General features: G+C 44.1%; 1 protein-coding gene and 2 non-coding genes across 3 annotated transcripts; 1 reads left to right on the forward strand and 2 right to left on the reverse strand.

The window, feature by feature from the left end:
- Positions 1–32,463: 32,463 nt before the first annotated feature.
- LOC127291798 (uncharacterized) lies at positions 32,464–35,420 on the forward strand. Its single transcript, XM_051321120.2, has 2 exons — positions 32,464–32,594; positions 33,308–35,420. The coding sequence occupies exons 1-2, from the start codon at positions 32,496–32,498 to the stop codon at positions 34,877–34,879; spliced, it is 1,671 nt and encodes a 556-aa protein (XP_051177080.1). The 5' UTR covers positions 32,464–32,495; the 3' UTR covers positions 34,880–35,420.
- A 140-nt stretch (positions 35,421–35,560) lies between these two features.
- Positions 35,561–35,634, reverse strand: TRNAV-CAC (transfer RNA valine (anticodon CAC)). The gene has a single exon. It is a non-coding gene; the product is annotated as a tRNA-Val (tRNA).
- Positions 35,635–40,117: 4,483 nt separating this feature from the next.
- On the reverse strand, positions 40,118–40,191 carry TRNAV-CAC (transfer RNA valine (anticodon CAC)). Its single transcript has one exon. It is a non-coding gene; the product is annotated as a tRNA-Val (tRNA).
- Between the last annotated feature and the right edge of the window lie 31,898 nt (positions 40,192–72,089).

Below are 72,089 nucleotides of genomic sequence, written 5' to 3' on the forward strand. Positions count from 1 at the left end.
CGTAGCTAGGCTATCTGTAATCCGGCTAGGACTCTCCATGTAAACCCTAGATCCGTGCGCCTTTATAAGCCGGATCCCGGGAGCCCTAGAGGCACAACCACAACTCATTGTAACAACGCGAAAGCGCCCAGATAATTCCAGACAAGCAGCAGTAGGCCCTGCAATCGTGCAGGTGTTCCGAAGCTGGGTAACTCGCGTACCACCGTCCCGAGAGCACTCCGCCCTATGGCCCCTACTTCTTCTCCCCCTCGTGAGGATCCCTCCTCCGGGGTACCGTCGATTAGGCAACGACAGTTGGCGCCCACCGTGGGGCCTGTGGCGTCTGGAGGCCGGAACCGGGAGGGTTCCGCCATGGGAAGCTACGACGACACCATCGCTGTGGGACGCGTCCTTTACGCCGGGAATCTGCCGATCGTCCCTCCGGATGAGTGCTGGATTCCGGCTAGGACAAACCCCGTCAAGCTCTCCATCGTCCCAATTGGCGGCATACACATCTTCATCGGGGAAACCGTCGATTCCGACGGAAACCCACTGGTGAGTAACGCAGACGCGACCGCCGCAGAGCTGGACGCTGTCGCGAAGATCCGATCTAAGACGCAGGAGCTTCCCAAGGAAGATTCCGCCTTGGATCTGGAAATTTCAAAGCCCACCCAATCCGCCCCTGAGCAGGAAACAAAGGTGGAAGACCAATGCAGATCCGCCTAGGTCTCCCAGGTGTTAGAAAAGCAGAGGTGCCACTTCGTACACTTCTTGGCCCATACCGCCGGAACCGCCCCTCAAGAAGACGGAGCTGGTCCTGAGCAGGAAGAGGCACCGGAACACAACGCAGATCCGGATCAGGCTGAGCTTGTCGGAGAGAGCGAGACTCCAGTTGAAGAGTCGATTTTGGGCAACCTGAGCCCAATTTCCGGAGATACCCCCTCCATGGAGTCTGATGACTTCGTTCGCAAGATAAGGGAATACGGATACAGTGATCAGCCTGAAGTCGACTCCGCCCAGCCTAAGCAGGTTCTCGCAACGATAGCAGCGCAGGGACAAACTGGATCTGAAGAACCAACCAGCCAATCTGACCCTCAACCATCCCAACAAGGATCTCCAATGTCTCGGGTACGACCCCAAAGGGATTCTTCCTCGGAGGAAATCCTGTCAGCAGAGGAGGTGGCCGCGCGAGCAGTTCTTAACACACCTATAACCCCGGGCGACGCCGCAGATCTGGAGGCTCTAGAAACCACCAGAAAGGAGATGCTGGCCACAGCCAAGAAGCTCGCCCATACCGAAGCTGCGTTAAAGGTAGGGAGGGCAGATCATGCAGCCTGGGCGGAAAACTTCGACAGACAGGACCGCGAGATTGCTGCCACACTCGAGCAAGTCAAGAGCATGAGGGCTGAGTGGGAAGTAAAGATGATCTATGCACAGGCGGAGGCCGATCGAATTGTTAGAGAAGCAATTCCGCCTCGCAGGATACCCTTCAATACGCCCGCAGAGCACCAGCCGCTCGAAACCCCAAAGGACAACATGCTAAAAGCTGCGGAGCTACTGCAGAAGAAGGACGAAGAGGTTGATATCAATTATCTTCGCACTCTCGTCGCTTCAGCAATGCAGCAGCAAAACAAGGCGGATACTTCGCGCAGGTTGGAATCCAATCCGGATAACTGTATATCTACCGCGCAGAAGGACGCCCGCGCTGATCGGCGACCCGATGACGAATCACACACCGGATCCTCGGAGCGCAGAAGGAAAGCCAGGGAACACCCAAATCTGATCCCCGTACCGTCAAAGACGCCACCGTCAGACCCAAGAAAGGGAAAGGATGCGATGTACTCTGGACGAGATAAATACCGCAACCCCTCTCCTCCACCCAACGGTTACCCACGACCCCCTCGCCGCCGTAGTCCAGCCGGAAACACCAGGCCCCTGTGGCATGGCGGGATTGTTATCCGCGACAACGTGCTGCCAAGAAACGAGAACAGGGAGCGCTCGCCGGAACCTCGTCGGAACCAGAACAATGTTCATGAGCCCGAGCCCAGGAGGAGTCGGAATGAGGACCGTGGTCCAGAACCTCGTCGGAGCCATGACCCAGAGCCTCGTCGGAGCCGTGACCCGGAACCGTACCGGAACGACCAGGGCAGCCAACGCCAGGGCGAAGGCAGCCACAGGAGCTGGAGCCAGCACCAGGAAGGCCGAGGAGAGTCAGAAGGCGGAAGCAAGAGATCGCACCGCCCACCTCGCAGGTCTCCCTCACCACCACCTAGCGGTGGAGGCGGAGGTGGAGGCGGAGGCAATGGCCGGAGATCTCGCTCTCGCTCAAAGTCTCCTCGCCACGGCTCGCGCGACGCGCGGGACCGCCTTAACGAGTACAGAACCGACTACATTGGTCCGAAGTGCTTTGGCAGGATGATTCGAGAGGAACCAAAGCCAAGGATGAACCTCAAGCTACCCGGAAATCTGAAGCATTATGATGGCACCGAAAGGCCAGATACCTGGATTGAGGATTACTACAATGCTGTAACCTTCGCCGGAGGAACCCCTAACATCGCCTGCCGCATGCTCCAGTTATACCTTGTAGGTCCAGCCCGGATCTGGCTCAGTGACCTCGAGAAGAACTCCATCTTTTGCTGGTTCGACCTGAAGAACGCTTTTGAGAAACACTTCAGGGGCACCTACAAGAGACCTGCCACAACAAGCGACCTACAGGCATGCATCCAGAAGAAGGGCGAAACATCGAGGAACTTCCTCACCCGATGGTTGGCATGCAGAAACGAGTGCGAGAACGTCGACAACCGCACAGCAATGCACGCTTTCATTGGGGGCTTGCAGCGAGGAGGATTGCTGCGACACAAGCTAACTTGCTTGGTCAATGCAAATAAACTGACGTTGGATGACATGATCACCATCGCTAGCGATCACACTGCCGCCGATGACGACGCAGGCGGTGATCTCGCAGCTACAGCAATCCCCCTGCATCAACAAAAAAAAGAACCGTGACAACGGCGGCAGCAGCAGCCATAAGCGCAAGAACCCTGATGACCAGAAGAGTGGCGGATCCGAGATGGTCGCCATGGCGTTTCAACGCGGAGGTCCAGGAGGCGGAAGAGGACGCGGACGCGGAGGCGGAGCCGGCAGGTCGCCAGCATACCTCCAAGGTCACTGCTGCTGGATCCCGCGCCCCGCAAACCTATGAGGAGTACAGAGACATGCCCTGCCTGGCCCATCTGGATCCGGTTACAGGGAAGTCCACTCATACCAACCGCAACTGCAAGTGGGTCAATGATCTAAAGAACGACCCGGAGGCCGGATACAAGCGCGCCCGGAAGCACCGCCCTCGCGGAAAAGGTGGCAAGGGCAAGAACAAAGACAAGGAGGACGATAGTTCCGAGGCGATGGATGAGGATGATAACTCGCCGGATCCCAAGGCAGGAGCCGCAGGTAAATCCAATCCATTCGACAAAAAGAGCGTGGGGGCTTACCACACTTTCCTCGGAACCCCAACAGTACGCGCCTCCAAGTCAGCTACCCGGATCCTGAACGCCATAGTTCCGGCTGTGCCGCAGTACGTCAGGTGGTCGGAAATTCCGTGCACATTTGATCGGAAGGATCATCCCGCAATTGTGCCCAAGGAATGCTACGCCTTGGTTGTAAGTCCCCGCATAGATGGGTATGACTTCTCCAAGTGCCTCATGGATGGCGGAGCCAGCTTGAACATCATGTACCTGGAGACTCTAGAGCGGATGAACCTCACCAAGGAACAGCTCAAACACAGCACCACTGAGTTTCATGGTGTGGTTCCGGGTAAGAAGGCAAACTCCCTCGGCAGCATCACACTTCCCGTGGCTTTTGGCGATGTTCATAATTTCCGCGAAGAGAAGATCACGTTTGAAGTTGTGCCCTTCAAGAGCTCCTACCACGTCATCTTCGGCAGGCCCACCTACCACAAGTTCCACGCAAGAGCGTGCTACATCTACAACAAGCTCAAGATTCCGGGTCCTAAAGGTATGATTACCGTATCCGGAGACTACAAAAAGGCTCATGAGTGCGAGTTAGGCGAAGCCGCCTTCGCAGAGTCTGTGATATCCGGAGAAGAGCTGAAAGGCTACAGAGCCGCGGTGGATCCGACTGAGATGCAGACCACCAAGAAGCAGATCTCCGAGCAGAAAACCTCCTTCAAGCCCGCGATAGAAACCAAGAAGCATGACCTCATTCCAGGTGACTCTTCCAAGCAGGTTTCAGTCGGAGCCAACATGGACCCCAAATAGGAAAGCGCGCTCGTCGAGTTCCTCCGCGCTAACATGGATATCTTCGCATGGCAACCTTCTGACATGTCCGGAGTACCTAGGGAACTCGCCGAGCACTACCTCAACATAAATCCGGGGGCCAAACCAGTGAAGCAAGCTATGCGACGCTTTGGAGATAAGAAGCGCCGCACCATAGGAATGGAACTAGCAAAGTTACTAGAAGCAGGTTTTGTAATGGAAGTTATCCATACCGATTGGGTCGCGAATCCCGTCCTTGTACCCAAAAAGAACACTGAAATACTAAGAATGTGCATCGATTACTCTGGCTTGAACAAACATTGCCGAAGGATCCGTTCCCCTTGCCGCGCATTGACCAAGTCATTGATTCGACGGCGGGGCGGAACTTCTGTGTTTTCTTGATGCGTATTCCGGGTATCATCAGATCCGGATGAAGGAATCCGACCAAAAGGCGACTTCATTCATTACCCCGTTCGGTACTTTCATCGCTATGTTACTATGCCCTTTGGTTTGAAAAATGCAGGTGCTACCTACCAACGTACGATGCAGCGGTGCTCGAAGGACCAAATTGGCCGAACGTGCACGCTTACGTCGACGACATCGCGGTCATGACCCGGAAAGGATCCGACTTGATCAGCGACCTCACGTAAACCTTTGACAACCTCCGTAGGTACAAGATGATGTTGAATCCTGAAGTGCGTCTTTGGCGTGCCAGTAGGAAAACTCCTTGGCTTCATAGTCTCTCACAGAGGCATTGAGGTTAACCCGAAAAGATCAAGGCAATCATGTGCATCAAAAGGCCAACTTGTCTCAAAGATGTGCAACGACTAATCGGTTGTGTTGCAGCAATCGATAGGTTTGTTAGCCGTCGTGGCGAGAAGGCGCTACCTCTGTACAAGTTGTTGAAGAAAACAGACAAATTTATGCGGGACGACGCAGCCGACGCAGCTCTTCGAGGGTTGAAGGAAATTCTCACCTCCCCACCTATCTGGGCAGCTCCAGCAGAGTCAGAGCCAATGCTCCTTTATCTGGCAGCTACCAACAAAGTCATCAGTCTCGTCATCGTGGTGGAGCGAAAGGAAGAAGGTCATGAATATGACGTCCAAAGACCTGTCTACTACATTAGCGAGGTGCTGACGGAGTCAAAACAAAGGTACCCTCACTTTCAGAAGCTAGCCTATGGAGTGTTCCTGGGTAGCCGGAAGTTGAGGCACTATTTCCAAGAGCATCCAGTAACAGTCGTGAGCAAGGCTCCGCTGTCTACAATTCTCAACAACGCTGACGCAACAGGACGTACGGCTAAATGGGGCATCGAATTATCCGCCTTCGACATCGCTTACAAGCCCAGGACTGCGGTTAAATCCCAAGTCTTGGCAGATTTCGTCGCAGATTGGACAGAAGCTCCGGATGCAAGTCCTGAGCCGGAACCGTAAACATGGGTCATGCACTTCGACGGATCCAAGCAGCATCAAGGCTCGTGGAGCCGGAGTCACCCTGAAGTCCCCTACCGGAGAAGAACTGCAGTATGTTCTGCAGATCCACTTCGAAGCTACTAACAACATGGCGGAATATGAGGCTCTACTACACTGTCTGCGCATCGCTAAGGAAATTGGGATCAAGCACATCATATCTTGTGGAGATTCCGACCTGGTGGCACAACAAGTAGCCGGAACCTGAACGCCAGAAATTCCGTCATGGCGGCCTACAGAGACGAAGTTGATGAGCTCGCCAAGTGCTTCCTCGGATACGAAGTCAAGTACGTCAGAAGAGACGACAACACAGCGGCAGACATGCTATCCAAGCTCGGATCCGGCAGGAAACAAATTCCGCCTGGCATTTTCCTGGAGCATCTCCGGATACCCTCAGTTAAGGGCGCTAACCCGGAAAACCCAGAGGTGGCAGTGTCTCCGGCTAGGGAAGTGATGGCTATCATTCGGCTTGGACACAGCCTTTCCTGGACTACCTCATCGATCAAAAGTTGCCAGAGGACGAGGTCCTCGCACGACAGATCGTCAGACGAGCAAGAACCTACACAATAGTTGATGGACAGCTCTACAAACGAAGTGCAGCAGGGGTATTTCTTAAATGCGTCTCCAATCAAGATGGCATTGAAATCCTCAGAGAGATCCACGCAGGGGATTGCGGGCATCATGCCGCTCCCAGATCACTCGTTGCAAAAGCTTTTCGGTTAGGTTTCTATTGGCTTACAGCTAAAGAAGACGCTGATAAAATAGTCAAGACCTGCCGAGGTTGTCAGTACTACGCTACTCAACCAAACGCTCCAGCCCAAGAGCTGAAGACCATACCTATCACCTGGCCGTTTGCGGTCTGGGGGCTCGATATGGTTGGTAAGTTAAAAAGATCATCTCCTGGCGGTTTTGAGTACCTCCTGGTCGCTGTTGACAAGTTCAGCAAATGGATCGAGGCTAAGCCAGTGAGAAAAGCCGACGGTGCTACGGCACTAAAATTCGTCTGCAGCCTCGTGATGAGATTCGGCATCCCACACAGCATAATCACAGATAATGGCACAAACTTCGCTCAGGGAGAGTTAAGGGATTATTGTGACACAATGGGGATCCGACTGGACCTTGCATCGGTGGCTCATCCACAATCTAACGGTCAGGTTGAACGGGCTAACGGTCTAATATTATCAGGAATTAAGCCGCGCCTTGAAGAACCGCTGCGACGAGCAGCCGGAGCTTGGGCTGACGAGTTGGAAGCTGTTTTGTGGAGTTTACGAACTACCCCTAACAGATCAACAGGGTTTACCCCATTTTTCCTGGTATACGATCCGAAGCCGTGCTTCCCTCCGACATCATCCACGACTCACCGCGAGTTTCCGCCTACAATGAAGAAACAACACGAGGCCAGACAGCTATCTGTGGACCTGATCGAGGAAGCTCGGAACTTAGCTGACCAGCGTTCCGCCATCTACCAGCAGAAGCTCCGACGCTATCACAGTCGTCGAGTTCGGAAACGCTCCTTTATGGCAGGAGACCTGGTCCTCCGCCTTCGACAGGTGAAAGACCATAAGCTGCAATCTCCATGGGAAGGACCCTTCGTCGTTAGCAAAGTGCTTCATAACGGGTCGTACTACCTTGTTGATTTCCGCGAGCTAAGGGATAGACCTGCTAACTGGCACCGGAAACGCAAGCGTGAGGATCCGGATGACATCTACAATGAAACAGATCGCCCTTGGAATATCGCACAGCTACGTCCTTTCTACACTTAGCATATTTTTTCCGAGTTATAAACTCTGTAATAGTTATACATGATCAATGAAATAAAGCTTATGGTTCACTCTTTGAGTCTTTTACCTCCTTTACTTGTTCATTTTAGATCGTGTATGTTTTTCCGACTAAAACCGCAGAGCTGGATATTTCCGCCTAGGCGTGTATGAAAGTTGTGATTTTCAAAATCGTCCTTTAGGACGTAAGCTTAAGTTTTCTGATTAAGTTGTTATCTGTTGCGAACTCGTGGATTCCTAGTAGCGATTTCCGGCACCTATGCTTGGGGGCTTGTTTCCGCGGTTATGGACGGACTGCCATTGGGCTTCATCGCCGCTGGCGAGCGTTTCCGGCTAAGGTTTTCCGGCTCGTGGAAGGTCAAGCGGGCAAGCCGGAAAATAACGAAGTCAGCACTTGCTTTCCGACATAAAACGAAACATGCACATAATATTTAACGGATAGCAGGATAAGTGTTTCCGCCCCATGCATAATCGTTTCGTTCCTAGCTACTTAAGAATTTAAAGTCTTATTACAAACCCTCGCTGGGGCCAAAATGATGCATTGTTTTTCCCGCAGGAATAAAAGTTTTCACTCCCCCTTAGCCGGAGAAGTCTTGCCCACTGGATCCTGTTCCTTGGCGCCTTTGGCCGGAGAAGACACGTCTTCTTCACTTTCTTTCTCTTCAGAAGCAGCGGTGCTGGTCTTGGGTTCCTCTTGGGGAGCATCCTTGGAGCTGGTCCAGGTAAACTGGGTTCCGGATTCCGCAGGTCGCGCCTTGGCCTCGAGTTCCTTTTGAAGTTCCGCTTCTAAGGGCCCGTCCGCAGGGAGGACGACCTTGTCATAGAATTCCTCGTGCCGGATCCTACGCGCGATACGGGTGTCGTAGCCGCTCACTGCATCAAGCAGCGCGCCGACATCCGCATCCGGAGGAACGCCCGTGGTCACTTCATCAAGTTCAAGACCCGGAGTATGTGCTAGGCACATGGTCAAGGCCATTGCAGCTGCGCCTCGGGCTGAAGATGCTTGCAGATCTGTCACCAGCTCCGGCAGAACATCCATCTTACCAATAAGCTTGCGCACGTCGCAAGTGCGGCTCCTCTTGATGTTCAAGTTATAGCATATCTTGCGGGAGGCGGAGATGAGATCTTTGCAGTCATCGCCCGCGAGTTGCAGAAGGTCGTCCCGCGGGAACAAATTCCGGCGCTGTTCCGGGTACCCAAGCGGCTCTGCATAAAAGATAATCAGGATATAAGCACGCAATTTGAGCGCAAAGTAAAAAAAAAATCGGAGCAAATATCTTGACAAGGTTCCGATATCATACCCAAGATGTTCTCATTGAGCAAGTCCCAGTGCTGCTCCGCCGTCTCCATATATTTCCGGAGTCCATTGAGTTCTTTTTGCTGCCTCCTGATGGTCTCGCTATCAGCATTCTTTTTCAACTCCAGCTCGCCCTTTTCCCTGATATGCTCGGAGTTTCTCTCCGCCAGCTGCTTTTCGGCCTGCTCCCTTTTAAGTTCCGCCTCCTTTAGTTTCGTCTCCAGCTCTTGGTACGAGGAGCGCAGGTTCTCAAGTTCAGACGAAGCTGTTGCAAGGGAGGAGGATGCGCCTATAATAACATAAGTTAACAGCAAATCTAAAGTCGGAATTTGGTTAATGACGAAGAAGGCGGAAACCAACCTTGGGCGTCCGCCAGTTGTTTAGCCGATTCTGCATTTTCATCCTTCGTGTCCGGATATTTTCCGCCCGACTCGTAATGTAACGCGGCGCTGCAGGGCAATGTTCTTGTGCAGCTCGTAGTGCGGCGCTTCTTGTTCTGTAAAATTTAAACAAGGCAGGAGTAAAAATTCACTTTGTAGATGGTTTCTTTTAAAGCATCATTGCCGGAACTTTTCCGCCATAATTCTTGGGGGCTACTGGTCCATTCTAAAAAACTTTCCCGTAAGTAATCTTTCTCTAAGCATCTAAGCGCTAACTACTTTTTGAGTTTCCGCCTACATGCTTGGGGGCTACTGGGGAGTACCTTTTGCTTGCAGATAAGTTGATCGCAGAAGCGGCCAACGTTTTTCTTGAAGTCCTGGATTTCCGATGTCCTGGAATCAGGCTTCCCTGTGCGTTGTTCAGCATGGCGTTGAGCAGGTCTTGTTCAAGCTCCCACTTCTCCGCTTCAGTCAGCTTGTTGAAAAACTTAGTGGCATACGCCTTGGGGGTGGAAGTGGTGTCAGCCGGATCTCCAAAGTTCTTCGGAAAAACGACCATGTCGCCAGCGCCCTCTCCAGCTTTCTCGGAAGAAGTTACTTCAACCTCTCCTTGGCCTTGTTTTTCCGCCTCTTCTTGGGCAGGGCCTTTGGCCTTAGGATCTTCTTCGCCCGCATGCCCGCTGCTAACCGGAATTATTTCCGGTGGAGTGTTTGCGGCAGGTGGGGGAGATGGATCAGCCTGAGGGGGCGACGGTTGGGGAGTTGGGGGGGAGACGCTTGGTGGAACTGGAGTAGAGGGACCAACAGCCGGAGATTTCTTCATGTATTTTGTGATGGGCTCCTGGCTGGTGGTCCGCGTGGCAGCGGTTTTCGGATTCCTGCAAACAAGTGAAAGGGTTTAGACAAGAGATAATTTCGCTAAGTTAAAATTGCATCATGCTCGGAAACTTACGGGGCGCCGGGGATGATGGGGCGTGTGCCCTGGCCAGCTGTCGAGAGCATTCTTAGACGCGCACGCTCCGCTTTCCTTGAGTCTAGCGGAGGTGGTTTTGTCGTCTTCGGCTTCTTGGCGGAGGCCTCGCCGCTAGCTCCGGCTTCAGAGCCGGAAGCTTTGGCGCGGGGACGCTTTGTAGGTCGAGGGGCCGCCTTGCGGGGTGCCTGGTCCTCTTCCTCCTCGTCGTCTTCCGGAGCCTCCTCCGCCGTGTCGCCGGTGACGGGGACGCGAATGATGGTGCGGAAGTTTTCCTCCGCCAAAGTGTTGAGCTGGAAGGAAAATGAACAAGAGTTAGAGTTAAACATCAAAAAACTTGGGAAGTTTGAAGCAACGGAAAAAACAAAGCTTACCGGCGGACACTGATCGTTCGTGTAAATATCCTTGAACAGTTCCAGGACCTGTTGGCCCCTCGGAATCTTCACCAGCGTCTTGAACCTTCTCTTCAGAGAGTCGGCCGGAAGATCGTGGCGGGTAACCCGGAGAAGATCATCCGCCCCAGTATAAGCGCACATCAGGCGCGCGTTGTAGCGTAGAGGCTGGATTCTCCGGGAAAACCAGCTAAGTGTGAGCTGGGCTCCGGACAGTCCGTCGTGGACTAGCCAAGAGATTCTCCGCGCGGCCTTTTCCAAGATCGGAGTCAGGGCGAGTGAAGGGACGAAGCTCCAGCTTGCAAGTTCTTCCGGAGGTTCGTTGACGAACTGAGGCAGGCCTTCGTGGACTTCCGGGACTGAAGCATTCTTCTCATAGAACCATCCGGCATTCCAGTACCGGACGGATTCATGCGAGTCGTGGGGAGGATACATGCGGTTAGGGCGGAGCATAAATGTCATGCTTCCGCAGTTCACCATTGCTTTGTCCTTGGTTTCTTTCTTCACCCGGAAAAAGAATTGCCACAACTTGACGTCTGGCCGGATCCCAAGATGTCCTTCACAGAGAGTCACGAAGTTGGACAAGAGAAGGTATGAATTTGGGCAAATGTTGTGGGGCTGGAGCCCGTAGGTGTTGAGGATGGAGAGAAAAAATTCCGAACAAGGGAGTGAAAGTCCACGTTCCACCCAAGCCTTTGTCATGACAATTTCTCCGGCTTCTGGCTTGGGGACGTCGGAGTCACGAGTGAAACTCTAGTGTGTGGAGATCATGCCCTCGTTCTGGAGTTCTCTAAGCTCCACGTCGGTGGTCGCGCAAGGCCACCATTGACCCCGTTCTCCTTCGCGGATCCGGGCCTTGGACGCCCTCTTGTTTTCCGCCTCCTGCACCTTTGCTGCCATCCGAGCTTGTCCCTCGAGTTCTTCTTGGAGCTCTTGGAGGGTAGGGATCCGGCCTGGAGCGGTGCTGGAAGATGCGGAAAAAGGTTGAGCTAGTCTGATGTCGGAAACATATGGTGGCAGGAATGATATGGGATCCGGGCATATGGGTTCTATTTGGTTGGGATCCGGGCTACTCGAAGAGCTACCAGTACAAAGTGATGATTCGAGTGGCATGCTTCCGGCTGCACCCATACAAAGTGTTTGAGTACCCGGATCACTAAGTCTATTTTCTACACTAGGTTGTCTTCTACAAGGCCGGCGTACTTACCGCTAATGGCGCGGTGGCTCGACGGAACTCCGGCGAAGATGAGGTCGCCGAACTTGAAGGAAATCGTCCCGCGTGACCACGAATCGGCGGCGGAGCGAATTTCTCGTTCAAACGTGGGAATCTTGGCGCGAGGGGAGCCTTGGTTCGGCGGCGCGCGAATTTCACCGTGGCGAAGCTCGCCGGAATCGAGATCTGGCGGGCGGAGCGGCGCGAGGAGGAAGACGATGTGGTGAGAGGGGGTGAAAAGAATGGATTTTTACCGGGCCGCGGAGTATTTATAGGCCGCGCTCGGAGATTCGGGATCCGGATCCAACGGTGGAAACTGAACGGTCACGCCGTTGGATGGACGACACCTGTTTAGGTCAACTGCGGTAAAACGACGTGGAGGTAACTTAACCCTGCACTCCCGAAAATTCCGGCTGAAGATTTGCATCTGCGAAAATTTAGCGCGGGAAATGAGGAAGTTGTGCGCGGGAAATATGGAACTTCCGTTGTTAAGTATGATCTGAAGATGAAGGATTTCCGGAACCGTTTGAGTCTTTTAAGATTCTGGGTAATTCCGTGAAGATAAGTTGTCTCTCATTCGAGCAGGGAGTAACCCGGAAATGTTCTTTGGAACGTCGATGGATGAAGTCCCGCGGGATGGGAGCATTTTCCGGCTATAAGTTGGAAAAAGAAGAAAATGCAAAGTTGGAGCTCTTCAAGTTTCTCCGCGTTACCAACGTTTGCCGAAGATCATGATGGACCAGCAAGGCGGAAACTGCAGGCGAAACTCGGAGAACTCTGGGGGCTACTGTTGTGGGTATACTTCATGGGTGTACCATCGACAGTGCCTAGATCCGGCAAGCCCGGGTGGCCCACAGACGGTGATGAGGCATGTGGCCCATCGGGCGGCCCGATTCTTTGTTGATCATGAAGGAAGAAGTCCAGCCCAGGATCAGCAGGCCGGATCCGTACCGACCTTAGGAGTAACCCGGATCCATGGAGGCCCATGAGGAACCCGGATCCAGTACGACGAGTATGGAAGGCGGATCCGTGACGTGCACGGCAAGATATTGTACCGTAGCTAGGCTATCTGTAATCCGGCTAGGACTCTCCATGTAAACCCTAGATCCGTGCGCCTTTATAAGCTGGATCCCGGGAGCCCTAGGGGCACAACCACAACTCATTGTAACAACGCGAAAGCGCCCAGATAATTCCAGACAAGCAGCAGTAGGCCCTGTCATCGTGCAGGTGTTCCGAAGCTGGGTAACTCGCGTACCACCGTCCCGAGAGCACTCCGCCCTATGGCCCCTACTTCTTCTCCCCCTCGTGAGGATCCCTCCTCCGGGGTACCGTCGATTAGGCAACGACATGTAGCATTACAGATAGATGATCTTGATCATGATAGGCAGCTCACAAGATCTAACATGATAGCACAATGAGGAGAAGACAACCATCTAGCTATTGCTATGGACCCATAGTCCAGGGGTGAACTACTCACACATCGATCCGGAGGCGATCATGGCGATGAAGAGCCCTCCGGGAGATGATTCCCCTCTCCGGCAGGGTGCCGGAGGCGATCTCCTGAATCCCCCGAGATGGGATTGGCGGCGGCTGCGTCTCTGGAAGGTTTTCCGTATCGTGGCTCTCGGTACAGAGGATTTCGCGACGAAGGCTTTAAGTAGGCGGAAGGGCAGGTCAGGGGGCGTCACGAGGGACCCACACGCTAGGGCCGCGCGGGCCCAAGCCTGGCTGCGCCGCCCTAGTGTGGCGTCGCCTCGTGGCCCCACTTCGTATCTCCCTCGGTCTTCTGGAAGCTTCGTGGAAAAATAAGCCCCTGGGCGTTGATTTCGTCCAATTCCGAGAATGTTTCCTTACTAGGATTTCTGAAACCAAAAACAGCAGAAAACAGCAACTGGCTCTTCGGCATCTCATCAATAGGTTAGTGCCGGAAAATGCATAATAATGACATAAAATGTGTATAAAACATGTGAGTATCATCATAAAAGTAGCATGGAACATAAGAAATTATAGATACGTTTGAGACGTATCAAGCATCCCCAAGCTTAGTTCCTACTCGCCCTCGAGTAGGTAAACGATAACAAGGATAATTTCTGAAGTGACATGCTATCATAATCTTGATCAATACTATTGTAAAGCACATGAGATGAATGCAGCGATTCGAAGCAATGATGAAGACAATGAGTAAACAACTGAATCATATAGCAAAGACTTTTCATGAATAATACTTTCAAGACAAGCATCAATAAGACTTGCATAACAGTTAACTCATAAGCAATAAATTCTTAGTAGAAAGCTTTGAAACAACACAAAGGAAGATATAAGTTTCAGCGGTTGCTTTCAACTTCAACAAGTATATCTCATGGATAATTGTCAAAACAAAGTAATATAACAAGTGCAATAGGTAAACATGTAAGAATCAATGCACACAGTTTACACAAGTGCTTGCTTCTAAGATAGAAAGAATAGGTAAACTGACTCAACAATAAAGTATAAGAATGGCCCTTCGCAGAGGGAAGCATGGATTACTATTTTTGTGCTAGAGCTTTTCATTTTGAAAACATAGAAACAATTTTGTCAACGGTAGTAATAAATCATATGTGTTATGTATAAGATATCTTATAAGTTGCAAGCCTCATGCATAGAATACTAATAGTGCTCGCACCTTGTCCTAATTAGCTTGGATTAACACGGATTATCATTGCATAACATATGTTTCAACCAAGTGTCACAAAGGGGTACCTCTATGCCGCCTGTACAAGGGTCTAAGGAGAAGGTTCGCATTGGATTTCTCGCTTTTGATCATTCTCAACTTAGACACCCATACCGGGACAACATAGACAACAGATAATGGACTCCTCTTTTAATGCTTAAGCATTCAACAACAGATAATATTCTCATAAGAGATTGAGGTTTTATGTCCAAACTGAAACTTCCACCATGATTCATGGCTTTAGTTAGCGGCCCAATGTTCTTCTCTAACAATATGCATACTCAAACCATTTGATCATGAAAATCTCCCTTACTTCAGACAAGACGAACATGCATAGCAACTCACATGATATTCAACAAAGGTAAAAAGTTGATGGCGTCCCCAGAAACATGGTTACCGCTCAACAAGCAACTTATTAAGAAATAAGATACATAAGTACATATTCTTCACCACAATAGTTTTTAAGGCTATTTTCCCATGAGCTATGTATTGTAAAGGCAAAGAATAGAAGTTTAAAGGTAGCACTCAAGTAATGTACTTTGGAATGGCAGAGAAATACCATGTGGTAGGTAGGTATGGTGGACACAAATGGCATAGTTTTTGGCTCAAGGATTTGGATGCACGAGAAGAATCCCTCTCAATACAAGGCTAGGCTAGCAAGGTTGTTTGAAGCAAACTCAAGTATAAAACGGTGCAGCAAAACTCACCTATAAACATATTGTAAGCATCATAAGACTTTACATCGTCTCCTTGTTGTTCAAACACCTCAACCAGAAAATATCTAGACTTAGAGAGGCCAATCATGCAAACCAAATTTTAACAAGCTCTATGTAGTTATTCATTAATAGGTGCAAAGTACATGATGCAAGAGCTTAAACATGATCTATATGAGCACAACAATTGCCAAGTATCAAATTATGCAAGACATTATACCATTTACCACATGCGGCATTTTCCGTTTCCAACCATATATCAATGAACGAGGTAGTTCAACCTTCGCAATGAACATTAAGAATAAAGCTAAGAACATATGTGTTCATATGCAACAGCGGAGCGTGTCTCTCTCCCACACAAAGAATGCTAGGATCCGACTTATTCAAACAAAAACAAAAACAAACAAACAGACGCTCCAAGTAAAGCACATAAGATGTGACTGAATAAAAATATAGTTTCACTAGAGGTGACCTGATAAGTTGTCGATGAAGAAGGGGATGCCTTGGGCATCCCCAAGCTTAGATGGTTGAGTCTTCTTAAAATATGCAGGGATGAACCACGGGGGCATCCCCAAGCTTAGACTTTTCACTCTTCTTGATCATATTGTATCATCCTCCTCTCTTGACCCTTGAAAACTTCCTCCACACCAAACTCAAAACAAACTCATTAGAGGGTTAGTGCATAATCAAAAATTCATATATTCAGAGGTGACATAATCATTCTTAACACTTCTGGACATTGCACAAAGCTACTGAAAGTTAATGGAACAAAGAAATCCATCAAACATAGCAAAACAGGCAATGCGAAATAAAAGGCAGAATCTGTCAAAACAGAACAGTCCGTAAAGACGAATTTTCCAGGGCCACTTAACTTGCTGAGATGAAAATGCTCATGAATGAAAGTTGCGTACATATCTGAGGATCACGCACGTAAATTGGCAGATTTTTCTGAGTTACCTACAGAGACTACTGCTCAAATTCGTGACAGCAAGAAATCTGTTTCTGCGCAGTAATCCAAATCTAGTATTGACTTTACTATCAAAGACTTTACTTGGCACAACAATGCAATAAAATAAAGATAAGGAGAGGTTGCTACAGTAGTAACAAATTCCAAGACTCAAATATAAAATAAAAGTGCTGTAGTAAAAACATGGGTTGTCTCCCATAAGCGCTTTTCTTTAACGCCTTTCAGCTAGGCGCAGAAAGTGTGAATCAAGTGTTATCAAGAGATGAAGCATCGACATCATAATTTGTTCTAATAATAGAATCATAAGGTAACTTCATTCTCTTTCTAGGGAAGTGTTCCATACCTTTCTTGAGAGGAAATTGATATTTAATATTACCTTCCTTCATATCAATAGTAGCACCAACAGTTCGAAGAAAAGGTCTTCCCAATATAATGGGACAAGACGCATTGCATTCAATATCCAAGACAACAAAATCAACGGGGACAAGGTTATTATTAACCATAATACGAACATTATCAATCCTCCCCAAAGGTTTCTTTATAGCATTATCAGCAAGATTAACATCCAAATAACAATTTTTCAATGGTGGCAAGTCAAGCATATCATAGATTTTCTTAGGCATAACAGAAATACTTGCACCAAGATCACATAAAGCATTACAATCAAAATCATTGACCCTCATCTTAATGATGGGCTCCCAACCATCTTCTAACTTCCTAGGAATAGAAGTTTCAAGTTTTAGTTTCTCTTCTCTAGCTTTTATGAGAGCATTTGTAATATGTTTTGTAAAGGCCAAATTTATAGCACTAGAATTAGGACTTCTAGCAAGTTTTTGTAAGAACTTTATAACTTCAGAGATGTGGCAATCATCAAAATCTAAACCATTATGATCTACAGCAATGGGATCATTGTCCCCAATGTTGGAAAAAATTTCAGCAGTTTTATCACAAGCAGTTTCAGCAGATTTAGCAATTTCAGGTAATTTTGCACGCTTTGCACTAGGAGTAGAAACATTGCCAACACCAATTATTTTACCATTGATAGTAGGAGGTGTAGCAACATGTCAATCATTATCATTACTAGTGGTGGTAATAGTCCAAATTTTAGCTACATTATTCTCTTTAGCAAGTTTTTTATTTTCTTCTCTTTCCCACCTAGCATGCAATTCAGCCATCAATCTTATATTCTCATTAATTCTAACTTGGATGGCATTTGCTGTAGTAACAATCTTATTATCAATATCCTCAGGTTTAGCAGCCATTTTATTAATTAAGGAGGATTGTGATGCAGACATGTATGAGATTCGGTTTTCAGCATTTGAAATCTTAGTTTGCAAACCCGAAATCTCCATATTCAAATTTTCAAGTTGATTTCCTATATTTTTCAACAAGGTAGATTGTTCATTCATAGTTTTAATAAACAATTGATTTTGCTCATATTGTGATTGCATAAAGCTCTTAGTGGATCTTTCAATTTCTAGCATCTTTTCCTCATATCTACCATAAGAATTACCAGAATTATTCCTATAAGCATTGTTGTTGAAATTATTATTTTTAATGAAGTTCACATCAACATTCTCTTCTTGAGCAACCAATGAAGCTAAAGGAACATTATTTGGATCAACATTAGATCTACCATTCACAAACATAGACATAATCACATCAATCGTATCACTCAAGGAGGAGGTTTCTTCGACAGAATTTACCTTCTTACCTTGTGGAGCTCTTTCCGTGTGCCATTCAGAGTAATTGATCATCATATCATCAAGAAGCTTTGTCGCCACCCCCAAAGTAATAGACATAAAGGTACCTCCAGCAGCTGAATCCAATAGGTTCCGCGAAGAAAAATTCAGTCCTGCATAAAAAGATTTGGATGATCATCCAAGTAGTCAGTCCATGGGTTGGGCAATTCTTCACCAAAGATTTCATTCTTTCCCATGCTTGAGCAACATGTTCATTATCCAATTGATTAGAATTCATTATGCTACTTCTCAAAGATATAATTTTAGCGGGAGGATAATATCTACCAATAAAAGCATCTTTACATTTTGTCCATGAATCAATACTATTCTTAGGCAAAGATAGCAACCAATCTTTAGCTATCCCTCTTAATGAGAAAGGAAACAATTTTAATTTTATAATGTCACCATCTACATCCTTATACTTTTGCATTTCACATAGTTCAAAAAAATTGTTAAGATGGGCAGCATCATCATCAGAACTAACACCAGAAAATTGCTCTCTCATAACAAGATTCAGTAAAGCAGGTTTAATTTCAAAGAATTATGCTGTAGTAGCAGGTGGAGCAATAGGTGTGCATAAGAAATCATTATTATTAGTGTTTGTGAAGTCACACAACTTAGTGTTTTCAGGAGTATTCATTTTAGCAATAGTAAATAAAGCAAACTAGATAAAGTAAATGCGAGTAACTAATTTTTTTGTGTTTTTGATATAGAGAACGCAAACAAGATAGTAAATAAAGTAAAGCTAGCAACTAATTTTTTTGTGTTTTGTTTTAGTGCAGCAAACAAAGTAGTAAATAAAGTAAATTAAAGCAAGACAAAAACAAAGTAAAGAGATTGGAAGTGGAGACTCCCCTTGCAGCGTGTCTTGATCTCCCCGGCAACGGCGCCAGAAAAAGTGCTTGATGCGTGCAGTTAACACACGTCCGTTGGGAACCCCAAGAGGAGGTGTGATGCGTACAGTAGCAAGTGTTCCCTCAGAAAGAAACCAAGGTTTATCGAACCAGTAGGAGCCAAGAAGCACGTTGAAGGTTGATGGCGGCGAAGTGTAGTGCGGCGCAACACTAGGGATTCCGGCGCCAACGTGGAACCTGCACAACACAATCAAAGTACTTTGCCCCAACGTAACAGTGAGGTTGTCAATCTCACCGGCTTGCTGAAAACAAAGGATTAACCGTATAGTGTGGAAGATGATGATTGTTTGCGAAGAACAGTAAAGAACAATTGCAGTAGATTGTATTTCAGATGTAAATAATGGACCGGGGTCCACAGTTCACTAGTGGTGTCTCTCCCATAAGATAAATAGCATGTTGGGTGAACAAATTACAGTTGGGCAATTGACAAATAAAGAAGGCATAACAATGCACATACATATATCATGATGAGTACTATGAGATTTAATCAGGGCATTACGACAAAGTACATAGACCGCTATCCAGCATGCATCTATGCCTAAATAGTCCACTTTCAGGTTATCATCCGAACCCCTTCCGGTATTAAGTTCCAAGCAACAGACAATTGCATTAAGTATGGTGCGTAATGTAATCAACACAAATATCCTTAGACAAAGCACCGATGTTTTATCCCTAGTAGCAACAGCACATCCACAACCTTAGAACTTTCTGTCACTGTCCTAGATTTAATGGAGGCATGAACCCACTATCGAGCATAAATACTCCCTCTTGGAGTTACAAGTATCAACTTGGCCAGAGCCTCTACTAGCAACGGAGAGCATGCAAGAACATAAACAACATATATGATAGATTGATAATCAACTTGACATAGTATTCAATATTCATCGGATCCCAACAAACACAACATGTAGCATTACAGATAGATGATCTTGATCATGATAGGCAGCTCACAAGATCTAACATGATAGCACAATGAGGAGAAGACAACCATCTAGATACTGCTATGGACCCATAGTCCAGGGGTGAACTACTCACACATCGATCCGGAGGCGATCATGGCGATGAAGAGCCCTCCGGGAGATGATTCCCCTCTCCGGCAGGGTGCCGGAGGCGATCTCCTGAATCCCCCGAGATGGGATTGGCGGCGGCTGCGTCTCTGAAAGGTTTTCCGTATCGTGGCTCTCGGTACAGAGGGTTTCGCGACAAAGGCTTTAAGTAGGCGGAAGGGCAGGTCAGGGGGCGTCACGAGGGACCCACACGCTAGGGCCGCGCGGGCCCAAGCCTGGCCGCGCCGCCCTAGTGTGGCATCGCCTCGTGGCCCCACTTCGTATCTCCCTCGGTCTGCTGGAAGCTTCGTGGAAAAATAAGCCCCTGGGCGTTGATTTCGTCCAATTCCGAGAATATTTCCTTACTAGGATTTCTGAAACCAAAAACAGCAGAAAACAGCAATTGGCTCTTCGGCATCTCGTCAATAGGTTAGTGCCGGAAAATGCATAATAATGACATAAAATGTGTATAAAACATGTGAGTATCATCATAAAAGTAGCATGGAACATAAGAAATTATAGATACGTTTGAGACGTATCAAACCTATCCTTGTGAAAATGTACCTAGACCATATCACCAGGCTTGAACAACATATTCTTGCGCTTCTTGTTCACCCTTGCAGCATTATTCTTGCCTTTCTTCTCTATCAACTCTTTAGTCTTCACATGAATCTTGCGCACAAAATCTGTCCTCTTTGATGCCTCCATATTGACTCTCTCATGTATGGGTAGAGGCAACAAATCAAGCGGAGTAATGGGTTTAAAACCATACACCACCTCAAAGGGACACATCTCTGTGGTAGAATGTACCGCCCTGTTATAAGCAAACTTCACATGCGGCAAACAATCTTCCCACTCCTTCAGGTTCTACTTGATCATGGATCTCAACAGTTGTGATAATGTTCTATTCACCACTTCAGTTTAACCATCAGTTTGGGGATGACAAGTAGTACTAAAAAGTAGCTTCGTCTCTAGCTTTCTCCAAAGTGTCTTCCAAAAGTAGCTCATAAACTTCACGTCACGATCAGAAACAATAGTCTTCGGGACTCCATGTAGACGTACAATCTCCCTAAAAAACAGGTTAACAATATGCGACGCATCGTCGCTCTTGTGGCAGGCAATAAAGTATGACATCTTAGAGAATCTATCCACTACCACAAATATGGAATCATGGCCTCTCTTAGTACGCGGCAAACCCAACACAAAATCCATACTAATGTCTTCCCATGGTGTAGTCGGTGTCGGTAAAGGAGTATACAAATCGTGAGGCTTCAGGTTGGACTTGGACTTGTTGCAAGTAATGCACCTCCTAGCATACCTGTCCACATCCCACCTCATCTTTGGCCAATAAAAATGATCAGCGAGCATGAGTAGCGTCTTCTCACGCCCAAAGTGACCCATCAAACCTCCAGCATGTGATTCCTGCAATAAGAGCAAACGCACAGACGATTCTGGAACACATAGTTTGTTAGCTCTAAACAAGAACCCATCATGTATGTGATATTTCTCCCATGCTTTACCAATAGCACACAAGCGATATGGTTCAGCAAAATATAATCAGTAGCATACAAGTCACATAGTATCTCTAATCCAGAAATTTTAACATCAAGTTGAGTTAATAGCATATTCTTCCTAGATAAAGCATCAGCAACAATATTATGTTTTCCCTTCTTATGCTTAATAATGTATGGAAAAGACACAATGAACTCAACCCACATAGCAAGACGCCTATGCAAGTTAGATTGAGCTTTCAGATATTTTAAAGCTTCATGATCAGAATGTATGATAAATTCTTTTGGGCACAAGTAATGCTGCCAAACCTCAAGAACTCTAATTAAAGCATACAATTCTTTATCATAGATAGCATAGTTCAACTTAGCACCAGAAAGTTTCTCAGAAAAATATGCAATTGGACGACCCTCTTGCATCAACACACCACCAATTCCAATACCACTAGCATCACATTCAATCTCAAATTGCTTATTGAAATCAGGAAGTGCAATCAACGGTGCAGAAGTTAACAATCTCTTCAGTTCATTAAAAGCATGATCTTGGGCTGCGCCCCACTCAAAGACAACACCCTTTTTAGTCAATTCATTCAAAGGTGCAGCAATAGTACTAAAATTGGGCACAAATCTTCTATAAAACCCAGCAAGACCATGAAAACTTCTTACTTGACTCACATTCATGGGAGTAGGCCAATTTTGAATAGCTTCAATTTTAGACACATCTACTTCTACTTCATGCTTAGAGAAAACATAAACCCAGAAATATGACCTTAACTTTGCAAAATGTGCACTTCTCAAGATTACCATAGAGTTTATTATCACACAACTCTTGCAAAACATGTCGAATATGTATAGTATGATCAGATTCATTGCGGCTGTAGATTAATATGTCATCAAAGTACACAACCACAAACTTGCCAATAAAATCATGCAAAACATGGTTCATCAGTCTCATGAAAGTGCTAGGTGCATTAGTTAAACCAAAAGGCATTACTAACCACTTATATAAACCAAATTTTGTTTTAAAAGTTGTTTTCCATTCATCCCCCTCTTTCATCCTAATTTGATGATAACCACTACGCAAATCAATTTTAGAGAAAAAAGCAGCACCACTCAATTCATCTAGCATATCTTCGAAACGGGGAATAGGATGACGATATCGAATAGTAATGTTATTAATCGCTCTACAATCTACACACATACATCATGTACCATCTTTCTTAGGAACTAGAATAACAGGAACAACACAAGGACTAAGGCTTATGCGGATATAACCTTTGTCGAGTAGCGCTTGTACTTGCTTCTGTATTTCCTTCGTCTCTTCAGGGTTCGTCCTATAAGGCGCCCTATTGGGCAGCGAGGCGCCGGGGATCAAGTCAATTTGATGCTCAATACCATGCAATGGTGGTAATCCTGCGGGCACCTCCTCTGGAAACACGTCGCTGAATTCCTGCAAAACACTATAAACACCAAGAGAAATAGGGGTCATGTCGTTAGAAACCAAAACCTCTCCCTTTTACATGAGCACAAGAGGCATGGCTGTAGGATCTTCACTAAATTCTCTCATGTCCTCTTTGGTGGCTAATAAGACTAAGGAATTCACTTTCTCACTTTTCGTTATATCACTCACGGTATTACAATTCTCTCGCCTATCTAGAGGTGCATCCTCCAAGTTTACTTCAATTTCTGACGAGATTCATTGACAATTTGCTGTGGTGACATAGGCTGCAAGTTGATTTTCTTGCCCTTGAACTCCAAGTAATATCTATTGGCACGGTCATTGTGTTGCACAGAATAGTCACAGAGCCAAGGCCGACCCAATAATAGATGACACACCGTCATAGGAACCACATCAAAATCAATGAAATCCTTATACGATCCAATCTCAAACTCAACACGCACCATGTGGTTTACCTTCATCTCACCATTGTCGCTCAACCATTGAATATAGTATGGATGCGGGTGCGGTAGATACTTCAACTTCAGCTTGGTACACAACTCCTTGCTTGCTAAATTACGGCAACTCCTGCCATCAATAATGACCTTGCAAGCCTTGTAAGGACCAACTAAAGCCTTTGTTTGGAACAAATTGCAGCGCTGAGTAGATGCACTTGGCAACATATTAAGAGCACGCTGAGACACAACAATAGTGCGAGCATCAGACGAATATGCATCTACACCATCACTGTCATAGTTAACATCTTCTGAAGCATATGGATCAACATCATCTCCAGTCTCATACTCATTGTCCTCATTGATAATCATGACCTTGCGGTAAGGACAATCTCTCTTGAAGTGACACTTGCCACCACATGTATGACAAGTCATATCACGGTTGCGCGTAGTAGACATGCTAGAGCCACTTGTACTTGCAGCAGGTTCGGACCTCTTTGTGTTGGACACATTGGAAACCGGCTTGCTAGACGAAGTAGGAAACTGTGCGGAGCGCGATGATGACACCGGCGCCGTAGATGGAGGCGCCCTAGGCGTGTAGCGCCCAGCTTCCGTAGCACGACCTTTGATTTGCGCTTGTTTAGCCAACTGTGCTTCAGCTTCTCGTGCATGATGTAGCAACTCATTCATTGTAGTGTAACTGTGATGACGAACAATGCCTTTGATATCATACTTCAAACCATGTAGAAAACGTTGCATTGTCATCTGAAATGACTAACGGACACGGCCACACTGCATAAGCATCTCCATCTCCATGAAATATTCATCAACAGTCTTCACACCTTGTCTCAATAGGGTCAACTTATCATAAATGGAACACAAATAATTAGTGGGAACGAAACGAGCTTGCATAATGGCCTTCATCTCATGCCATGTACGAACTGGAAGCTCGTTATCTTCTTGACGAGTACGTGTAACTCCATCCCACCAACGCAATGCATATCCATCAAATTCTGAGGAAGCAAGCTTGATCTTCCTATCTTCAGTATAATCATGTAAGCGCCATAACTTCTCAATCTTCAGCTCCCAAGTGAGGTATTCTTCAACATCAGCTCCTCCTTCAAACTTGGGTATGGAGAACTTGGGCTTACCCAATCCATCTTCTTCATCAAACCCACTACCATGGCATCCGAGTTCAACAAAGCCACGACCACGTTTACCACGACCAGCACCACGACCAACACCAGGTGCTTCATCCTGAAGATCATGTCTGCTTCTTCTTGTTGCTATTGTTGTGTGAGATTTTCAACAGCTAACTGCAAAACTTGAAGACAGCATTGGATATCCGTAATTTGATCTTTCATTGTAGTGGCAGTCTCATTAGTAGCATCTAGCTTCTGGGAGATCCCCTGAACAGTCCCCTTAAGTTCATCGTCCTGAGTGCGGAATTCACGTCGCATCTCATTACGAAGAGCTTCATACCCCCTCCATGTCATCACATAAGTGGAATTCTTGTTTTTCTGGTTAACAATTTTCTCATCACTAGAAGACATGGTTAGTAGGTTAGTGCACTAAATCAAAAATATATGGTGGTACTCTCACAACTCACTCAAAACTGATAAGAAAAGGAAATCTTACCGCTCCAAAGTGAATTAGTGTTGCTTACCACTTGTAGGGACAACTAGTGCATGGATGTAGTGAAGCGAATATCAAGGGTATAAGAACAAATCACACAACAAAGCAGGATATATGTGGGGTTGTAGGTAGGCTACCGATTTGCACCAAGTACAAGGTCTAGCGCTGACCGTAGACAACCATTGATACTCACACAAGCCGATACATGTGGCAATGCAACTATATGGATGAAAGGTTGCAATACACTCGAGAGACACTAGCAAAGCTCAACGAAACAGGCACAAGATTGCTCAACTACAGGTGCAGAAAAGTAAACTAGGCCTTCACTTGAATCTTACTAGCACTTCACTTTTTCATTTTGGAATTTTCTTTTTGTAACACACGCAGCTATGTAGCTCTTTTTGCTTCTTTTAGATTTTCTCTTTTTTTATTTTATGACTCAACTCCTTGCTAACTCGGCCAACAGAAATTACAAAGCACCAAAATCCTAACGAGCAGCCTGTCGAGCGGTAAAACTAGTCTCTTCTGGGGAAGTTCCTAGTCACTTATATCGAAAAGTTGTGTCTATGGTTGGGACAAACACATTGTACGCTATGTGGACTCAGAGTAGCAAAAACTGAAACTAGATGATAGCGGAGACACAAACCCTAACAAAACTAGATGGAAGAAAAAGATACGCAAAAACAACTACGAAAAGCAACTAAAACTCGAAATTAGTGCAATCTAAGGCTATGACAACCCTAAACCTAATATTTTTGTCTTTTTCTGGATAGGAAAACACTCACAACTCAACTATGGGGTGGATTGTGGATGGCTTACCGAGGAAACACTGAAATCTGATACCAAGATGATAAGGGGTTGCCCGATCTTCTCAGTAAGCACGGTGGTGATGATGATCACGGGATGAACACAGCGGATATAACTTGATGACGAAGTGGATGATAACTTGTATGACGCAACGAGATCTCTCGATGGCCCTTGTCGCTAATGCAACAACTCTCAACCCTGCAAGATATTCGCAACTCCACACACTTGCGCACGCAGCCGCCGACCACGAAGCGGTAAGTTGCAACCGTCTAATTCTCAATGAAACTGCAGATCACACAAGCCTTTTTCAGGGTATACACCAAATCAATGCAATATGGTCTAGGGATTCAATAGAGTTGCAAAGCAATCAACTATGAACTAGGGTTTATCTTAAATGTGGTCTAAACCTAATTTGGGGGCATCCTGAGCACTTATATAGGGGTTCAGGACGACTAGGGTTCGAGAAAATACAAAGATAATCGACCCAGATCAGGATCTGGTCGAGACAGACTCAGACTCGACCGGGCCTGGGACCGGCCGGTCCGGTTTGGACCGGGCCTGGGACTGGGTCATGACCGGGGGCACCGAGGTGACAAACAGAACGTCCCCGGCTGGCACCAGTGCAGGATCCGGTTGAAACCGGGCTCACCCGGCGTGGGGGCCGGTTGGACCGGGTCTGGCGCTGGGTCGGCCGGCATGACGGCCGGTCAGACCGGGCCTGGTGCCGAGCTGGACTGCTTCTTCTTCTTCTTCCCTCACGCATGCCTCCCGCTCCTCCCTCGCGCGTCCATGGGATGTCTTCATGTCCAGCTTCACGTCCAGCTGCTCCTCTTCTCCTCGTGCGATGCTTACTCCCTCTTCATACCTGATTATACAGAAGTAATAGGACTTAGGCAGTATAAAGTTCTCATCGATCAAAGTATCACTTAGGAACAAGTTCACCTGTTGTTTGAGTAGCTTCGCACGAGATCGTGTCATTGGTCCAATCCTGACTTCATTGGACTTGAGCTTCACAGCCAGGGCCGGCCCTAGTGGGTGGGCAGGGTGTGCGGCCGCCCAGGGCCCTAAAAATCTGGGGGCCCAATCCTAAATGCATGTACTTGTACATATCTAACTATGCTCAGCTGAAAGAAAAGGCCCGTGGGCAGACCAAGGGACTTTGACGTGAACGTGCCAGACTAGAAGACTAACTATTCACGGCAGGAACTGATCAATCAACCTGGGGACGAATAATTAGCTACTTCCATACTTTGTTTCGTATTCCACGCAGCCTTGATTGAGCCTTTTCTCCACGAGACCATGACTCCACCTCATCGCTTCGTCGGCAGCAGGGAGGGATCGATCTCGTGCTGGATGCTGGCTGCTGTTTCTTCTCTTCCCGGCCTACAACGCCCAGCCCCTGATTATGCCATCTTACCGATCGGCGATCTCCGGCGACAGCACAGTTCGGTTGCGCGCACCGATTAGAGATCCAATCGCCGTCCGTTGTCCATCGGTAACAGTTCGCGACTAGTCATGTAACACACTCTTTTATTTCAAAGTAATTTTCCTCTAATTCTGATTTTTTTTATAGTCAGTTCGTCGACTCATCGTCTTGTCGATGTCGTCTTTCTTGAGAAAAGGTCCATCTGGTCACGCTAAAAGGAAAACAACAAAAGAGGTGGCTGACTTGATACAATCACAGAGAGGAGATATTAGAGAAGTGGATTGTTATCCTAATATCTCCATTGCTTATCGCATCTTATTTACTATGCGCGTGACTATCGCATCGGCTGAAAGGAGTTTTTCAAAGTTGAAATTATTGAAGAATTATTTGAGGTCAACAATGACTCAACAGAGGTTAAATGGTTTGGCAACATTATGCATTGAGAAGAAATTACTGGATGACATCGACATCGATCCCATCATTAGTGACTTCGCATCAAGAAATGTTACAAGAAAATTTTAAGGTAATATGTATAAATTATTACATATGCTACTGTGTTTGGATGCATATAAATGTTATTGAGGACATGTTTTTTTACTTATATATTCATTATTATTGCCGTGGTGTCTATATTAAGGCCCTAAATTTTAGTCTCGCCCAGGGCCCTCAAAATCTTAGGACCGGTGCTGTTCACAGCAGCATCGTCTTCATCTTATAATGACGGACGTAGTAGTGTAGTAGGGATGTCCTTATCAGCACTTCAATAAAAACAAAAATTAGCACGAAATTTTTGAGATGCCTCTCATCTTCAACCTCATTTGATCGGAACTTTATATTTTTCTGGAGCACCTGGATGCTGAACCTAGGTTCTATATATCGGGGCACATGTAGCATAATGTTCTCCTTGCACGCACATGTCGTATCATCCATCCAAAGGGTGCTAATTGATGTCGCATTATCCAATGGAGTACACCACTGTCCGCTGATCGCGAAGTCTCGGCCGTCCATTGAGAGTTGAGACGAGATCAAAGATTATCCGGCTGAAAAGATTTACTCGGGTGTAGTCGATCCTGCCATCTTATACTCCTCTTATCGTTGCCTTCACAAAAATAAGAAAGCCCTAGACTGCCACCGGCCGCCGGCTTAAAATGTGGGCGCCCCGATCCTTCTTCAGCCGGCAACATCTTCTACTGTCCAGTCTCCGGCCAGTCCGCCGCCATGCGAACCAGCCGTCCGCCGTTCGTGGTAACGGCGGCAACAACCTGGCCGGATCGCGAGGACATGCCTCTGGAGATTCCCACGCCGACATCGAGGTGACCAAGAGGGATGATCCGGTGGCGGCGACGACGAAGCGGCATCTATACGTCGTGCTGGACGACCACAAAGACGGCTACGGCATCCACAAGCTAGACCTCGACATGGAGAAGGACGATGATCAGGACGGCGGCGTCCGGGGACTCCTCCCGGGCCCTCCGGTCCTCCGGGTGGCGTTTCCAGATGTCAACGAGGACGCGCAGTTCGCCGCCTTGGGCAGCACAATCGTCGCCACATTTATCAGCCCCAGATTGGACCAGTACGATACCAACAAGCGCGACTACGGCGGCGTCCTCATCTACGACACCAAGACGGCTTCGCAGCTTGTCTCGCCTCAGATCCCAAGAGGCCTCGCCTTCGGTTACGACACAGCCATCGCCGCCGAGAGCAGGCTGTACATGCTCAAGTCGTGCGGGTATGGGTTCGAGTGCTACTACAGCTCCGACGACGAGGACTTGTTCCGCACGGGCTTGCACTGCCTGCAGGCCTACGACGATGGCACAGTTGCCGTCGGCAACGACAAGATATCGTGGAGGTGGCAGCCGCTGTCCCCTTCCTCGCCGTGGCGGTGGAGCGAGAATGACGACCTTAATATCCTCCCCTTCTTCGACGCCTACATCACCGCGCACGCGGTGCACGTGCCGCCGGGGGCGCCTTCTCCGCAGGACTACGAGCTCCTCGTGTCCGCCAACTACAACCGGAACACCGGGATGGGGGCTACCTTCTCTTTCTGCTCGCGGAGCCGGAAGTGGACGCTCCGCAACGACTGGGAGCTGCCGGTCGTCGGCCACGCGCACTACGACGGCGAGCTGGACACGTGGGTTGGCCTCCACGCGGTCGAAATTGACACGTATTGCCGTCCCCCCACGGATGGGCGCCTCTGCATCGGCCACGTCACGTCTGACCCCGAGGAGTGGAAGGTCGGCACCGAGAAGCTGTTCCGCCTCGACAAGGATGTCGCCGCTGGCTGGAGGCACATCGACGCTAAGCTCGTGCCCCTGGCTGTGAACAAATTACAAGGCAGCAAGTACTGCCTCATGGAGCGCCTGCGGCCAGAGGGCGAGGAGAAGGACAGCTTAGGCGACGGCGACAAGTGTCTCCTACGGCTGACTGCTTTCTATGTCACGCGTGGCATGGACGGTGAACCCGTGGTGTCTGATCACCGCCTAGTTCGCTCTTACAAAGTCTCCAGGTACAATGCCCTGTTTGATGCTCAAGTGTTTTGGATGTAATAATTCACACATTCATTGAATTCTTGCGGACCACAATTTTGGTTTAACATTTTGGTTTACAACTTCTTAGAATGTTGGCGATGGTTTTTTATAAGGTTAATAAATCGTGGCTTTGCAAAACCATTTTGCTGATTTGTTTCTTATTAGGATTGCGTTGAGACTTCGGGCAAAATGTGTACGTCCATTCAGCAAATATCCAGTTATTATTTTTCATTTTCTACCCAGGCAGATTATGTGTTGGTGAAGAGGATCTAGAGAATTTTTGTAAGTTAATAAACTGAAAAAACTTCAGCTGAAATGTCCACACGCATCAGTGTTGTGCCTTGTTTAAAGTGGTTGCTGGAAGCTCGGCTTTTGGGGATTAAACTCCCAAGATTCGGCCTACGGTTTGGACTCGGTGGCATCGGCACGTGTGGCGATCCCTTCTCAAAGGTTTAACCTAGGAGTTATCTACTCTTTGTTTGTTTCCATCTCTTAGCATAGAGTTAGTGCTAGTCACTATCAGAAAAAAAAATGTTGCCAAGTATGTGGTTGTTTGCCGAGTCTATTTTGCCCAACACTCAGACTTTGTCGAGTATTTTATAGACAACACTCGGTAAAAGAATTATATTCTGTGAATAGAAACTTTACCGAGTGTTACACTCAGCAAACAAAATATACCTGGCGAACAAGAAACTTTCACGAGTACTTCCTACAAGACATCAACAAAGTTTTGACCGGATTTTAAATTTAATCAAACAAAATTAAAAGAAATAAAACAAATGAAAAACTTAGGAATGAAAACTTTTTATGTGACCAAGTTCCTAGAAAACATAGACATCTTGCAATGTGGTAATTTGAAGAAAAAACAACCACTGAAAAATGCTATCATGCAAGCTTAACTTGCCTTTCTAACAACCATATTGATGTCCAAATCCATGTTATACTTCGTTATGATTCACCTAAAATGGGCACACAACTTCATATTGGCATGCCAAACAACTGTGCACCTAGAGTTTCCAAGTTTTTTTTGTCTTAATAAAATGATTTTCCATTTTATTACAGCAAAATATTCTTTTTTGTGAATAAAGTATAAACAGTACATGGCCAAACTGCACTATGAAATGTTCGAAATATCGATAACTGGTAGCTTGTACAATTCCCAGAGATTGCCATTTGTTTAGGCTTTCATAAATTTAGTATTAAGTGTCTACCGATTTTTGAAAATCATGTCAAGTTTGAATTGTAGGTGTGCTAATTATTGGTCCTCATAATTGCAAAATATAGCATTTTCAGCTATTCTGGTAGGATTCGACGCACTATGGATGAAAAAACTTCAAAACTTCAGCCACATTGTCAGAATTTTCTAAATTTGGAAGTTTTAATCATTCCAATTTGCATTTACATATGAACCCGGGTCAATTATAATCATTTTCATAATTTCCCAACCTTTTTTTTTCGAGAACCCGTAGGAGATATGCGAGTCATTTTATAGAACCTTTAGTTAGATTGCAGTCTACTTAAAATGGCAATGACCATATCTCGCTCGAAAATATCATGTACTCCCTCTGATTCATATTACTTGGCACCAATATAGATGTACCTAGACACATTTTAATTATAGATATATCTATTTTAATGGCAAGTAATATGGATCAGTGGGAGTACTACAGTAGAGCCGGAAACATCTCGCTCGATAATGAATTTTGGAAAGGCTAAAATTTACGAAACTTTATATGAATAGTGGAACGATTAATGTTGCACATCGGCAGCGAACGAGGACCTCACACCTGCAAAGCGTACTACTTGCCTTGTGGACAGGGATGAGATCTAGTATCAACCATCGTCGCAGAGCCATAGATCTCAACCAGTATTTGTTGTTCAACCGCAAAAAAAAAACATTAAAGAAAAACGCACTTGCCGTTCCTAGTCGAAAATCTGCCTTTCCGAATTGGTGGCCAACCAAAGGCAATGACAATAGTTGTGTAAGTCATTTTTAGATAGCACTCTAATATAGATATGTTAAATACATAGTACCACCGTCAACAACATAGCCATGGCAATCTATTTCAATTCGAAGGGAAACCAGCAGAAGGTCTTGTGAAAGAACTGCTTTTTCATAGACTAAATATTTGTTGTCTATATTATTCTGAAGACAAGTGTGGTTCATTAAGGGAGGAGTAGAAGGCTATGGGAGCTCATGAAGATTTTCACAACAAGGTGATTCTAGAAGTTCTAGCAGCGGCAAGGGTGAATGGGCACGCAACGATTTCTTCGATTTCATGCTTTTAAACTATTTATGTTTTTGAATGGGAGTAATGAACCAAGACGTGAATATTGGCATTCGTCCATAATATTGTAATATTGTGTCTGATTAATTTTTTTAGCCTTTTTAGTTACTCCTGATTTTGTAGAATTGATATTTTATTTTGATTTCCTGCAAGAGAGGTTCAATGGTTCTCGTATAGTGAAGAAAACCAGCTGAGAAGTAGATTTTTCTGAACCTAGTTAAGAACCTAGTTATATTTTTTTTAACAATCAAACTATGTCAAGTTTGACCAAACTGTTATCAAAAATCATTAACATGTGAAATACAAAATCAATATCACTAGATAGATAGTGAAATATATATTCATATGGTATCTTTAAAATATCTTATTTATTGACAATTTTTTTAAAAGTTTGATCAAACTTTACTTAGTTTACCTTTTTTAAAAATATATTTTATAATCTTTAAGCATTGGGATAGAGGTAGTATAAAAATATATTTTATAACAACTGACGGGCTCGACAACCGACGGGGTCCTTTTTAGTCTGGCCCTGATGGCCCAAAAATGCAATTACACTGCCCCGCACCACTATGTTTCCAACGACCATGCTTTTTCCTCATCGTCCTCCTCCGAGCAACAGCCGCAGCAGCATTCCTCCTTCTCCGACCCCGCGCGCGCCTCTACACGCGGTAACCCCCTCTCCTTCCTTGCGCTGCAGTTGGTTTAAGTGTCGCTGATTTTCCCCTGGGCTCGTTTGAAGTACCGGCGTTCTTCCATTCTAGTGCCCGCAACCTGTTTGCCGAATTGCTCGTGGTAGTCTGGACAGCACAACACCATAATACAATTCGTAGATTTGTTTACTAGGTAGATTGGACCTTGTGTTTTGAATTATACACGAAACTAGACTATGGCCCAGTCTAACCGAATCTGTCAGGCTATTTTTGCTTAAGCTGCATGCCTGCATCTGTTCTTTTCCAGTCTAAACTGAATCTGTATATCGTCCATGTGAACTCCTGGACCGTGCATTATGCCAAGGGTTCAGTGTTTTCAGAAAAAATTTCTCCACGTTCTCTTGTGTGCCAAAACTATTGGTTAGACTTGCTTTGACCTGTTCGAATACTACTACTGAACTGAAGATGCTTTCTAGTTTGCGTTGCATAGGTTGGTCTCGATTCATGTACTTTGCAATCTTGATTAACTGCGGATGAAAATCATATGCTATACTTTGCTTTCAAAGCACTAGTTAGCTGAACATGGTTTGCGCTGTCCGACATTGGTTATGATTAGAGCAGCGAATATATACTTTGCAATCTTTGGTCGACCTCATACGAGTGAACCGATGTTCAGCGTCACCTTCTTCTGTCCATCACATGTGCCAATCCAACGTTCCTTAGTCTTGCAGGAATCTCCCCAGCGACATGTCATAGCACATTGTGGCACTTCATGGAACACGCCAGGAATATCTGAAACTGAAGCTACAATAACTGAATCTTCAGTAGCTGTCCAAGGTGGTACCGCCCCTCTGGTTCAGGCGCTGAAATCAACTGCAGCTCAAGACGTGTCCTGCTTTCACTTTCCAGGGCACAACCGAGGGAAAGCTGCCCCGTCTTCCTTGCTGAATCTTATTGGCACGAGAGCGTTTTCGCATGACCTGCCCGAGCTACCTGAGCTTGATGACCTCTTCTACCCTAGGGGTGTGATTTTGGATGCTCAGAACCAGGCGGCTCAACTGTTTGGATCATCGAAAACATGGTTCCTGGTCAATGGGAGTACCTGTGGAATCCAGGCCGCAGTGATGGCTACCTGCTCCCCAGGTGACTTACTCATTGTTCCTCGAAACTGCCACATTTCAGTGATCTCTGCACTGGTTCTGTCTGGTGCGGTGCCTAAGTATATAGTACCAGAGTACAATTCTGAGTGGGACATTGCTGGTGGTGTCACGCCGTCACAGGTTGATAGAGCACTGAAGGAACTTGAGAAGGATGGGGAAAAAATAGGTGCTGTTCTTGTTACCTCACCGACCTATCACGGCATATGCAGCAATGTGCAAGGCATCGTTGATGTTTGTCATCCGTTACACATTCCAGTGATAGTTGACGAGGCACATGGTGCGCATTTCAGGTTCCATGACAGTTTTCCAAGCACAGCGATTGAGCAAGGTGCTGACTTGGCTGTGCAATCCACACATAAGGTTCTGAGCTCGCTTACACAGTCCTCGATGCTTCACATGGCTGGAGGTCTCATCGATGCTGATAAAGTGAGCCAATGCCTCCAGTTGCTCCAGAGCTCAAGCCCAAGTTACCTCCTCCTGTCATCTTTAGATGCTGCAAGAGCTCAGTTGAGCGAGAACATGAAATCTTTTGATGAGACAGTGGCTATGGCTTTAGAAACAGATGACCAGCTGAGGCTAATCCCAGGGATATCTGTCCTGGACTTGTCAAGCTTTGTTTCTGACTTCCCTGCTATTGATCCCTTGCGTATCACACTAAGTGCTTCAGATCTACATTTATCTGGATACGAAGCAGATGATGTTTTCGCTGAAGAGCATCAAATTGTATCTGAGCTTGTCGGTACAAAGGCAGTGACATTTGCAGTCAACTTAGGGACCAGACGACAAGATGTTGAAAAGCTTGTACAGTGTGCAAATCATCTTTCAGAAAAATACTTCTCTGCAAATGAATCCAGAGTTGGAAAACATAGTTATATCGGTAGCCCATTAGATAAGTTTTCTGTCAAGCTGACTCCAAGAGAGGCCTTCTTTACAAAGAAAAGAAGAGTGTGCCTTGAGGACAGCCTTGGCGAGATTTGTGGTGAGCTTATCTGCCCATATCCACCAGGTATCCCGGTGCTGATTCCTGGTGAGATCGTAACACAGGATTCCATGTCTTACTTAATGAACATCAGAGACCAGGGCATAACAATCAGTGGTGCAGCTGATGTTGAACTCAAGTCTATTATGGTATGCAGTTTGTGATAACTATGTGACAGACATATTTCGATGGTTCGCAGACTTATGAATCATTATCTGTCTGCATAGTATAAGGTATGATAACCACAGATCATCCCAAGCAGAGCACGGTCAGGTTCTTCTTTCAGCAGATATGAACACCACTTGTGTAACAGAACAAGTGACTATTTCACCAAACATTGAGATTGCATCTGGTGAAGAAAGAGTTGTCAAGCTACAAGACGATGCGAAAAATATAAGTAGAGTCTATCAATCAGTCTATGGCATGTGGGATCCTGTGATTTGAAGCATAAACCATTGAAAGTGTCAATCTTTTCCTCGGACGTGCCTTGGAATATGAGATGATATCCTGCTTTTGTCCATAGTTCTTTTGTGTTCCTTTCTTTTCCATAACGGTTCCTCTGTGTTCCTTTCTTTTCCAGTTTTCCCCATTGGTTCTCTTCAGAATCCAGGCTCAATCTGAGTCGACTGTCACCCTGAGCTCAAGCATCAAGCGCAGTTTGTACAACTTCATAGTTTTCCATGCGCATGTTGGAAGGTTGTTCAACCAAGTACTCTACCCGCCTGACATATTATCATTTACCATCAGTTGCAGGATTTTACAAAAACAATTGTGCAGGAAGTTAAAAGTGATAGTTTTATTTTCGGACTGTATTTATTTTTATTTAATAAAAAGAGAAAGAAAAATGTCTGAGCCCAGGTTCGAACTGGGGACCTTTAGTGTGTGAGACTAACGTGATAACCAACTACACCACCCAGACTGATCTGCCGATGAAAACGATATTATTATACATATACATTAATACGTCGTAGTTCCGTATAAGCCTTTTGCGTGGGCTTCCAGAGTTCCAGTACAAGCGCTAATTTATGGGAAATCAGACATGGAACAAAATTCGGACATCATGTGAAATTATAGGAGAAACTCCCTCCAAAAGAATACCAAGATTCAAGCTTGTAAAGCGAGCAACACTTCTCAGCGAGATTTCTAACCTTCCGCTATAGCCTTCTCACAAAAATGGCCTTGCAACATGCCATGGCTGACGACAATGCACCTGAGCTAACCGATGGAAAAAAAGATTTGACCCCGCCATGGGACAAAATTTTAAAACTCCGTTACCACTATTTCCCTTCGAGAAGAAAACATAAGTTCTAGGTGTCCATGGTTTTTGCACTGAGCAAAAGCTTGGCGCATAATCCATTGGGAGAATGACAAGACTGTCCCCACAACGCTTATCCCCTCGGCCTGCTTCCGTTACGAACCTCCCTAGTTTTGTTCTGAATCCATGTGCCCACGGAGGGTAGGTGAGTCGGTTGGCTGCGCCTTACACCAAGTCTATCTCATCTTGCTGAATCAAGTCATCGTGCTAGCTAGCTCATTCCCAATGCCTACAATTCCAACAGATTAAGTAGCAACATGCCTGCACCAGATATCTCCATACATCCATGCATCTTGGTAAACATTTTCTAACACTTGTGACATCCATATCTATTGTAGTCGGAGAACTGATACAAGTTGTATGGTGGATGTGTATATATATGCTTATAGATAGATGTGTCTGGTATATACATTGAAGGATAGACACGAGTACATGTTGCTCTAAATGTAGTGATGGTGTTAGGTATGGTGGGTGATGTTTGAGTAATGTGTCCTAAGGTTTCTCAAGTTAAAACTTCATATAAAGTGGAACAAATATTATGCATGTGGTTTGGTGGCCTTGTACAACTGTTGCATACCTAAGTTGCAAGAATTTTTTGATTGTTTATCTCCCATCATGTCGTGTTGAAATAGGACAATTGTAGCGGGGGTTGATCTGTGTTGCCCTCTTATTTTAGCCCTAGAAGAGAGGCATTTAATTTTAAAATATTATTTCACGTTGCAAACATGTTAGGATAACAGTTGTAACAAATTGTATGAATGATCCACACAAATAATTTACCACGGGTTGCACTATTTTACAAAAAGAAAACCAATGTTATATCTTCCAACACCATTCTTGACTAATTAAGGAAAAGTTGGCCGGGAATTCACCATTTCACAATCAACACATCAATCGCCTTGATTATGTCCCCTCTCTCGTTCCTTCTCCCGTTGCCAAGATGGATGCAAGCGAGCCATGAGGCCAAAGCTCGTGATGAGGCGAACAAATATGGCATGTCATCCACCAAAAAATATTTCGCGGAACAGACACACAACCTAATTCGAAAAACTTTGTACACAATGATATAATGTTGTGATCGGGAAGAAGCAATTGGAATATGTTGTTTTCTCCCAAATAAAACAACAAAGGGAAATAACACTTAAACATTAAAACTAAAATGTGTAGAAAATAGTTCAAGAAAATCTAGATACAATGTAAATATACATATAACGATTTTTTGAATGAAATAGTTTTATTGCATGATCCATATTTCTTGTGGGGTCATACTCCGTGTTTACATTGCACATAAAAAAACATTAGTTTTCGCAAATCGACTTTCTGATGTAGCAATCACCTACAAAGGTATGAGATTGTACTGTATATTAGTTTAGGGGAAATAGAAAGAGAAACTTAAAAGCGTGGGGGTGTAGGTGAGTCCATGCTATCCTCGCAAAAGTTTTGGGTAAAAAAAAATGCTTGCCACATGGAGATCAACTTCTTGCCAGAACATGTCAACCAATTACTTATCACAAAAATTCATCATCTTTTTAATAAATAATTCCTCAATATACTTTAAAAGAAACTGATAGTCTAACTAACTCGTTTTCTGTCAAGGAGTACTTGTCCCTGGACAATATGCATGATCTTTTTATGCTGCCGCTATCAATCGAAGCACATGACGAGTTTCAAAATCTATCTAATCTAGTGGCCAACACTCAGCTAATTGGGACGGAGCACGATGTGCGTATTTTTACTTGGGGGAGTCGTCAGTTTACTGCTGCCAAGTACTACCATTTCATCTTCAAGCCATTACCCCAAGATACAAGGTATTTGGAAGTCACGAGCTTTGCCGAAACTAAAGGTCTTCGACTGGCTCCTTTTCATGGATCGTTTGAACACAAAAGATATGATGGCCCGCCGTCACTGGCATGTGGAAGGGGGTACTAGCTGTGTGATGTGTTCCTCCGCACAACTTGAATCGAGAGACCATCTATTTTTTGAATGCTCATTTGCAAAAGAGTGTTGGGACACTTTAAACATTCAGTGGGATTTGACTGCCCCTATCTCTCGAAGGATTAAACTTGCATCGACGGCTTTTACTGGACCTTGCTTTATGGAGGTGATTTCATGTGCAGCCTGGAATGTGTGGAAGGAGAGAAATGAGCTCATATTCAAAAGGGTAACCCCCTCGGTAGCTAGGTGGCGTGTGAGGTTTCAAATCGACCTTTCGGTGCACCAATACAGAGTTAAACCTGCAGCCGTTCAACCTCTCCTTGAATGGTTGCAATTCTGTTTTGTTTAGGCTTTTTTCTAGCTTTGTTTGTAGTCTGTGTGAGGTTTTTTCTTTTCTCCTTCCTTTCTTTGTCCGTATGTAACTTCTTTCTGGATTTTGGGGTCGCTGACCTCCTTATTAATAGAAAATCTACAGGCTTCCACTACGGTCCTGTTCTTCAAAAAAAAAAAAAAAAAAACTCGTTTTCAGTCTGACCCAGTGGGGCTGGTGGCTTCAAATACTTGTTCTTGGAAGCCCTTGTGCAGCAAATGTTAATACACTCGTCTCTTATTTATGTGTTGGCCCATATGCAGCAGGATTGCACACTCCACTCCTGCACTTCTCCTTCCACCTCGGCCATGTTTCTTCCTCTCAGCGGCAGCGGCAGCGGCATACCACCACCTCTGGCCCTCCGCTCGCCGCGCCCTCTGCCCACGGTAAATTCCACATTCCCATATTCCTTGCGCCGCAGTGGTCTCACTGCTTTTCTCATAGACTATGTCGGCGTCCTTCCACTCTCTAGTGCCCGCAACGTGTTTGTCTAATTGTTCGTGTTAGTCTGACGGGCCAACAGAGCACTAGTATCACATCCCCTTCCCTTGTGACATCTATCACATCCCCACACCCGCCCTCCGCCGCCCAGCTACAGCTAGCGTCCGCAGCAGCAAATAACATCTACAGATACAACAGCAGCAAACTGTGCAGCCGCAGACACCGAGAATGCGCAGGCGGTGCTGCTCCGGCACGATTTTCCACTGGCACAGTAGATGAGGATGTTCTGCGAGTTGGGATCACAAGGGGGCCAGATGTGCTGACGGAGCTACAGGGGAGGGCGGAGCATGGCGGCACCGCAGGGTGGGGATGGGCGACGCAGCACAGCTCCCATCACAAGGGGGGATAGTCCGGATAGATATGCTTAACTGAAGATGTTTTCTAGTTTGCGTTGTCTGACATCGGTCATGATTTGAACATCTAATATATACTTACTTTGCAATCTTTGATAGTCAATCGTATGCTCAGCTTCACCTTCTTTTATTCGTTCCTTGCACTAATCCAAACTTTCTTAGTTTCACATGAACCGCCCGGGCAACATGTCATAGCGGAATGTGGCATTTCACAGAACGTCCCAAGAATTGCTGAAACTGAAACTACAATATAACCTTCAGCAGTTGTCCAAGGTGGTACTGCCTCTCTGGTTCAGGCACTGAAATCAACTACAGCTCAAGATGTGTCCAGTTTTCACTTTTATGGGCACAACAGAGGGAAATCTGCTCTGTCTTCCTTGCTGAACCATATTGGCACAGGAGCGTTTTCGCATGATTTGCCTTAGCTACCTGAGCTAGACAACCTCTTCAACAGCAGCGTGTAAACTAACAACTGACTGCGTACTTGACTAAACATTGACAATTCAACTCGTGAAGAAAGAGTTAGCTGTCCATTTATGGCATGGCATGTGGCCTCCTGTGACTGTGAGTTCTAAGCCTTGGAATGTAATGATGATATCCTGCTTTTGTCCATAATTCTTTTCAAGAAAACAAATACTCCTAAATTAGTCAGTAAGTAACACAGTTTCTCTGTGTTCCTTTCTTCTCAGGTTTCCACCCTTCAGTTCTCTTCAAAATGCCAGCAAGTAGCAGCTCGTTTTGGGTCAACTGTCACCTTGAGCTCAATCATCAGGTGCAGTTTGCACACCTTCATGTCGTTTTGGGTCAACTGTCACCTTGAGCTCAATCGTCCGGTGCATTTGTAGTACAAATGCCCATGCAATAGATAGGTTTATATTGTACAAGTGTACATGCAAATGCAAAAACTTAAGAAAAGATAAAAAAAGATTGTCTGAGCCCAGGTTCGAACTGGGGACCTTTAGTGTGTGAGACTAACGTGATAACCAACTACACCACCCAGACTTATCTGTTCGTTAATGTGATATTTCATATTTTGTATGTTCATACGTGTCGTAGTTCTGTATAAGCCTCTTGCGTAAGTTTCCACCTTTTGTCTCCAATACAGCCACCAATTTATGCGAAATCAGACATGGAATTTTTTTTCGGACACCATGTGAAACTAGAAAATAAAACTCTCTCGATTCAAGATTCTAAAGTGAGCAACACTTTTCAGCTAGATTGATCTCTTGCCTTCCGCTATAACCTTCTCGCAAGAACGGTTCTTGCAACCTGTCACGTATTCTGATGGTGACAGTGTGTGTGAGTTGAAAGCGTGAGTGCTGTGAGCGTGTGGGCGTGCGTCACTAGGATTTACTCTCTCAATCTTCCACGTATCACTAGGTTGCTAATTTGATCTATATAATTTAAATTATAAAATGTAAAAATTATATCATTAAAAAATAGAACATCTAAACTTTTTAATGACATAATTTTTATAACATATAACTAATGCTAACTTGATTAAATTTGTGACCTAGAAGTATGCGCACATCTAATAGAGAGGGAGTAGCTGTCCACCTATATAAGGTGCAGCTGTAAACGAATGATGCTTTGGTTTTTTTGACTGTAAGGATGCTTTGTATTTATGCCTGAACTTTGGAAAATAAACCAAAAAGCTGCTCGCTACCCCTCTCTTGCAGAATCTCACACGGGCAACGGAGCGTGACACAATTTACTAATATTCATTCCCATTCGCGGAGAAAACATAAGTTCTAGGTGTCCATGGCTTTTATACCTAGCAAAAGTGAGATCCACAGTCCACAGTGAAAATCACAAGACTATCCCCACAATGCTTATCCCCAAGTCTATCGTTCACCTTGCTCAAGCAACTACTCAGGCTAGCTATAGCTCGTTCCCAGTGCCTACAATTCCAATAGATTTAGTAGCGGCATGTCTGCACCAGATAACTCCATACATCCATGCATCTTGGTACACATTTTCTAACATTTGTGCCATCCATATCTATTGTATTCGATGATACAAGTTGTATGGTGGATGTGTATACATGTAAACTGATTGATGTGTATGGTATTTATATTGAATGATAGACACGAAAAGTACATGTTGCTCTAAATGTTAGTGATTGTGTAAGGTGTGGCGGGTGATGTTTGAGTCATGTGTCCTAAGGTGTCTCAAAATACAATGTCATATAAAATGGAATATATATTATGGATGCGGTTTGGTTGCCTTGTACAACTTAATTAATATGAGCATGTATGATGTATATCTTATATTCCATCGATGCATGTATACAACCATATAATTGTACCCTGCCATGCCTCCACATTGAGGCACATCACCTTCTATTAACTCCTCCACATTCACCCAAGGCATTTCTCCCCGCTACCTATTTTTCTCGACTCATTCTCGAAAGATAACAATTTTCACTTCTATTTAGTACGTGTATTAAGAATTGTCGTGTACAACATCATCTTGCAAGTATTGGAGAAAAATATTGACATTAATAAATAGTTGTAAGAATTAGTGGCATGTTTATCTCAGATATGTCGTGTTGAATATTTACTAGGTCAATTGTTGTGGGGATTGACTTGTGTAGCCCTCTGATTTTAGTAATAGAAGAGCGGCCTTTCAAAAATATTACTTTACCGAGAGGAAAAAATAGTACTGAAGGATCCACACAAATCATTTACCACAAGTCGCATTATTTTACAAAAAGAAATTCTAATTAAGGAAGAGTTGACGGTGAATTCACCATGTCATAGTCAACCCACCAACCCTCTTGATCCTCTCCCGTCGCCCGTTCCTTCTCCCGTTCCCATGATGGATGCAAGTGAGCCATGAGGATAGAGCTTGTGATGAGCGGAACAAATTTGGTATGTCAATCCACCTAAAGATATTTCGTGGAACAGACACACAACCTAATTTGCGAAAACTTTGTACAATCATGCTGTGACCGGAACAAAGCAATTGGAATATGTTGTTTCTCTCTAATAAAACAACATATGAAATTAAATTTTGCTGGCCATTGAAACATTAGAACTAAAATGTGTAGAAACTACCTCAATTCTTTTTATACCATATAAATATATACAATGATATTTCTTCAATAAAATATTTTTATTACATACTTTGTATTTTTTGCAGGGTCATACTCCGCATTTACATTGCACATAAAACTAAACATTATTTTCTGCAAATCGATGTGCTGATGTACCGATCACCTACAAAGTTTGAAGATTATATAACTTTTAGTTTGGGAGAGATAAAAAGGGGAAATTTGAAAAAGATGAGGTGGTGTAGGTGATCCGTGCTCAAAAGTACATAGTACAATCCTCAGATAAGCTTCAGGTGAAAGAACCGCATGCCACTTGTAGATCAAACAAATTCTTGCCAGAAATCACCAATTATACTCTAAATAGAAAAAAAAAATCCCCAGTGTCTAAACTGACCAGTTCATTTTTAGTCTGGCCCAGAGGCCGATGGCCTAAAATAATACTCGTTCTTCTAGGCCCATGTCCAGCAAATGTGATTACACTCTTTGGTTTTACTGTGGCCAAGTCGTCTGACAGCCCAAGAACTGCTTACTGGTGGCCCATATGCAGCAGGGCAGATGCGATAGCACCACTCGCTCCTTCGGCCCCCCTTCTTTTTAGCTTTTGGAAAATTGTGGGAAGAGTCTGTGGTGGAGAGAAGCTGAAAGAAGCTGACTCCTTGTATTCCTTTTGGCTTCTAGGTTTTTAACTTGTTTGATGTGTTAGGTTGAGAAATGTCTGTAACGCCCCTAAATTTTGTATGCAACCTAAATAATTCATTACATGCCACTACACTTTTCTGAGTGATTGAGAAATTACAATAACAACAACTACTTAGGCAACTACACTTTCAAAAATACTCTGTCGTAGCAATCACATGACGCTATCAGAAGAAGATGAAGCATTTTCACCGACATAAGATGCACTATCCTCGTGGATATATGATCCTCACTCAATCATGTCAAAGTGACCATCATATGGCTTACTATCACAAATGAAGTTATGCAAACACATGCATGCCGTGATGATCTTCGCATGCGTCTCTGGCTCAGGGTAAAATGGTATAGCAAGAAGAATGCGCCACTTCATCTTCAGAACACCAAATGCTCTTTCAATAGCATTTCTTAGAGATGAATGCAGATGGTTGAATTTTTCTTGCATGTTCTGTGGAGGTGTACCTTGGAATTCCGAAACATGGTAACGTTGCTCTTTGAATGGAGCGAGATAACCAGTTCTATTGGGATATCCAGAGTCGACAAGATAATATTTTCCTGCGAGTATTAAAAACAACATGACATAATCATAACATATATGTGCACATTTTGTGTGTATGTAATACATATGTGCACATGCTCAACATTGATCCTTGACTGAGAAGCTTCAACCTGAGCTGCTCGAAGTTGAGATGATGGTGGCATCCTAGCAGTCACATTGGTCACAACATTCTTATCAAAAATTGTCTTCAAGTCCTCCTCATCTTGCAGTGGGGCTATGCGAAACTTGGCTGCCTCTGGACACATCTGCATGTATAAGAAAAAACATAAGTATACCATATAAGAATAAAGAACTAAAAGGACATATGAATTGCCCACCAATATCATTACCTGGATCTCAAGTTCCCACCAATCGTCACTAGCATCGATGGTTTGAGTGACAGGATCTCTTCCTAGACCGGATGCATGTTGGAGCAATCCCCTCCACATAGTGTAATCCTTTTTTAGCGTGTCCCATCTATTTTTCATTTGTCTCTTATCATAATTTCTCTTTGTGCGGTTGTTGAAGTTGGTTACCAAATTGTTGTAACCATTGGCGTTCAATACGTGAACCGGACGATTATTTTTATTCACTTCTTCGATACACACGTCAAGGAAAACATGATGAGCAACCGCATCCCAATTTTCTTTCCCATGTTTTGGCTTTTCAGTCTAGATACAAACATCAGAAATGCATAAAATTATACTATGCAACGTTTCTAATTACTAGCAGCACATCATATTGTAATTAAACTGTGCAGCATACACTGAAAATCTTCTTGGAATTCTACGAGACTACCAGACCATTAGGAATTGCTAGCACAGAGAACTTTGAAAATAAGATCAGGAATAGGGGTATGTGATGATACCGTTTCGGCCCAGGCCTCAGAATCCAGAATCCCGGGAATCAGTCCAGAAGTACCTCTCGGGCTGCTTCTAGGTTTGTACACGATTTCAGCTTCATGGTGGAAATAAGCAGCCTAGAATCTAGACCCTTCTTTTGGGTTTGTGATATTGTGGACCGCGAATCTGCCCCAGAAGCTAAAAAAAGGGGGCACAAGGGACCATGCTTCTTCCCCATCGTCTACTTCCTCCTCTCAGCCGCACCGGCAGCAGCGCACCGCCACCTCCAGCCCTCCGCTCCCCACATGCGCCTCGCCCTCTGCACACGGTAACATCCATCTCCCCGCTTTGCTTGCGCCGCAATGGTTTATAGTCTAGCTGCTTTTCCCATGGACCTGCTGGAAGTATCGGCGCCCTTCTGCTCTACTGCCCGCAACCTGTTCGTCCAATTGCCCCTGATAGTCTGGCTGGCCAAACGGAGCACTAGTTCGTAACCCTGAACTTGTGGCATTTTCCACCGCCTCACACCAACACTCCGCCTCACAGGTCACAGCTACAGCTCGCGGCTGCGGTAAACGCACCTGCAGTGGTGCAGATGCAGCTGCAGCAAATTGCGCTGACTCAAATGTGGAGGCCGCATAGGAACGAAGCTCCACAGGTGCATTCGACGACAACGTAAATGCTACGGTGGCGGTGAGGGCACGAGCGGGCAAATGATGCGCTGACGGAGCTAGTCTGCTAGTGCAGTAGGGTACGAGCGATGGAGGGCGGCCCCAACACTTCTGGGCGCCGCTCTGGTCCGAGTTAATCAAGGGTATGGACGCGTGCGAGCCGGTCAGCTCTTAGACCATCCCCACTCGTTGGCGCTCCCCACGCCCAAATCCGGCGAAATTTTCGTCCGGATTGGAGGAAGATTTGGCCTGGGGAGCGCCGAAGTCCAGCCGTCCCCCCGGCAGGAAACCCCCAACCTCGACCACTTGACATATTTCAAACAAATTTAACATAAAATTTAACAAGTTCGGCAACCAAGAGTACGAAAATTGCTGAAACAAATTCGGCGATAATCAGTACAATGTTTAACAAGTGCTGAAACAAATGAAGCACACAATTTCACAAATTTTCAAACAAATTATGACAGACTAGTTGGTGTCGGCGTTGGCGTTGCCTCGGAGCGTCCATATGTGCTCCACCAGATCATCTTGCAGTAGCTGATGCATTGTAGAGTCTCGAATCTCCTGGCGCATAGCAATGAAGGCGGCCCATGATGGAGGCACCTGGTGATTAGGCTGTGCAAGAGGACCCTCTCTCTCATATGGTGCTTCTTGCTCAGCTAGAGGAACCGGATGCTTTCGCTCATTTTCAATAATCATATTGTGTAGGCACACACAGCAGTTCATCACCTCCCACATCTGATCTTTGGACCAAGTCATAGCGGGGAACCGGACGACAGCAAATCTCTGCTAGAGGACACCAAATGCACGCTCGACGTCTTTTCGGCAAGCTTCTTGTTTCTTGACAAACTCGCAAAGTTTGGGGGTGCTAGGGTTCGAGATAGTCTTCACAAATGTTGCCCACTTTGGAAGATACCGTCTGCAAGGTAGTATCCTTTGTTGTAGTGCCGACCATTGATCACATAGTCCACCGGGGGAGCATGACCCTCAACAAGCTTGGAAAAGACCGGGGAGCAGTTTAGGACGTTGATGTTGATGTCTACGGTGCTTCTATTCTTCTAGACAGTGTTGGGCCTCCAAGAGCAGAGGTTTGTAGAACAGCAGCAAGTTTCCCTTAAGTGGATCACCCAAGGTTTATCGAACTCAGGGAGGAAGAGGTCAAAGATATTCCTCTCATGCAACCCTGCAACCACAAAGCAAGAAGTCTCTTGTGTCCCCAACACACCTAATAGGTGCACTAGTTCGGCGAAGAGATAGTGAAATACAGGTGGTATGAATAAGTATGAGCAGTAGTAACAGCGCCAGAAAAGTGCTTTGTTGTCCAGGACTGGCGTGTGGTTGATGGTGGTAATATTGCGGATAGTACAGATGCAGTAGAACAGTAAACAAGCAGTGATGATTGCAGTATTTAGGAACAAGGCCTAGGGATTATACTTTCACTAGTGGACACTCTCAACATTGATCACATAACAGATAAATAAATAGATGCTAGACTCTACACTCTCTTGTTGGATGATGAACACCACTAACTGTGTAGGATTACACGAACCCTCAATGCCGGAGTTAACAAGCTCCACAATATTCGATGTTCATATTTAAATAACCTTAGAGTGCACGACAGATCAACACAACCAAACCAAGTACTAACATAGCATGCACACTGTCACCTTCACGCTACGAAAGGAGGCATAGATCACATCAATACCATCATGGCAATAGTTAACTTCATAATCTACAAGAGATCAGCCTACGCCAAGTACTACACGATGCACACACTGTCACCATTACACCGTGCAGGAGGAATAAACTACTTTAATAACATCACTAGAGTAGCACACAGATAAATTGTGATACAAAACACATTGCAATCATAAAGAGATATAAATAAGCACTTCACTATGCCATTCATAACAGTGAATAAGTATTCTGTGAAATATAGCCTAAGAGACCCACACGGTGCACACACTGTCACCTTTACACACGTGGGACAAGGAGTCTCCGGAGATCACATAAGTAAAATCCACTTGACTAGCATAATGACATCTAGATTACAAGCATCATCATATGAATCTCAATCATGTAAGGCAGCTCATGAGATTATTGTATTGAAGTACATAGGGAGAGAGATGAACCACATAGCTACCGGTACAGCCCTTAGCCTCGATGGAGAACTACTCCCTCCTCATGGGAGACAGCAGCGGTGATGAAGATGGCGGTGGAGATGGCAGCGGTGTCGATGGAGAAGCCTTCCGGGGGCACTTCCCCGTCCCGGCGGCGTGCCGGAACAGAGACTCCTGTCCCCCAGATCTTGGCTTCGTGATGGCGGCGGCTCTGGAAGGTTTCTCGTACCGTGGCTTTTCCGTATCGAAGACTTAGGTCAGGGAGGCTTAAATAGGCGAAGAGGCGGCATCGGAGGGTCAACGAGGCGACGACACAACAGGGGGGCGCGGGCCCTAGCCTGGCCGCGCCAGCCCCATGTGTGGGCCCCCTGTGGCCCCTCTCTGGCGGCTCTCGGGTGTTCTGGAAGCTTCACGCAATCCTAAGATGCTGGGCGTTGATTTCGTCCAATTCCGAGAATATTTCCTTACTAGGATTTCTGAAACCAAAAACAGCAGAAAACAGGAACTGGCACTTCGGCATCTCGTCAATAGGTTAGTTCCGGAAAACACATAAAATCATCATAAAGTGTGAACAAAACATGTAGGTATTGTCATAAAACAAGTATGGAACATAAGAAATTATCGATACGTTGGAGACGTATCAGCATCCCCAAGCTTAGTTCCTACTCGTCCCGAGTAGGTAAACGATAACAAAGATAATTTCTGAAGTGACATGCTACCAACATAATCTTGATCATACTATTGTAAAGCATATGAGATGAATGCAGCGATTCAAAGCAATGGTAAAGACAATGAGTAAATAATTGAATCATATAGCAAAGACTTTTCATGAATAGTATTTTCAAGACAAGCATCAATAAGTCTTGCATAAGAGTTAACTCATAAAGCAATAATTCAAAGTAAAGGTATTGAAGCAACATAAAGGAAGATTAAGTTTCAGTGGTTGCTTTCAACTTGTAACATGTATATCTCATGGATAGTTGTCAATGTAAAGTAATATAACAAGTGCAATATGCAAGTATGTAGGAATCAATGCACAGTTCACACAAGTGTTTGCTTCTTGAGATGGGAGAGAAATAGGTGAACTGACTCAACATAAAAGTAAAAGAAAGGCCCTTCGCAGAGGGAAGCATCGATTGCTATATTTGTGCTAGAGCTTTGGTTTTGAAAACAAGAAACAATTTTGTCAACGGTAGTAATAAAGCATATGTGTTATGTAAATTATATCCTAAAAGTTGCAAGCCTCATGCATAGTATACTAATAGTGCCCGCACCTTGTCCTAATTAGCTCGGATTACCTGGATTATCATCGCAATGCATATGTTTTAACCAAGTGTCACAAAGGGGTACCTCTATGCCGCCTGTACAAAGGTCTAAGGAGAAAGCTCGCATCGGATTTCTCGCTATTGATTATTCTCAACTTAGTCATCCATACCGGGACAACATAGACAACAGATAATGGACTCCTCTTTTATGCATAAGCATTCAACAACAATTAATTTTCTCATATGAGATTGAGGATATTTGTCCAAAACTGAAACTTCCACCATGGATCATGGCTTTAGTTAGCGGCCCAATGTTCTTCTCTAACAGTATGCATGCTCAAACCATTCTAGCGGTAAATCTCCCTTACTTCAGACAAGACGGACATGCATAGCAACTCACATGATATCCAACAAAGAGTAGTTGATGGCGTCCCCAGGAACATGGTTATCGCACAACAAGCAACTTAATAAGAGATAAAGTGCATGAGTACATATTCAATACCACAATAGTTTTTAGGCTATTTGTCCCATGAGCTATATATTGCAAAGGTAGAGGATATAAATTTTAAAGGTAGCACTCAAGCAATTTACTTTGGAATGGCGGAGAAATACCATGTAGTAGGAAGGTATGGTGGACACAAATGGCATAGTTGTTGGCTCAAGAATTTTGGATGCATGAGAAGTATTCCCTCTCGATACAAGGTTTAGGCTAGCAAGGTTATTTGAAACAAACACAAGGATGAACCGGTGCAGCAAAACTCACATAAAAGACATATTGTAAACATTATAATACTCTACACCGTCTTCCTTGTTGTTCAACCCAATACTAGAGATTATCTAGACCTTAGAGAGACCAATTATGCAAACCAAATTTTAGCAAGCTCTATGTATTTCTTCATTAATAGGTGCAAATTATATGATGCAAGAGCTTAAACATGAGCACAACAATTGCCAAGTATCAAATTATCCAGAATATTTTAGAATTACTACATGTAGCATTTCCCGTTTCCAACCATATAACAATTAACGAAGCAGTTTCAACCTTCGCCATGAAAATTAAAAGCTAAGAACACATGTGTTCATATGAACCAGCGGAGCGTGTCTCTCTCCCACACAAGCATTTATTTAAAAAAAAACAAACCGACGCTCCAAGCAAAGTACATAAGATGTGACCGAATAAAAATATAGTTTCAAGAGAAGGAACCTGATAATTTGTCGATGAAGAAGGGGATGCCTTGGGCATCCCCAAGCTTAGACGCTTGAGTCTTCTTGAAATATGCAGGGGTGAACCACCGGGGCATCCCCAAGCTTAGACTTTTCACTCTCCTTGATCATAGTATATCATCCTCCTCTCTTGACCCTTGAAAACTTCCTCCACACCAAACTCGAAACAAGCTCATTAGAGGGTTAGTGCATAATCAAAAACTCGCATGTTCAGAGATGACACAATCATTCTTAACACTTCTGGATATTGCTTAAAGCTACTGGAAGTCAATGGAACAAAGAAATCCATCCAGCATAGCAAAAGAAGCAATGCGAAATAAAATGCAGAATCTGTCAAAACAGAACAGTCCGTAAAGACGAATTTTATTGAGGCACCAGACTTGCTCAAATAAAAATGCTCAAATTTAATGAAAGTTGCGTACATATCTGAGGATCACTCACGTAAATTGGCAGAATTTTCTGAGTTACCTACAGAGAATTCAGCCCAGATTCGTGACAGAAAGAAATCTGTTTCTGCGCAGTAATCCAAATCTAGTATGAACCTTACTATCAAAGACTTTACTTGGCACAACAATGCAATAAAGTAAGATAAGGAGAGGTTGCTACAGTAGTAACAACTTCCAAGACTCAAATATAAAACAAAGTACTGTAGTAAAATAAAAACATGGGTTATCTCCCAAGAAGTGCTTTCTTTATAGCCATTAAGATGGGCTCAGCAATTTTAATGATGCACTCGCAAGAAATAAGAGTTGAAGCAAAAAAGAGCATCAAGAGGCAAATTCAAAACAAATTTAAGCCTAACATGCTTCCTATGCATAGGAATCTTGTAAATAAACAAGTTCATGAAGAGCAAAGTAACAAGCATAGGAAGATAGAACAAGTGTAGCTTCAAAAATTTCAGCACATAGAGAGGCATTTTAGTAACATGAAAATTTCTACAACCATATTTTTCTCTCTCATAATAATATCCAGTAGCATCATGAGCAAATTCAACAATATAACTATCACATAAAGCATTCTTATCATGAGTCTCATGCATAAAATTATTACTCTCCACATAAGCATAATCAATTTTATTAGTAATAGTGGGAGCAAATTCAACAAAGTAGCTATCATTATTATTCTCATCATCAAATATAGGAGACATATTGTAATCATAATCAAATTTATCCTCCATAACAGGTGGAACCAAAAGACTACTATCATTATAATCATCATAAATAGGAGGTAAAGTATCATCAAAGTAAATTTTCTCCTCAATACCCGGAGGGCTAAATCATCAAAACCGACCTCCCCAAGCTTAGAATTTTCCATATCATTAGCAACAATGGTGTTCAAAGTGTTCATACTAATATGTTCCATGGGTTTTTTAATTTTCGGATCAAACCATCCATGTCTTAAATCAGGAAATAGAATAAGAAGCTCATTGTTGTCCATTATGCCTTACTAGTGTAAACAAGAAACAAAAAGATGCAATTGCAGGATCTAAAGGAAATAGCTTCGAGCACACACACAATGGCGCCAGAAAAGTACTTAGTTACCTGGAACCGGAGTATGAGTGCCTTTTACCTTTCCTCCCCGGCAACGGCGCCAGAAAAGTGCTTGATGTCTACGGGTGCTTCTATTCTTGTAGACAGTGTTGGGCCTCCAAGAGCAGAGGTTTGTAGAACAGCAACAAGTTTCCCTTAAGTGGATCACCCAAGGTTTATCGAACTCAGGGAGGAAGAGGTCAAAGATATTCCTCTCATGCAACCCTGCAACCACAAAGCAAGAAGTCTCTTGTGTCCCCAACACACCTAATAGGTGCACTAGTTCGGCGAAGAGATAGTGAAATACAGGTGGTATGAATAAGTATGAGCACCAGTAACAGCGCCAGAAAAGTGCTTTGTTGTCCAGGACTGGCGTGTGGTTGATGGTGGTAATATTGCGGACAGTACAGATGCAGTAGAACAGTAAACAAGCAGTGATGATTGCAGTATTTAGGAACAAGGCCTAGAGATTATACTTTCACTAGTGGACACTCTCAACATTGATCACATAACAGAATAAATAAATAGATGCTAGACTCTACACTCTCTTGTTGGATGATGAACACCACTAACTGTGTAGGATTACACGAACCCTCAATGCCGGAGTTAACAAGCTCCACAATATTCGATGTTCATATTTAAATAACCTTAGAGTGCACGACATATCAACACAACCAAACCAAGTACTAACATAGCATGCACACTGTCACCTTCACGCTACGAAAGGAGGCATAGATCACATCAATACCATCATGGCAATAGTTAACTTCATAATCTACAAGAGATCATAATCATAGCCTACGCCAAGTACTACACGATGCACACATTGTCACCATTACACCGTGCAGGAGGAATAAACTACTTTAATAACATCACTAGAGTAGCACACAGATAAATTGTGATACAAAACACACTGCAATCATAAAGAGATATAAATAAGCACTTCACTATGCCATTCATAATAGTGAATAAGTATTATGTGAAATATAGCCTAAGAGACCCACACGGTGCACACACTGTCATCTTTACACACGTGGGACAAGGAGTCTCCGGAGATCACATAAGTAAAATCCACTTGACTAGCATAATGACATCTAGATTACAAGCATCATCATATGAATCTCAATCATGTAAGGCAGCTCATGAGATTATTGTATTGAAGTACATAGGGAGAGAGATGAACCACATAGCTACCGGTACAGCCCTTAGCCTCGATGGAGAACTACTCCCTCCTCATGGGAGACAACAGCGGTGATGAAGATGGCGGTGGAGATGGCAGCGGTGTCGATGGAGAAGCCTTCCGGGGGCACTTCCCCGTCCCGGTGGCGTGCCGGAACAGAGACTCCTGTCCCCCAGATCTTGGCTTCGCGATGGCGGCGGCTCTGGAAGGTTTCTCGTACCGTGGCTTTTCCGTATCGAAGACTTAGGTCAGGGAGGCTTAAATAGGCGAAGAGGCGGCGTCGGAGGGTCAACGAGGCGATGACACAACAGGGGGGCGCGGGCCCTAGCCTGGCCGCGCCAGCCCCATGTGTGGGCCCCCTGTGGCCCCTCTCTGGCGGCTCTCGGTGTTCTGGAAGCTTCACGCAGTCCTAAGATGCTGGGTGTTGATTTCGTCCAATTCCGAGAATATTTCCTTACTAGGATTTCTGAAACCAAAAACAGCAGAAAATAGGAACTGGCACTTCGGCATCTCGTCAATAGGTTAGTTCCGGAAAACACATAAAATCATCATAAAGTGTGAACAAAACATGCAGGTATTGTCATAAAACAAGCATGGAACATAAGAAATTATCGATACGTTGGAGACGTATCAGATGTCATTGTTGGATCCAGGCATACCAAAGAAAGAGTGCCAAATCCAGAGATCATGGGTAGCCACTGCTTCAAGTATCACAGTGCAGCCTTTTTTGTGACCCTTATACATTCCCTGCCACGCAAACGGACAGTTCTTCCATTGCCAATGCATGCAGTCAATGCTTCCAAGCATCCCTGGAAAACCCCTAGCTTCATTTGTTGCAAGGATCCTCTGAGTGTCTTCGACAGTGGGTGATCTTAAGTAATAGTCCCCGGACACTGCTATGACGGCCCTGCAGAACCGGTAGAAACAATCAAGGGCGGTGGACTCCGCCATCCGAAGATAGTCATCTGCACTATCACCGGGAGCTCCATACGCCAGCATCCTCATAGCCACTGTGCACTTCTGCAGTGACGAAAATCCAACCAAACTAGCGCAATCCGCCTTGCATCTGAAGTAGGGATCAAAGTCTCGGATGGCATACAAAATTTGCAGAAATAGCTTTCTGCTCATCCTAAAACGACGCCGGAAAACACTCTCACCGTGCAATGGATTGTCGGCGAAGTAGTCGGCGTACAACATGCAGTAGCCCTCCATTCGCTGTCTCGGCTTGCACTTCCGGCGAGCTGGTGCCAACCCACCACGTCGACCAGTTGCCAGTCCGGCGTACATGCTTGACAAGCAACCGAGGATCATCATGTGCTCCTCGTCTTGGGCGGCTGCTGCCATCTCTTCTTGCATAAGCTCGAAGAACATCTGCTCCTCCTCTTCGTCCGAGTCCATGGCCGGCGAGGCAAATGGACGAACACCTGACGGGCGTGGTCGAGGCAACCCGAGCCGCGAGCGACGAGGAGCAGGCCAAAGTCGGAAAACAGGCCGGCGGAGGAGCAGCCAGATAGGCCGTCGTCGAAAGACGGCGGAATATAGGCAGGTGGGGAAGGAGGGACGCGGAATCTGGGCAACAAGCCGGCGGGGTGGTGCCGGCGGCGAGAGAGATACGAGGGGTGGGGGAGATTTTGAGCGAGGTGGCGGTGCGGTTCGTGTGTCGAGTCACCGACAGATCGGGCCCTTCCCCGCTTTTCACTCGTCCGGAGTCCCCGATAGGTCCCCGGGGGGCCGGGGATGGCGTGGGCTCGCCGGATGGATGAAGGGTCGAATCCGGACGAAAACGAAGAACCGGGGGCGCGACTGGGCCGAATTTCGCCATCCGGATGGGAAAAACGTCGCTCGGGGGTCTCGTCGGGGAGACGAGTGTAGATGCTCTTATTTTCTCCATCTATTTTATTTCATTTCTTGTGTGCTCCAACCGATTAAATTATGAGCTAGAATTGCTTTCGAACACTGGTTAACTGAAGATGCTTTCTAGTCTCTGTTGTCCAACGTTCGTTATGATTAGAAGATTGAATATCTACTTTGCGATCTTTGATCGACAAATGACAAGTGAAGCCCCTTCCCTTGTGGCATTTACCAATTACCACATCTCCACACCCACCCAAACACTCAAACAGCACCTACAGATACAACAGGAGCAACCTGTGCAGCCGCAAATGCCGGGATGCGCGAGTGGTTCTGCTCCGGCACGATTCTCCACCGCCGCAGTCGAAGAAGATGTGCTGCGAGGTGGGGGCACAAGGGGTAAAGATGTGCTGAGGTGCAGGCACCGCAGGGTGGGGGGATGGGCGATGGTGAGCGGCTCCCGGCTAAGGGGCTGGATGTGATTAGCTGAAGATGTTTTCTGGTTTTCCTTGTCCAACATTGGTCATGATCACAACATGGAATACCTACTTTGCAATCTTTGGCAGTGAATCGTATGTTCAGCTTCACTTTCTTTTATCCATTCCTTGCACTAATCCAAAGTTTCTTAGTATCGTAGGAATCACCGAGGCGACATGTCATAGCACCATGTGGTACTTCACAGAACGTGCCAAGAATAGTGGAAACTGAAGCTACACCTGCTGAACCTCCGGGAGCTGTTCAAGGTGCTACTGCCCCTCTAGTTCATGCACTGAAATCAACAGCAGCTCATGAAGTGTCCTGCTTTCACTTCCCAGGACACAACAGAGGGAATGCTGCTCCATCTTCACTATCGAACCTTATTGGGATGGGAGCATTTACGCATGACTTCCGCAAGCTACCTGAGCTCGATGACCTCTTAGGGCATGTGCAATGGTTGATAAGACCGTCTTATCTTAACTCTGCCACGTAATCTAGATATAACAATAAAACATGATGTACAATGGGTTATTTTTTAGTCTTATATTTAGTAAGGAGATATCCTAAATTTATGGTGAGAGAGATTGTGCTAAGAGAAAATCTCTTAGCTAAGAGAAAGCAACGTCTTTTTTCATTTTTCTCTTTCCTCCACATCAGCGTTTATCCTACGTGGCACTGCTAAGATATCAACATTGTACATGCCCTTATATCCTAAGGGTGTGATTTTGGATGCTCAGAACCGGGCGGCTCAACTGTTTGGATCATCTAAAACATGGTTTCTGGTAGAGGAGAACCCTTTCCTAGTTAGAACCTCCCTCGGGATATCCCAATTTACTTCTCAAAGTCAAGTTTGAGGAACTAGCAAGGTGGCCCTCGGAAATCCGATGGAAGCATCTATACTCTTTAATTATTTAGTCTTATTGTTCTTTGATTACATATATAATCTTATAATATAATCATATTGTGTCACAATGTGTATTAATATATGATATGGTTTTGTAACCACCGAATAAATATTGGATAAAATATGTTAACTGCATATAACATCTCTAATCTTATTTTCTTATTCATGCAAATAATCATTGTTTTTTTTAAAAAAATGAGACTTATGGTGCTATGTTTAACTTTTATATGATATTTTATTTCAATTTAAAAAAATTCTATTCGATGTTAATAGATGATCCATTTAAGAAACTGAGTATTTTATCATTTCAAGCGGTTGATAAGGTATATTATATCAACAAAATTGATAAGGCACTGCATTTTAATATAGTATTGTCGCTTGATCCCTAGTGGCCACCTATTGAAGTAAATGTTTCTTTTACGGCCATATATGGTAATTTTGTAATCATTTGTTGATGATATGGACCAAATGTTTAATTCACTTAGGACAAAAAATAGGACAGAAAATAGGATAGTAGTCACTCCTTTGATATATTAACATTGAAAATTGTAAAGATTTTTTTCCTTATATTCAATTTTTCTTTTTCTAGAGTGCAGATACACACTTGAATGGAAACCTTTAGTTTATTCTTTTAGAACCCATGAATCCAGTTTTTCCAATTTGTACTTTCATTAGCAATATTTGGGTATATATTTTATTTTATGTACCGGTGCATGTACACATATACCGCTGCTTATAACCTACAATGCATGTATTCATTGTTCGTGCCATATGTCCTAACTTGTACTTCCGCCGTCCATATATAGATCAAAAGGTTTATCTAGATTTGAATATATCAATACACTAAATAGTGCCTACGTACATCCAAATTTTGATAAACCTAAAATATCTATTTATGAATAGAGATAGTAGTTTATTTCATCCCAACACATCCTAGTTCAAGGTGGTAGGAGTATGTGATTTTTCGAGATCCTGTGATCCAGTCCAAACTATTCAAATTGGTACTTGGCAAACATCCTAACTCTCTACCACGTGAGATTTTCTGAAGTCGTGTTTTACATGGACTACCCTAGCACGCTAGGTTTTTTTTCACCGATTGCCAATTCGAAGAACTACTCTATCATGCGGGCTTGTTTTTATGGATCGCTAATTCCAAACGTTTCGGTCGTCTTTTACTTTTTTTTGTTACGTGTCCATCTTGGATGACCTAGGTAACAATAATTTTAGTATATTTGTTGATGGTTACCTAGGTGACATGCAATATATTATTATAGTTTGCGTAATATTTTAGGCTTTAAATTTTAATCGTTAAAATTAAGGTCAATAGATCAAATAATTTTAGTATATATAGATTAACGTGGTGTCTCGAAAAATAAATGTATATTACTTTTAGTATATAATAGATGAATAGATGTAAGATTTTAGATACAACTATTAAATAAAAGAATTAACATTTAATAAACACAGATTTTTTGTTTTATTGGAAAGTTAGAGTCCTAGAGATATACCTCTATCCAAGCTATTTTTTTTTCTCAGGACTCCTGTTTCTCACTATACATGTTACATGATTTCCCTTCCATATTTGACGCATATGCCAATTATTAAACGTGTCAAACATTGTTACCCAGTTACGTACGTAACTATTAGTCTTTTGTTACATCATGTCCATAAGGTATAGATCTAATAGTTCAAATAATTTATGTGATGTGGATTAATGTGGTGGCTCTATTTTAGACCTCCGTATTGTGCTTTTAATATATAATAGATAGCCCTCTCAGTTTCTTTGTTCTCAGTTCGTGAGCTATCTCATCGAATGCTAGAACCCCTTCATGCAGCGCCCATCCCTTGATAAAAGCGGACTAACTGCAGTCAATCGTCATATGCGCAAGAGGTGCTAGGCGGGTCACATAAGTTTTGCAGTAGACTTGAAGATCACGTTGATAAGGGCAATGTGCTTGAATTGCTTGATAGTCTCCACCCCTCTAACCTTGGGGATCAGCGAAAGCACTCCAAAATTGAAATGCGGGATGTGTACCTGCCTTGAGCAAAGTCGTTAAGCAGTTGATGGATAGGCACTTGATACGTTTCCAACGTATCGATAATTTCTGATGTTCCATGCTTGTTTTATGACAATACCTACATGTTTTGTTCACACTTTATATCGTTTTTATGCGTTTTCCGGAACTAACCTATTGACGAGATGCCGAAGTGTCAGTTCCTGTTTTCTGTTGTTTTTGGTTTCAGAAATCCTAGTAAGGAAATATTCTCGGAATTGGACGAAATCAACGTCCAGAGTCTTAGAATTGGACGAAGCTTCCAGAACACCCGAGAGCCACCAGAGGAGAGCCCTGTGGGCCCCAGATGATAGGCCGGTGCGGCCAGGGGGTGGGCCGCGCCCCCCTACTGTGTCGCCGCCTCGTCGACCTTCCGATTCCGCCTCTTCACCTATATAAAGGTCCCTGACCTAAATCTTCGATACGAAAAAGCCACGGTACGAAAAACCATCCAGAGCCGCCGCCATCGCGAAGCCAAGATCTGGGGGACAGAAGTCTCTGTTCCGGCACGCCGCCGAGACAGGGAAGTGCCCCCGGAAGGCTTCTCCATCGACACCGCTGCCATCTCCACCGCCATCTTCATCAACGCTGCTGTCTCCCATGAGGAGGGAGTAGTTCACCATCTAGGCTAAGGGCTGTACCGGTAGCTATGTGGTTAATCTCTCTCCTATGTACTTCAATACAATAATCTCATGAGCTGTCTTACATGATTGAGATTCATATGATGATGCTTGTAATCTAGATGTCATTATGCTAGTCAAGTGGATTTTACTTATGTGATCTCCGGAGACTCCTTGTCCCACGTGTGTAAAGGTGACAGTGTGTGCACCGTGTGGGTCTCTTAGGCTATATTTCACAGAATACTTATTCACTGTTATGAATAGCATAGTAAAGTGCTTATTTATATCCCTTTATGATTACAATGTGTTTGGTATCACTATTAATCTATGTGCTACTCTAGTGATGTTATTAAAGTACTCTATTCCTCCTGCACGGTGTAATGGTGACAGTGTGTGCATCGTGTAGTACTTGGCGTAGGTTATGATTGTAATCTCTTATAGATTATGAAGTTAATTATTGCTATGATAGTATTGATGTGATCTATGCCTCCTTCATAGTGTGATGGTGACAGTGTGCATGCTATGTTAGTACTTGGTTTGGTTGTGTTGATCTGTCGTGCACTCTAAGGTTATTTAAATATGAACATCGAATATTGTGGAGCTTGTTAACTCCGGCATTGAGGGTTCGTGTAATCCTACACAATTAGTGGTGTTCATCATCCAACAAGAGAGTGTAGAGTATAGCATTTATCTATTCTGTTATGTGATCAATGTTGAGAGTGTCCACTAGTGAAAGTATAATCCCTAGGCCTTGTTCCCAAATACTGAAATCGCTGCTTGTTTACTGTTTTACTGCATCTGTACTGCCTGCAATATTTCCACCATCAACCACATGCCAGTTGTAGCATCAAGCTATTTTCTGGTGCCATTACTACTGCTCATATATATTCATACCACCTGTATTTCACTATCTCTTCTCCGAACTAGTGCACCTATACATCTGACAAGTGTATTAGGTGTGTTGGGGACACAAGAGACTTCTTGCTTTGTGGTTGCAGGGTTGCATGAGAGGGATATCTTTGACCTCTTCCTCCCTGAGTTCGATAAACCTTGGGTGATCCACTTAAGGGAAAACTTGCTGCTGTTCTACAAACCTCTGCTCTTGGAGGCCCAACACTGTCTACATGAAAAGAAGCGTGAGTAGACATCAAGCACTTTTCTGGCGCCGTTGCCGGGGAGGAAAGGTAAAAGGTACTCACACTCCGGATCTCGGCTACTAAGCTATTTTCCGGCGCCGTTGTAAGTACTCAAAGCTATTTCCTTTAGATCCTGCAATTGCATCTTTTTGTTTCTTGTTTTACACTAGTTTGGCATAATGGAAAGCAACATGGAGCTTTTTATTCTATTTCCTGAGTTAAGACATGGATGGTTTGATGCGAAAATTAAAAAACCCATGGAACATATTAGTATGAATACTTTGAACACCATTGTTGCTAATGATATGGAAAATTCTAAGCTTGGGGAAGCTCGCTTTGATGAGCATGATCTTTTTAGTCCCCCAAGCATTAAGGAGAAAATTTACTTTGATGATACTTTGCTTCCTATTTATGATGATTACAATGATAGTAGTCTTTTGGTGCCGCCTGTTATGGAGGATAAATTTGATTATGATTACAATATGCCTCCTATATTTGATGATGAGAATAATAATAATAGCTACTTTGTTGAATTCGCTCCCACTATTGCTAATAAAATTGATTATGCTTATGTGGAGAGTAATAATTTTATGCATGAGACTGATACGTCTCCGACGTATCGATAATTTCTTATGTTCCATGCCACATTATTGATGTTATCTACATGTTTTATGCACACTTTATGTCATATTCGTGCATTTTCTGGAACTAACCTATTAACAAGATGCCGAAGTGCCGATTCTTTGTTTTCTGCTGTTTTTGGTTTCAGAAATCCTAGTAACGAAATATTCTCGGAATTGGACGAAATCAACGCCCAGGGTCCTATTTTGCCACGAAGCTTCCAGAAGTCCGAAGACGAAACGAAGTGGGGCCACGGGGTGCCCAAACCCTAGGGCGGCGTGGCCCCCCCTTGGCCGCGCCGGCATGTGGTGTGGGGCCCTCGTGCCCCCTCCTGACTTGCCCTTCCGCCTACTTAAAGCCTCCGTGACGAAACCCCCAGTACCGAGAGCCACGATACGGAAAACCTTCCAGAGACGCCGCCGCCGCCGATCCCATCTAGGGGGATCCAGGAGATCGCCTCCGGCACCCTGCCGGAGAGGGGAATCATCTCCCGGAGGACTCTACGCCGCCATGGTCGCCTCCGGTGTGATGTGTGAGTAGTCTACCCCTGGACTATGGGTCCATAGCAGTAGCTAGATGGTTGTCTTCTCCCCATTGTGCTATCATTGTCGGATCTTGTGAGCTGCCTAACATGATCAAGATCATCTATCTGTAATTCTATATGTTGCGTTTGTTGGGATCCGATGAATAGAGAATACTTGTTATGTTGATTATCAAAGTTATATCTATGTGTTGTTTGTGATCTTGCATGCTCTCCGTTATTAGTAGATGCTCTGGCCAAGTTGATGCTAGTAACTCCAAGAGGGAGTATTTATGCTCGATAGTGGGTTCATGTCTCCGTGAATCTGGAGGGGTGACAAGAACCTCTAAGGTTATGGATGTGCTGTTGCCACTAGGGATAAAACATTGGTGCTATGTTCAAGGATGTAGTCACTAGTTACATTACGCGCAATACTTAATGCAATTGTCTGTTGTTAGCAACTTAATACTGGAGGGGGTTCGGATGATAACCTGAAGGTGGACTTTTTAGGCATAGATGCAGTTGGATGGCGGTCTATGTACTTTGTCGTAATGCCCAATTAAATCTCACTATACTCATCATGATATGTATGTGCATGGTCATGCCCTCTTTATTTGTCAATTGCCTAACTGTAATTTGTTCACCCAACATGCTGTTTGTCTTATGGGAGAGACACCTCTAGTGAACTGTGGACCCCGGTCCAATTCTCTTTACTGAAATACAATCTCTTGCAATCTTTGTTCTCTGTTTTCTGCAAACAATCATCTTCCACACAATACGGTTAATCCTTTGTTACAGCAAGCCGGTGAGATTGACAACCTCACTGTTTCGTTGGGGCAAAGTACTTTGGTTGTGTTGTGCAGGTTCCACGTTGGCGCCGGAATCCCTGGTGTTGCGCCGCACTACATCCCGCCGCCATCAACCTTCAACGTGCTTCTTGGCTCCTCCTGGTTCGATAAACCTTGGTTTCTTTTTGAGGGAAAACTTGCTGCTGTGCGCATCATACCTTCCTCTTGGGGTTCCCAACGAACGTGTGAGTTACACGCCATCAAGCTCTTTTTCTGGCGCCGTTGCCGGGGAGATCAAGACACGCTGCAAGGGGAGTCTCCACTTCTCAATCTCTTTACTTTGTTTTTGTCTTGCTTAGTTTTATTTATTACTTTGTTTGCTGCACTAAATCAATATACAAAAAAATTAGTTGCTAGTTTTACTTTATTTGCTATCTTGTTTGCTATATCAAAAACACAAAAAATTAGTTACTTGCATTTACTTTACTTGATTCATCATGTTTCCTTTTAATTTTACCACGAAAGATATACCGGTAGGACGTGGGTCTATAATTGGGAGAAATAATATAGAGGAATTTTTCAACCATGTTAGTACCATTGACGATTTTGAGGATAGACACTTGGTAGACCTTGCCCCTACCTATGAAATTGCTGCTGCTGCTTTAGTTCGCATGTTGGAAACTAAATTTGTTAATCTCAATCCTATAATCCAACACATGTTTCTCACACTTGGTGATATGGAAGAAGGGGAAAAGAAAGATTTTGTTTTAGAAACCCTTCTTAGAGAATTTGGTGGTATAGCGAGAGAGGCTAGAAAGGTCTTTGCTAAATTTAATATGCTTGGTTCTTACACCAATTTTGTTAGTCTCTTTGAAAATATGGATATGGATAGAATAAAGTACACTAATAATATTAATGATGGTGGGGAGATCAAAGCACCAATACCATGTAAACTCTTAGCTATGAATGATGCACTAGAAAATAACTATGCTTGGCTTGTTCCTGAAAATTTATTTGATGAGAGTAGCACGCCTAAGACTAATGAAAAAGGATATGCTAAAACTTATGTATCTAATATATTATGCCTGGTTGAGAAAACTCCGCACCCCGCTGAGAATGCACCACCCTTTGATAATACTTGATATACACTTTCTGCGCCTAGCTGAAAGGCGTTAAAGAAAAGCGCTTATGGGAGACAACCCATGTTTTTTTACCTACAGTACTTTGTTTTTATTTTGTGTCTTGGAAGTTGTTTACTACTGTAGCAACCTCTCCTTATCTTAGTTTAGTGTTTTATTGTGCCAAGTTAAGCCGTTGATAGAAAAGTTCATACTAGATTTGGATTACTGCGCAGTTCCAGATTTCTTTGCTGTCACGAATCTGGGTCTACCTCCCTGCAGGTAACTCAGAAAATTAAGCCAATTTACGTGCATGATCCTCAGATATGTACGCAACTTTCATTCAATTTGGGCATTTTCATTTGAGCAAGTCTGGTGCCATTTTAAAATTCGTCAATACGAACTATTCTGTTTTGACAGATTCTGCCTTTTATTTCGCATTGCCTCTTTTGCTATGTTGGATGAATTTCTTTGATCCGTTAATGTCCAGTAGCATTATGCAATGTCCAGAAGTGTTAAGAATGATTGTGTCACCTCTGAATATGTTAATTTTTATTGTGCACTAACCCTCTAATGAGTTGTTCTAAGTTTGGTGTGGAGGAAGTTTTCAAGGATCAAGAGAGGAGTATGATGCAACATGATCAAGGAGAGTGAAAGCTCTAAGCTTGGGGATGCCCCGGTGGTTCACCCCTGCATATTCTAAGAAGACTCAAGCGTTAAAGCTTGGGGATGCCCAAGGCATCTGATACGTCTCCGACGTATCGGTAATTTCTTATGATCCATGCCACATTATTGATGTTATCTACATGTTTTATGCACACTTTATGTCATATTCGTGCATTTTCTGGAACTAACCTATTAACAAGATGCCGAAGTGCCAGTTGCTGTTTTCTGCTGTTTTTGGTTTCAGAAATCCTAGTAAGGAAATATTCTCGGAATTGGACGAAATCAACGCCCAGGGGCCTATTTTTCCACGAAGCTTCCAGAAGTCCGAAGACGAAACGAAGAGGGGCCACGAGGCAGCCAGAGCATAGGGCGGCGCGGCCCCTGCCCTGGCCGCGCGGCCCTATGGTCTGGGCCCCTCGTGCCGCCTCTTGACCTACCCTTTCGCCTACTTAAAGCCTCCGTGACGAAACCCCCAGTACCGAGAGCCATGATACGGAAAACCTTCCAGAGACGCCGCCAACGCCGATCCCATCTCGGGGGATCCAGGAGATCGCCTCCGGCACCCTGCCGGAGAGGGGAATCATCTCCCGGAGGACTCTACGCCGCCATGGTCGCCTCCGGTGTGATGAGTGAGTAGTCTACCCCTGGACTATGGGTCCATAGCAGTAGCTAGATGGTTGTCTTCTCCCCATTGTGCTATCATTGTCGGATCTTGTGAGCTGCCTAACATGATCAAGATCATCTATCTGTAATTCTATATGTTGCGTTTGTTGGGATCCGATGAATAGAGAATACTTGTTATGTTGATTATCAAAGTTATATCTATGTGTTGTTTATGATCTTGCATGCTCTCCGTTACTAGTAGATGCTCTGGCCAAGTAGATGCTTGTAACTCCAAGAGGGAGTATTTATGCTCGATAGTGGGTTCATGCCTGCATTGACACCTGGGACAGTGACAGAATGTTCTAAGGTTGTGTTGTGCTGTTGCCACTAGGGATAAAACATTGATGCTATGTCTAAGGATGTAGTTGTTGATTACATTACGCACCATACTTAATGCAATTGTCTGTTGCTTTGCAACTTAATACTGGAAGGGGTTCGGATGATAACCTGAAGGTGGACTTTTTAGGCATAGATGCAGTTGGATGACGGTCTATGTACTTTGTCGTAATGCCCAATTAAATCTCACTATACTCATCATGATATGTATGTGCATGGTCATGCCCTCTTTATTTGTCAATTGCCCAACTGTAATTTGTTCACCCAACATGCTGTTTGTCTTATGGGAGAGACACCTCTAGTGAACTGTGGACCCCGATCCAATTCTCTTTACTGAAATACAATCTACTGCAATACTTGTTCTACTGTTTTCTGCAAACAATCATCTTCCACACAATACGGTTAATCCTTTGTTACAGCAAGCCGGTGAGATTGACAACCTCACTGTTTCGTTGGGGCAAAGTACTTTGGTTGTGTTGTGCAGGTTCCACGTTGGCGCCGGAATCCCTGGTGTTGCGCCGCACTACATCCTGCCGCCATCAACCTTCGACGTGCTTCTTGACTCCTACTGGTTCGATAAACCTTGGTTTCTTACTGAGGGAAACTTGCTGCTGTACGCATCACACCTTCCACTTGGGGTTCCCAATGAGCGTGTGCTTTACGCGTCATCAAGCTAAATTTCTGGCGCCGTTGCCGGGGAGATCAAGACACGCTGCAAGGGGAGTCTCCACTTCTCAATCTCTTTACTTTGTTTTTGTCTTGCTTAGTTTTATTTACTACTTTGTTTGCTGCACTAAATCAAAATACAAAAAAATTAGTTGCTAGTTTTACTTTACTTGCTATCTTGTTTGCTATATCAAAAACACAAAAAAATTAGTTACTTGCATTTACTTTATCTAGTTTGCTTTATTTACTGTTGCTAAAATGGCCAACGCTGAAAATACTAAGTTGTGTGACTTCACAACCACAAATAATAATGATTTCTTATGCACACCTATAGCTCCACCTGCTACTACAGCAGAATTCTTTGAAATTAAACCTGCTTTACTGAATCTTGTTATGCGAGAGCAATTTTCTGGTGTTAGTTCTGATGATGCTGCTGCCCATCTTAATAATTTTGTTGAACTATGTGAAATGCAAAAATATAAAGATGTAGATGGTGATATTATTAAACTAAAATTGTTCCCTTTCTCATTAAGAGGAAGAGCTAAAGATTGGTTGTTATCTCTGCCTAAGAATAGTATTGATTCATGGACTAAATGCAAGGATGCTTTTATTGGTAGATATTATCCCCCTGCTAAAATTATATCTTTGAGGAGTAGCATAATGAATTTTAAACAATTAGATACTGAACATGTTGCTCAAGCTTGGGAAAGAATGAAATCTCTGGTTAAAAATTGCCCAACCCATGGACTGACTACTTGGATGATCATCCAAACCTTCTATGCAGGACTAAATTTTTCTTCGCGGAATTTATTGGATTCAGCTGCTGGAGGTACCTTTATGTCCATCACTCTTGGTGAGGCAACAAAGCTTCTTGATAATATGATGATCAACTACTCTGAATGGCACACGGAAAGAGCTCCACAAGGTAAGAAGGTAAATTCTGTCGAAGAAACCTCTTCCTTGAGTGATAAGATTGATGCTATTATGTCTATGCTTGTGAATGATAGGACTAATATTGATCCTAATAATGTTCCGTTAGCTTCATTGGTTGCACAAGAAGAACATGTTGATGTGAATTTCATTAAAAATAATAATTTCAACAACAATGCTTACCGGAACAATTCTAGTAACAACTATAGGCCATATCCTTATAATAATGGCAACGGCTATGGTAATTCTTATGGGAATTCTTACAACAATAATAGGAGTACACCCCCTGGACTTGAAGCCATGCTTAAAGAATTTATTAGTACACAAACTGCTTTTAACAAATCTGTTGAAGAAAAGCTTGGGAAAATTGATATACTTGCTTCTAAAGTCGATAGTCTTGCTGCTGATGTTGATCTTTTGAAATCAAAAGTTTTGCCTAATGAGAATCATCATAATAAAATTGTTACTACAGCAAATGCCATCCAAGTTAGAATTAATGAGAATATAAGATTAATGGCTGAACTGCGTGCTAGGTGGGATAGAGAAGAAAATGAAAAACTAGCTAAAGAAAAGAATGTAGCTAAAGTTTGGAATATTACCACCACTAGTAATGTTAATGCTACACATGTTGCTGCACCTCCTACTAATACTAATAAAAGAATTGGTGTTAGCAATGTTTCTACTTCTAATGCAAAGCGCGAGAAACTGCCTGAAACTGCTAAAACTGCTGAAACTGCCTGTGATAAAGCTGCTGAAATTTTTTCCAACATTGGGGATGATGATCCCATTGCTTTAGATTATAATGGTTTGAATTTTGATGATTTCCACATCTCTGAAGTTATAAAGTTCTTGCAAAAACTTGCTAAAATTCCTAATGCTAGTGCTATAAATTTGGCCTTTACACATCATATTACAAATGCTCTCATAAAAGCTAGAGAAGAGAAACTAGAGCGCGAAGCCTCTATTCCTAAAAAGCTAGAGGATGGTTGGGAGCCCATCATTAAGATGAAGGTTAAAGATTTTGATTGTAATGCTTTATGTGATCTTGGTGCAAGTATTTCTGTTATGCCTAAGAAAATTTATAATATGCTTGACTTGCCACCGCTGAAAAATTGTTATTTGGATGTTAATCTTGCTGATCATTCTACAAAGAAACCTTTGGGGAAAGTTGATAATGTTCGCATTACCGTTAACAATAACCTTGTCCCCGTTGATTTTGTTGTCTTGGATATTGAATGCAATGCATCTTGTCCCATTATATTGGGAAGACCTTTTCTTCGAACTGTTGGTGCTATTATTGATATGAAGGAAGGTAATATAAAATATCAATTTCCTCTCAAGAAAGGTATGGAACACTTCCCTAGAAAGAGAATGAAGTTACCTTTTGATTCTATTATGAGAACAAATTATGATGTTGACACTTCGTCTCTTGATAATACTTGATATACACTTTCTGCGCCTAGCTGAAAGGCGTTAAAGAAAAGCGCTTATGGGAGACAACCCATGTTTTTACCTACAGTACTTTGTTTTTGTTTTGTGTCTTGGAAGTTGTTTACTACTGTAGCAACCTCTCCTTATCTTAGTTTTGTGTTTTGTTGTGCCAAGTAAAGCCGTTGATAGAAAAGTAAGTACTAGATTTGGATTACTGCGCAGTTCCAGATTTCTTTGCTGTCATGAATCTGGGTCCACCTCCCTGTAGGTAGCTCAGAAAATTAAGCCAATTTACGTGCATGATCCTCAGATATGTACGCAACTTTCATTCAATTTGAGCATTTTCATTTGAGCAAGTGTGGTGCCATTTTAAAATTCGTCAATACGAACTGTTCTGTTTTGACAGATTCTGCCTTTTATTTCGCATTGCCTCTTTTGCTATGTTGGATGAATTTCTTTGATCCATTAATGTCCAGTAGCATTATGCAATGTCCAGAAGTGTTAAGAATGATTGTGTCACCTCTGAATATGTTAATTTTTATTGTGCACTGATGACCCACAAGTATAGGGGATCGCAACAGTCTTCGAGGGAAGTAAAACCCAATTTATTGATTCGACACAAGGGGAGACAAAGAACACTTGGAAGCCTTAACAGCGGAGTTGTCAATTCAGCTGCACCTGGAAACAGACTTGCTCGCAAGAGTTTATCAGTGGTAACAGTTTTATAGCAGTAGCAATAGTGAAATAACAGCAGCAGAGTAACAGAGACAGCAGTAGTGATTTTAGTAAACAGCAGGATTAAAATACTGTAGGCACGGGGACGGATGACGGGCGTTGCATGGATGAGAGAAACTCATGTAACAATCATAGCAGGGCATTTGCAGATAATAATAAAACGGTGTCCAAGTACAAAGCAATCAATAGGCATGTGTTCCATATATAGTCGTGCGTGCTCGCAATGAGAAACTTGCACAACATCTTTTGTCCTACCAGCCGGTGGCAGCCGGGCCTCAAGGGAAACTACTGGATATTAAGGTACTCCTTTTAATAAAGTACCGGAGCAAAGCATTAGCACTCCGTGAACACATGTGATCCTCACATCGCTACCATCCCCTCCGGTTGTCCCAATTCTTGTCACTTCGGGGCCATTGGTTCCGGACAGCGACATGTGTATACAACTTATAGGTAAGACCATAAACAATGAATATCATGATGAAACAATAACATGTTCAGATCTGAGATCATGGCACTCGGGCCCTAGTGACAAGCATTAAGCATAACAAGTTGCAACAATATCATCAAAGTACCAATTACGGACACTAGGCACTATGCCCTAACAATCTTATGCTATTACATGACCAATCTCATCCAATCCCTACCATCCCCTTCGGCCTACAGCGGGGGAATTACTCACACATAGATGGGGGAAACATGGCTGGTTGATGTAGAGGCGTTGGCGGTGATGGCGGCGATGATCTCCTCCAATTCCCCGTCCCGGCGGAGTGCCAGAACGGAGACTTCTGGCTCCCGCGACGGAGTTTCGCGATGTGGCGGCGTTCTGGAGGGTTTCTGGCGACTTCGACTTCTCCCCGTGCGTTTTTAGGTCGAGGCCGATAAATAGTCCGAAGGAGGGCGTCGGAGGCCGGCCGAGGGGGCCACACCACAGGGCCGCGCGGGCCCCCCCTGGGCCGCGCCGCCCTATGGTGTGGGGCCCTCGGGCCTCCACCTGGTTTGTCCTTCTGGCTCCGTTAGTTCTCTGGGAAAATAGGGCCTTCTGCATAAATTCCGAGGATTTTCCCGAAAGTTGGATTTCTGCACAAAAACGAGACACCAGAGCAGTTCTGCTGAAAACAGCGTTAGTCCGTGTTAGTTGCATCCAAAATACACAAATTAGAGGCAAAACAATAGCAAAAGTGTTCGGGAAAGTAGATACGTTTTGGACGTATCAACTCCCCCCAAGCTTAGCTTATTGCTTGTCCTCAAGCAATTCAGTTAACAACTGAGCGATAAAAGAACTTTCATGAACACATTTGCTCATATGATGTATATATTCTCATGCTATGGCTAATACTTAAGCAGTTCATAATGAGACACATGCAAATAAGATCATCTAACAGCTATGTCAACCATGAAGAGGTACCAACAATTAATAATAAGCATCATGAATCATGTATATAAGCAGGATTGCAATGTTCATAAGAGAGTATGATAAAGTAGTATCTCGCTTGCCTGTATTTGATTGGCAAAACATAAATGCCCGGGCACCTCTGGAGTTCATAGAAAGACTAGAAGTAGTGATTGTCAAAAGATAAATGCATCAAAGTTATACCACAATCAATCATATTTTGAGACAAGCATATTATACTAAGAATGACAGTTGTGCTCTCAAGATAGTGCTCAAAGAAATAATGGAGACACAATCATAAAAGTAAAAGATTGACCCTTCGCAGAGGGAAGCAGGGATTAACATGCGCTAGAGCTTTTCATTTTTATAAATCAGGAGTAAAATTATTTTGAGAGGTGTTTGTTGTTGTCAACGAATGGTAATGGGTACACTAACTACCTCGCCAACCGGACTTTCAAGAGCGGCTCCCATGAATTATTGCATATTTATGTGGCACTCTTTCACAAACCATGGCAAACCGAATCCTCGGGTGCCTGCCAACAATCTCATACCATGAAGGAGTGCCTTTTTATTTTATTTTTATTATGATGATGACACTCCCCCCAACCTTTGCTTACACAAGCCATGGCTAACCGAATCCTTCGGGTGCCGTCCAACAATCACAAACCATGGAGGAGTGTCTATTTAAGTTAATTAATTCGGGACTGGGAATCCCATTGCCAGCTCTTTTTGCAAAATTATTGGATAAGCGGATGTGCCACTAGTCCATGTGAGAATCCGTCAAAAGTAAATGACAAGGTTGAAAGCTAAACACCACATACTTCCTCATGAGCTATGAAACATAAACACAAATTGAGAAGCATTTTGAAGGTTTTAAAGGTAGCGCACGAGAATTTACTTGGAATGGTTTGAAATGCCATGCATAGGTATTTATAGTGGACACTTTTGGAACAACTTGGTTTTCAGGTGTTTGGAAGCACGAGCAGCGTTCCCGCTCAGTACAAGTGAAGGCTAGCAATAGACTAGGGAGCGACAAATCAAGAGAGTGATAACTGTCATAATCATGCTTGCGGCAAAATAAATTAACAGAGGCATAAAAGTGATACAAGAACTCTGAAGCAATATAGATCATCGAGGCTTAATTGACTTTTTGTTCAGTCATATGCATGCGTGAGCATGTGCCAAGTCGATATAAATGAATTATTCAGAGGAGGATACCACAATGCCATACTTACTTATGAATAAAACAATGCAAGCAAACATCCATGACATGCTACTCATATTAATAGATTGGAGCTAAACATGAGAGATCATAAACTACTAGACTTTCTCAAATAACATTTACCTCACATGAACCAACTAAGCATGCTCACATGGATGAGTATATGTACAAAAATGAAAACAAATAGAGTTCATACCAGCCTCTCACCACAATCAGATTGTCGTAGATCGTCATTATTGCCTTTTCACTTGTGTAGCTTGGATAATATGAAATGAAAACCACGCTCCAGCCACCGAAGACCATTGAATTCATAAAGAACTTTACAAAACAAAGAAGAACAGCAAATATTTTTGGTGTTTTCGAATTAGAAACAAGAACAAGAGGAAACAAACAAACAAAGCAAAATATTTTTGGGTTTTCTTATAGCAAACTAGCAATAGCAAATAAAGTGAAACAAATGCAAGAAACCAAAGCAAACAAATGGTGAAGAGAAACAACAGAAATATTTTTGGTCTTTTGTGTTTTGGGAAAGAAACAAAGCGAAAACAAGAAATAGCAAACTAAAAGAAACACATAACAGCAGGATGGCAGAAATCTGCCAAAACCTGACAGCAGTACAGAAATCGATTTTTACAAAAATCTTACGTTGCTCAGATCGAAAAGTGTTCAACTAATGAAAGTTAGATAACAACCTGGGGAACCTGCACAAAAATTGGCAGCTCAAAATGACGCTCTGCCTATTTTTGAGAATTTTTACGGTAACGTTCCAGAATCTGTTTTCAGGCAGCACTTCCCCAAATATCATCTTCCTCTCATTAGAAAACCACTCAAACGAACAAAACAAGTATGTGCAAGTATCCAGCAACCATAATATGCAAAGAATGAGTGATGCCGGTATACCTCCCCCCAAGCTTAGGCTTTTGGCCTAAGTGGAGTTCAATCCCATCGATCCCATGAAGTAGTGTCTCCGTAGTATGACGAAGATGGATCGTATTCCGGGTATGTGCTGGAAGACGCACCGGGATGTGTGACGGTGTAATCATAGGAAGGCTCGACGTCCTCGGAGTCATGCTGCTGGTGGAAATCTTGTATCTTCATATGTTCATCCACCTCCTCCTTAGTGCACGACCATGATTGCCTGTCAATACTGAACAAACCTGGTTGGGGAAGAGGAATTTCTTTCTCATCCCCGTCAGAAAACAACATTCTATAGATCATATTATCTAAAGTAGAATCAGTAGTCACAAAATGATGACTCTTCATAGCAGCAATATCAAGTTTCCTAGGGGCCAATGGCACATCATTAGGATCAATAGGAAGGTTTAGATATGTTAAAACGCGCAGTGCAATGGTCCCTCCAAAAATAGGCCCCCTGGTAGTCAGGCGGCGAGCAATAAGAGCACCAAGGTGATAGGATGTTTGACCAGTAAGTGCAATATTTAGGAAAGCAAGATGGTAACTAGAAATGTTGCTAGTGTTCTCCCTACCAAGAATGCTAGTAGCAATGTAGTATGCAAAATACTTAATGGCAGGGAGTTGAATGTTCCTTATCTTGCCCCGCTGAATGGTGCGACAGTCATCATCGGTAATCCCTCGATAGAGCTCCAACAAGTCCCGGGGGTTGTCATCAATCCTACTCGCTGTACCTACAGGGA

This window comes from Lolium perenne, chromosome 4, assembly GCF_019359855.2.
Source record: "Lolium perenne isolate Kyuss_39 chromosome 4, Kyuss_2.0, whole genome shotgun sequence".
NCBI classification, from domain to species: Eukaryota; Viridiplantae; Streptophyta; class Magnoliopsida; order Poales; family Poaceae; genus Lolium; species Lolium perenne.

Bases quoted from the DNA above. Each gene is read 5' to 3' on its own strand.
- LOC127291798 (XM_051321120.2), top strand. From the start codon at position 32,496: ATGTTTCCAACGACCATGCTTTTTCCTCATCGTCCTCCTCCGAGCAAC. The intron at 32,595-33,307 runs GTAACCCCCTCT...TTAGTCTTGCAG, and splicing joins CGCGCGCGCCTCTACACGCG to GAATCTCCCCAGCGACATGT.